The following is a 72,089-nucleotide window of genomic DNA, read 5'->3' as shown; positions in this document are numbered from 1 at the left end:
GGTGCTAGAGTCGCTGTTAAGGTGAGATGTTCATCAATTCCTTCAACTGTTGCAAGTCTTTATTACTTCCGAGCTCAAGGATGCTGTTTTGCAGATTTCCAGCATCGACCGTCGGTGTTTCGACTCGTACGCGACGTAGGAGTGTCATATTGCCGCAAGACTTAGTTCGTTGGATTCAGGACTTCGAGAGGAATCCACGAAGCCCAAGATTGCCTATTTTGGTGAAGGTTAGCTTGGTCGAAACCCTATTCCTCTCTGCTGTTGTTGTTTTGAGCAGAATCGGTGTTTATTGTGGGTTTCTATGTTTAGATCCTTGGGCGTTATTGTTGCTGGTTCGGTGAGTTGCAACCGAGCTTGGCAGGGACTCCGGTGACCCTCTTCGCTACCGGGGATTAGCCTTTGAGATGGGTTACATCGGTTTATTCCTAAGCACAGTATTAGTCGACATGTATGATTTCCAGTTTTTGTAAATCATGTTGTAGTTTAATTTCGTTGATTGTATCATGGATGAAATTAGCATTGAGGACATGATCAGTAAACCATAAAACTACATGTTGGATTTGGAATTTAACTTAGGAGAAAACTAGCGATTTGGACCTGTCACCTGTTTACACTACCTAATTTAGCTCTAGGAGCCGTTGTAATTTTGTATCATCGTAGTATCGAGGCGACGGATACCCCAGGTAGTTTAGCTTTCAGTTACGCTCGTGCTGGGATGCCGAGTGTATTTTTACAGTAGCGTTCAGACTATTCTGAACTGTTGGGTGCCGTCGGTGTTGACGGTGGACCCATATCGCCTTTTTGGCGTCGGATTGTGCCGAGGGCACGTGACCTGTTGGTTGTTAGACCAGTAAAGTCGGTTATTTGGACTTTGGCTTGAGAGAGCCTGATTGAGCTCGACAGAGATACGCTGCATACTCGGTTGGGTAGCTCCCACGAGTGCCACTCCGGAGACGGGCATTGTGCTTTCGCGTTGGTGTCGTTCATGCTGGTTAGACTTACTCTCCACGGACTGGATAGTGTGGAGGTAGCTCGATAGTCTCAACTCGGCGGGACAGGTGTTCACAGTCCCTGGGACGGGTATGTTTACAGTCCTTAAAGAGATTGGGTCAGGATTGACATTATTACAGTGGGTCAGCTTAGAGCATGATAGTGTAAAAAATGGTAGCTGTAGATTTTATTCCAGCATTTATTACTACCTTTGCTCCCTTCTGTAGACTTAGTGGGTGGACCGATGATGTTGAGGGTAGTACTCACTGAGGACTACTTGTTTTTACAGTAGTTCTCACGCCCTGTTGTTACCCCGTTTTTGCAGATCTATCGTCTTCGGCTGCTGCTGTTGCTGATCAGGATCGAGGCAAGGGCGTCACGAGTTAGACCCTACCCGACGAGTCGAGCTAGAGGTGCCCCTACAGCAGGTAGTTATTTTTTTATTGGAGTTCATGTACATACATATATTTAACTCACCAGTGCGAGTAGTTTTGTATCTTGGATTTGGCGTATGTATATGGAACTCGGTTTGTTTTTGTTACTGGTTCTTCTAGCAGCTCTATACTACTGTTTGTAGTATTGTATGTTTTACAGGTAAAGCTATCGCTTCGTATACAGGAAAAATTTCTTTGTATACGGCGGATTTGTCGGCGTGCCCGGGGAACGAGTAATTTGGGGCGTGACAAAACGATAACGTATAAGTTTTGCTTCCCTGTTCCGTTCGTTTATTAATGCGAAACGCCCGCCCGATGGGTGGCAATCCAGCTCATCGCTCTGCAAGGCAGCTCGTGTTCGGGTCGAAATGAGCTTAAGATCGAATTGCTCGTTTAATAAATGAGCTGAGCACGAGCTAAAATTTTCAGCTTATTTAATAAATAAGCCGAACACGAGCTGGGATCAGCTAGCTCATGTTCGGCTTGATAACAGCTCGAATATATATATTTTATATTTACATATATAAATTAATAATTATATATGTATATAATATACATTTTTATTATTTAATTTTTAGCCAACCTAAATATAAAGCCCAACTCGATTATAAAATGATTCATTTATATGTAAAATTTCAATCATTAGATCAAAATATAACAAGTAAGATCTTATAAATTTATTTCTTCTATATATTCTTTCTAATCCTTTTAAATTCTTATTCATAAGCCAGCTCGTATTCGGCTTAATACTTTAACAAGTCAGCTCATGTTCGGCTCGTTTATGAAATGAGCTGAATACGAGCCAATCCCAACTTGCTCGTGTTCGACTTGTTGACACCCCTAGCCCGCCCTTCGCAGAGGAGGCCTACTGTATCACACTTAGGGCGCGTTTGGTTCGAATTATGTAATATTTCAGAGTATTTGGATATATTCAAATATTTTGATTTTCTAGATGAAATTGCGACCGTGCTGTATTAGCACGTTTGGTTTAATACAGTAATTTAATGCTGAATTGCAGTGTTTATATCATTACTATGTTTGGCTTAGTCTATAAAATTCAGTAATCATGATAATAAAATATAATCTATTCCAAAATTGCCCTTAGCCATATTTGGCAAAGTTTTTTTACTATTTACAAATAATATTTTTTTAACTAAATTTTATTTAAATAATTTAAAATTTTTAAAATTTTAAATTTTAAATTTTAAATTTGAACAAAAATATAAATTTAATATTTTAATTTAAAATATAAATATAAAATTTATAAATTTAAAATTTAAAATTTAAATATAAATTTAAATTTAAAATTAAAATTTAAAATTTAAAATTTAAAATCTAGAATTTAAAATACAAATTAAATTTTAAATTTTAAATTTTAAATTTGAAAATTAGAAATTAAAATTCTAAATTTAAAATTCAAAATTTTAAATTTAAATTTTTAAAATGATGTATTGAAAAGGTTTCGGGAGTTGGAGGGATAAACTTGTAATTTTAAATAACATATAATATTAGTTGCCTTCAGTAATCCAAAATACACACCCCCTGATAATATTTTCAGTGTAATTTTACACCTAATGCTGCAATACCGAATATATTACATACCTGATGAAACAAACACAGTAATTCTGGTAAGATTGCCTGTAATCTTGTCAGGATAATCCGAACCAAACGCACTCTTAGCACCAAATTAACAAGCCAAACACATTTCTCCTAAAAAAAATAGTACATTAACAATGTAACATACCGAAACTTCGGTAAGCTACATTGGACTTTAGCCAAAATGACTAAAGCATGCAAAATAAATAGTTGGACAAGTCCTATTTAACGTTCCAACAATGTTGGAAGGGTTAAAAATAAGTTTAAAAGGGGTTAGAAAGGTTTTAGTATCGATCGACGCGAAGTAGAGTCGAAAAGGAGCTAAAACAATAATCTGGGCAAAGTGTACCGGTACAGCATTGATGCTGTACCGGTACAGCCATCGCAGACTGAGAGCAGATTGCTCTCGGGTTTGCCTCTGCGCGAGTGTGTTACCGGTAACACCCCTGGTGTGTACCGGTACACTTTGGTAGATCCCGAGTAGTTGCTCTCGGGTTTGGTTCTATGAGATCGTGTTACCGGTGACACCATAGCCTGTACTGGTATACTTTGGGCTGACAGCACAGATTTAGTCTGCTATAAATACAATTATTTGGGGGACCTAGTTGCAATTGTAGCATACTATATATAACCCCAAACACCCTCCCCTTCTCCCTTATTTCTTCTCCCTCACTCTCTCTAGAAACTCTCCACAAGGTGAAGAAGGGATGGATTTGGAGGAGATCAAGTGGAGATTGGAGCTTTTGAAGGGTTTGGAGGCTCTCTTACAAGGTGGACTTGGAGGAGCTTGGGCTAAGATGAGTTCTCATGCAAGAATACATCTACGGTTTAGATTTTTACCCTAAGATTTGGTGTTTTGGACTTTCTTGCAAGGTTAGAAGCTCTCTTGTGGCATGAGCATCATGAAACCCATGGTTTCTCAAAGCTCTCCCATGGTGAACTTCTAGGGTTAGCTTTAGATGCCCTAGGAATGGTTCAAATGGATTGGAAATGAGATTAGAGAGTTTCCTAAATGATTCTAAACTAGTATTTGCTTAGTTACAAGATCAATCTAGGAAAAATTAGATTATGACATTATTAGGGCACCAAAATTAGGGCTTTTGTCATAGATGGGTTTAGATGTAAATTAATCCTATACAAACCTAATTGAAGGTATTTCCGACGCGTTGGCGAAGTCGGTTCGGTGATTCATCGAGCCTATGCAAAGCTATTGAAGAAACGGACGTTTTGGCTTCGTTTCCGCCTGGAGGGCCGAGGCGACGTCCAAAAATCACGAGACGGAACCGGAGCATCGTGGCGTCAAGTTATAGACCTTTAATTTCCGGATCGTGGATTGGAGGCCATTTGGTGGTCGAGTGCGAGTTCGGGCCGAACCGGACAACGAGTGCCGCGGGAGGCCGATTGCAAGTGACTACAAGCAATCCGAACGCATTAAGAGGTGGGTTGTGTTTACCGAAACGACTAGGTCGCCTCTATATCAAAGTGGAGCTTGAATTCATATTGATGCATATTATGGTAGTTGTAGCATTGCGGATGCGTAGATACTAAAAATATATAAACTGCCATTAGATAAAGACATGGACTAGAAATGCTAAGTGGATTGCATGTGCAGGTTAATATTATGATAACCATGCTAGTTGATGATTGCATAATGATGCATTGAGAATATATGCTAGTGGATAGATTCATGTTGGTATATATAGGCATAGTGGAATAAATGCTAGGTACATTAGCATTGTGAGATCATGTTAGGAAGCATGCATATGAACATATTGTTGATTATGTTAGATAAGATGCATGTTAGCTTTGTAAACTCGATGTGGACAATTAGGATGTCAACTAAATCGAGTGGCATTGAACCTAGTGTTAATAAACATAGGTTTGACATGAATGACATTGAACCTAGTGTTAGTAAACATAGGTTGGAATCACGAGTGGTATTAAACCTAGTGTTAAAGAATATAGATTGAGAATTGAACCTAGAGTCAAGTAAACCTAGGATGTGTGATAGAGGCATTAAACCTAGAGTCAATAGGACCTAGGATGGAAGGGACATTGGACCTAGATAGGTCGATACTATAGGGTGAGACCAACCCTAGAGTCGTGAAAGTGGATTCTGGAATCCCTAGGAATGAGTGCTGCTAGTGCAGCGGATGAGCTTTGCGACCGAGCGTAAGTGTATGGCAACTGCAGGTACGTGTGGTTCTCCTCGCCTGGCAGTGACTCATCGGGTACGTGTGGTTCTCCACGCCCGATTTGAGTATGAGATTGGGGACGCGGGTACATGTGGTTCTCCTCGCCCGTAGGTCCATTGAGCGACTTGTAGTCCGGGGTTCGATGGATATCCTCACCCTTTGAGTAGACCTATAGTCGAGAGGATTTAAGGCTGAGGTGCATGTGAGACGTCCTTCGCCTCGAGTCTGACAGAGCGCGGATTATCCGCAGTTGATTGACTCAAGACCGAGTCAAGTGGTATAGTTGGCTAAGGTAAAGTAACCTTAGGGAAGAATGGCCAATGAGTATGTTGTGACTAAGAATAAAGAATAAAGAATAAAGAACGGCTAATGTTAAAGAATAGCAAATGCTAATGGATAGCTAATAATGAAAAGAATGATTAGCGATAAAGAATGACTAAGAGTAAAGAATGATAAAGAATAAAGAGTAGAATTCATTAATCTACTTGGATAGTTGCATGATTTGCATGTTGCATATTGTAATGCCTAAACATGATAGTGTTAGTTGCATAAATTATCTATCTGTGAATATTTGTTGGACTAACATGTTTGTAGTGCCTCCTTTGGATCTTGTGGATCGAGCTTTTTCTTTGGGTGGCCGTACCTACTGGAAACTATGGACAATAGTTCTCACCCTCGCATTATTTTTGGGGGTACATGTACACACGTGACTGGCGCGGCGGCGCGAGGAAAGGACGTAGCTCCGTAGATAGCGCCCTACCACCGAGACCAGAGATAGCGGTACCCTGAGTCGGCTTAACTTAGGGTTGTGAAAGGAAAAGAACCAAGTTGGATCTAATTTGTAATATCTTGTTTAAGCTAGATTGTATTTGGAAGCTATAAAGAGAATGGAAAATGTAATATGTGATGTAAAATGTGAATTGAGTTGAATGCTTGTAATAGCATAATAGTACTTATGTTTTCATTCCTTCCTTATGCAATCTTTGTTGAATGCTGTTCTTGGTTGGAACCTTGTGTATTATTTGGGTTGCGACGCTTTGGACGTATAGGGGAGACTTTGTCCGCGGTATAAGGAAAATCCTGTCCGTTCGACGGTCTGTTGGCGTGCCCGAATTCGGCCAAAGAGGCGGGCTTGGGGCGTGACAAACAATATTTTTTATAATGATGATGTGATGAGTAACCCCAAAAAGAGCTATTTGATTAGTAGGGGACGCCATATCATCAATATAACTGGTGCATTCTAGAATTTTTTTCCTTCACGGATGTTAGTTAGTATTTTAGCCAATTAAATTATATATATTTATTAAAATTTTAAGATCGAAAAATTTATAGGTAAATAAATTTAAAAAATTCTATAAAATAGTCTTATATATTATAAATATAATTTTATATTAATATTTTTAAATTTTTAATATTTATAGAGTTAAATTATTCTAAAAATTTTATTAAAAAAATTCAATTAAACATAATAGTTTTTATAGCTATTCTATAAATAAATTTTTAACTAAAAATGTTAAAATTAGAATATTTATTTCAAATTAAGGAATAGGAGAAGGTGTTTTTATGTGGAAAAAATTAATTGGAGAAAGAAAAAACTATTAATTTTTTTATACATCGTAACTTATATTGGATGATTAATATTTTAATTTTAAAAGTTAAATATATCTAATCTACTCAATCTAGTAATTTAAATTATGTTAATGATTTAATTTTAAAATCTCTATTAAGGGATTTTAAGCATATAATGTATGTATACATATACACCATGCAGAGAATATTTAATAAGAGGCACTCATAATTCCACCAACTCCCACTAAAAGCTAGGCATCCAATGGTCAAATTGTTGATAGTAAACACTATTTCTCATACTATCAATAGTATTTTAACTCCTCACTCTTTTTCTCTCTTTATATATATATATAGAATCCGGCTACTATACTCTTATGAGTACGATCGCCTTTGTACTCATAAGTTGTTTTCGATGATAGAGCTTCCGAATTGTAATCCATACCATTAAACATTGTTTAACTCATTTGAAACTTTTAGAAATTAAATTTTATAATTTTTCGATATCATTTAGTTTACGATCAAAAGATCTCAAAATTGACAAACACCTGTATGGGATATTCGCTATTTAGATAAAGTTCAATAACACCGATCTTAGATTGAAATATCCAATCCTTTATTTTTAGGAAGTCATTCAATTTTGACCGTTCATTTTATGCCTACTTAATGAACTTTATTATAATTTCTAAAATTATGAAATTTATTTTTTAGAAGTTTCAAACTCTCTAAATCATATATAATAGTATGGATCATCAATTTATAAACTCCATCAGCAAAAATAACTTATGAGCACGAATGGCTCAATACTCATAAAAGAATAGTAGTCATACTCTCTATATATAGAGATAGAGCTAGGCCCCCTATCTATACTACTGAGACTCTGGTACTATAGTTTCATTTTTAACCTTAGAATATTCAAATCAACGATCAATACCGTTAAGATTGATCTAGGGTATTTGAAGTTTTTTGAAATAAAATTTTATATTTTTTCAACATAGTTCACTTAATGATCAAATTATTTTAAAATTGTCAATTTTCAATGGCTAGTATGGCGAGTTTGTAGTTTAACGATGTAGAAGAAAATAAATTTACTCAAATTTTGATAGAAAATATTTTAAACTATCTAGATCAAATTCAATATCCTTGTTCTTGAATTTAAAAGCTCTATTCTCAAATTTTAAAGATTGATCAATTTCAATCGTTTATTTTGATATGATTTAGTTATTAAGTAACGACGTAAAAAAAAAAAAAACTAATTTCTAAGCACTCATATACCCTAGATCATATTTAGGGGTGTGGATCATTGATTTGAATATCTTATGATCGGAAGATCGAAAACGAGATTATAGTACCAGAGCTTCGGTACTATAGATAGTATAGTAGACTAATTTTGATGCCCTGATCGTGCTGAACGCGCTGGCGTAGTCCATTCGCAAATCTGACGGACGGATCTTCTGATATCGCGCGAAGATCGAGAAGGGGTCGAAAATGGCAAAACGAAAAATTCGCAAAACTCCCTATATTTTATGTATCATTTTGCATGATTTCGAACGTCAAGGTGCGTATGCGCAAAATACACGCGCTGCAAGGGACTCCGCTGAAAATATCAAACTTTGGAGGGCTTTTATGCAAAATTACATTTTTGTATATATGAGCTAACTAGGGTTTTCATAGAAGAAAACCCTAGCTGTAATATATCGAAACCCCGGTAGAGAATATTGGACTTTAGCCAAATTGACTAAAGCATCCAAGAGAAAAAGTTGGACAAGTTCCAATTGGTATTCCAACAACGTTGGAAGATTTAAAAGCGAGTTTTAAAGGAGTTAGAAGGGTTTTAGCATTGCTCGGCGAGAAGAGAAGTCGAACAAGAGCTAAAATTGCATTCTGGGCAATGTGTACCGGTACAACATTGATGTTGTACCGGTACAACAGTGTTGCCCGAGAGGAAATTGCTCTCGGGTTTGGGGAAAATTGAAAGTGTACCGGTACAAGTTGGTTTGTACCGGTACAAATGTCGCGTGCCCGAGAGAGGCTGCTCTCGGGTTTGCCTCTGCACGATCGTGTTACCGGTGACAGGATGAAGTGTACCGGTACACTTTGGTCTGACAGCAACAATAAGGTTTGTTGCAAATAAGAGTTTTTGGGGGGCTTAGTTGCTATTGTTGCAACCTATAAAACACCCCAACACTCTCCTCTCTTCACAGCAGCTGTGAACCCTCTCTCCCTCTCATTTCTCCCTTTCTCTCTCTAGAGATCTTGCCCTAGAGCAAGGAGGAGAAGGCTTGGAAGGTTTTGGAGGAGGATTTTTGTGGATTTGAAGGCTTTAGAAGCTCTCCATCAAGGTGGACTTAGAAGAGCTAGGGCTAAGGTGAGTTCTTTTGCAAGAACACTTCTAGGGTTTGGATTTTTACCCTAAGTGTTAGTGTTTTGGACTTCTTGTAAGCTTAGAAACCCTTTTGAGGCATGAGCTCCATAAAAATCCATGGAAGCTTCATGTGCTCTCATGGTGGTCATCTAGGGTTCATAGTAGATGCCCTGGGAATGGTTCAAATGGCTTAGGAATGGTATTAGAGAGCTTCCTAGATTATTCTAAGCTAGTATTTGCTTAGTTCCAAGATCAATCTAGGAAAATTCCATATATGGCATTGTTAGGCACCAAATTTGAGGCTTTTGCCTTCGATTGTTTCCGAGGTAAATTGACCTTGTGGAAACCTAATTAGGGGTATTTCCGACGCGTTAGTGCGCTCGGTTCGGCCAAACGAAAAGACTATATAATGGTGCTTAGTAAAAAGCCTAATTTGGCTCAAATTTGGTACAGATCGTCGTAGCACGCGGGATAGGCTTCTAAAAATCCCGAGAATCGAACCACAACTCCTCTACTACTATTCGAGGTGGGGGGTGCACTCCAGAATCGTTGGATTTTCTTTTATGTCTATATCACCTTTTCATTGAGCATTGTGTCAATAGTCACTCATACATGATAGGGTAGATTACATGTGAATATTGGTTGGACTTCAATTATATGCTTCTAACATAGATGAACATAGAGATTGATATGAACCATAGAGGACATGTATGTTGGAACCCTATACTTGTGTGAATATGAGACCGGGACTATGATAATAGTAAACAAAGGTGACATTGACAATAGAGACAAGATTGGCATTGAGATACAAATTGCTAAACCTAGTTTAAACAGCAGTGACATTATGGCAAGAGTAGCCGAGAGAGTGGCAAATATGATAAGATAGAGACCTATCATTGATAAAGTGGTATTGTGGCTAGTGGCTATATGTTCTCAAGTTGAGGATTTGATCGATACTCACGATAAGTCTTGGCTTGAGGGAGGTAGCTCCCCCTCGAGCGGTGCGCTCCGGAGTTGGTCACCACTGGGCGAGGTAAAGTCCCCCCAGAGGACAGTCCCTAGGGAGGTTCGAGTCCCCCGTTATTAAGGGAACTTGGGTTGTGAGTTATTGGGGTTAACAAAGTTAACCGGTAAGATTGGGTCAAAGCCAAGGTAAAGTTGTGGAAAGAGCATGCATGCATAATCATTCTCATTTGATTATATATCTACTGACGGCTTTCTTGCAGGCATAGTATTAGCATTAGCATTGATTACTGTTTCCTTTCTTTGAAATACTTATGCCTAAATAGACCTAGTAGGTAAGTCAGCAAGGTCGGTTGCCGAACTCACTGGGAACTTCGTTGTAGTTCTCACACCACTAACCCTACAGATCCGAGCGCGAGCGGGGCGGCGGAGGATCGAGGCAAGGGTATTGCGCCATAGCTAGTGGCCACCGGAGTATTTGCATTTTAGTCATTCCCTTTTTGGTTAATGTATTAACTTTTATTTTGTTGCTCTAGAGATGTAAAAGTTGTAAACATTCATGTATTTTGGGGTTGAATGATTACGATGTAAAAGAAATTATGAATGAAAGTGAAACGAATGTAATAGTTTTAGTTTACTTGTATTTGGTTAAAATGTAATCAAATATTATGTATGTGGTTGCATGATGTAGTTTAGAGCTTTCATTCATGTTGTTACTTGCCCTCGTGCAAGTCTTGTATAATTGTAATTCTCATTGATTGATTTCTTAATTATACTTGTTACTAGAGCCTTGGGCGGGCGGGGGAGGTCCTATCTGTTCGGCATCTGTTGACGTGGCCCGAATCCGACCAAATAGGCAGGGAACGGGGCGTGACAGATATAATGGTATCAGAGCGTGGTGAAAGCAAAAGTTTAGAATGGACTTAGGGACCTTAGGATTGAAGACCTTAAGGACCTTGGAAATGTTTAACGTGGACTTGGTAATTGCAAAAGCTAATTGATTGGGTTGACATTGGTACTTCTCTAAAAGGAATTAGAGATGGATTCAAGTGTTTATTTGTTTTCTACTTAAAGGATTGTGTGGGGCGGCCGACCACATAATGCCGAGAGTTGGAAACAATTACGGTTGATTGCTTTCGCTTAATTGGGTAGTTAATTGGAACGTGTAAGTGTCAAGTGTGTCGAGTACTAATATGTGTGCTACATTTTAGGATATGATGGCACCAAGAGGACGCCCTAGTATGCGATTTGCACCGGCACCGCCTCCTGAGGTGCCCGAGCAGACGGGGTCGGATGAAGTACGCGAGCTGCGGGCCTAAGTAGCGGCTTTGGTCGGGGCTATGTGGCAACAGAGGGAGCAGATTGGACGGCTCCACGAGTTGGTAGCGCGTCAAGCGGCGGCGGCTGCACCTGTACCTCAGGATCCGCCTGCACCTGCGGCACCACCTCCAGCGACAGCGGCAGCACCGATGACGGTTATTCCTTCGACGGCATTGGGTTCATCGACTCTTATTCCTGATGTACTTGAGGCCGAGCAGGAGCGGTCTTTGGCGGTGTTGACAACCTTCAAGAGATTCAACCCTCCGACCTTCAACGGCGATGTGAAGTATCCGTGGGTAATGGAGAGTTGGCTAGCCACGATGGAAGCGTTGTTCGAGGACATCTACACCCTCGAGAAGGATAAGGTCCACTTGGCGGCCCATTGCTTTTAGGGGTTGGCGCGGCTATGGTGGATACAAGTGAAGAAAAGTCGCTCATTGGATCTCTTTTCCGTTACTTGGGAGGCGTTTGGGGAGATGCTATTGATGGAGTACTTTCCCGAGAGTGACAAGCGGAAAATCAAGAAGGATTTTCGCAAGTTAAGACAAGGGAGCCGGACGGTGACTTACGATTTAATTTCTAATATGTTTCCTCATAATAACTACTTAGATATTCTATGGTTCAGTTGCTTTTATTTTAGTTGGATATATATAAGGTTTTGTGAAATTAAATAAAGTACTTGTGGTTTTCATGTAAGATTATGAAAATGGTTTCTACCCCTCGCGGTAGCTTGTTTTTATAGGAAAAGGTTTTGGCGTGGAAAACGGTTTTAGAAAGATTTTTTTGGTTTTCATGATTTTTAGTATTTCAAAATGAGTTTCCGGGTGGGAAACGTTTTAAACTGATAGATGTGGATTTATAAATAAATATTGTATTCTTGCGAATGACCGAATGTGAATCGATTTATGTGATGTGGTGAATGTATATGATTATTTATGTACTGTGGTTGTATCTTGTACATATGTGACGCCATGCAAATATAGGGGAGACTCTGTCCGTGTGAACAGTCGGTTTCTTGTATTTGTGGCGGATCTGACATCCCCTGGGGTCAAGGCTTTCAACAAAAAAAAAGAAAAAAAGGCACTTCCACATCGATTTTAAAACTTCAAAGGGACCCCGGGGCGTGACAATATATATATATATATATATATATATAGATAATTGAGCTCCTATACTTTTAAAATTATCAAGTTATTGGTGCTTGTAGAATTTTGACCATTGGATTAAGAGATGTGCTGTTAGGATGATGTGGGCCCCCTAGGGTTGAGTGGGTGGTTGGTTGAATAGTATAATCTAGGGATAATTGCCTATATACCCCTCATGCGTCTGAAAATATCCGATCTACCCCTACTTTTTTTTTCTTTCTAAAATGCCCCTCATATGTTCCACCGTTATTACAAAATACCCCCGTAGTTATCTCCTGTTAAGTTAACCTGAGTTAAACGTGAGTTAAATATTTATCACAGTTAAAAAAAATTAAAATGCCAATTTTGCCCTTATCTTAAGGGCAAATAAGAAAGGTTGGTTACGGTAGAGGGGTATATTGAAAAAGATAAAAAGTTGAAATACTTTTTGTGCCCCTGACTTTAAGGGCAAATAAGAAAGACAATGATGGTGGAAGGGTATATTTGAAAAGGGTAAAAGAGTAATTTTACAGAGATAACAGTGTTATTTAACAGATTATAACTCTAAGGGTATATTAGAAATAGGTTGGAACGTAGGAGGGGTATTTTCAATATTAGCCTTCTAAGAGGGGTAAATCGAAAAATCGGAAACTTTNAATTGATTTGGATATCTTTACGCCGTTAAACGAGAAAACGTCTCATATCGACCATTAAAATTACAAATTTTGAAACCCTTTGATCATTAGGCAAATGATGTCGAAAAGATTTGAAATTTGATTTCTAAACACTTCAAGTGGTATAGATCATGTTCAACGGTACCGATTGTCGATTTGGAGGCTCCATCATCGAAAACAAATAGGTGGCAAAATAGCCCGTTTGCTATCGATAGTATTCTATATATATATATATATATATATATATATATATATATAGCAGGGCTGCTGTGCTCTCAGGAGCACGGAGCCCTCCGTGCTCCTGAGCCGTTTTCGATAATAGGACTCCCAAATCGACGATCGGCTCCGTTAGACTTGATCTAGCGTATTTGAAGTTTCTAAAAAATAATTTTTGTGATTTTTCGATATCATTTATCTAGCAAACGAAAGGATTCAAAATCAATAATTTTTAACGGCTCGAAATAAAAATCCTATAAAAAGTGGTGATACAGCACTAAAATTTTCGATCATAAATATTGATCTTGTTGTAAATAGTATAAAGAATTTTGTATCAAAATTTCATCTGATTTGAATACACCGTTAAACTTCAAAATGGCACATATCAACCATTAAAAATTATTGATTTTGAATCCTTTCGATTACTAGGTAAATGATATCAAAAAATCACAAAAATTATTTTCTAGAAACTTCAAATACCCTAGATCAAGTCTAACGGAGCCGATCGTCGATTCGAAAATTCCATCATCGAAAACGGCTCAGGAGCACGGAGGCCTCCGTGCTCCTAAGAGCGCAGCAGCCCTGCTATATATATATATATATATATATATATAGAGTTGAGCTAGAATACTATCGATAGCAAACGGGCTATTTTGCCACCTATTTGTTTTCGATGATGGAGCCTCCAAATCGACAATCGGTACCGTTGAACATGATCTATACCACTTGAAGTGTTTAGAAATCAAATTTCAAATCTTTTCGACATCATTTGCCTAATGATCAAAGGGTTTCAAAATTTGTAATTTTAATGGTCGATATGAGACGTTTTCTCGTTTAACGGCGTAAAGATATCCAAATCAATTGAATTTTTGTTAGAAAATTCTTTAAACTATTTAAAACAAGATCTATACTCTTGATCTTGATTACAAGACTCCTATCATTATTTTTTAAAGAATATTCATTTTCAGCCGTTCATTTTTGTGTCCACTCGATGGATAAGAAAACAATATAAAAAATGTATGAAATTTGATTTCTAAACACTTCAAGTGGTATAGATCATGTTCAACGGTGCCGATCGTCCATTTGGTGGCTCCATCATCGAAAACAAATGGGTGGCAACGGAGTCCGTTTGCTATCGATAGCATTCTAGCTCAACTCTATATATATATATATATATATATATATATAGATATAGAGTTCGGCTACTATACTCTTATGAGTACAGATCTTTTTATACTCATAAGTTTTTGGCCGTTAGATCTACCCCTTTGACCATTTCTATCCGTTAGATTATAATATTCAACCAAATACCCACTCAACCGTAGGGAACCACTATCATCATAATCGGAGATCACTATCATCCTAATCGTACATCCCTTCATCCAACGGCGAAAAATTTATGAGTGCAAATGGATTAATACTCATAAGAGTATAGTAGCCTTAGTCTCTCTCTCTCTCTCTCTCTCTCTCTCTCTCTCTCTCTCTCTCTCTCTATATATATATATATATATATGGGCGCGTTTGGTTTGAGATCGGAATCGAAATCAGAATTGGAATTGAAATAAACTGGAATCCGGAATGACTCATTACCTAATTCTGTTTGGTTCGTTATCTGAATCAGAATCAGAATAAATCATTCCCATTGTCAGTGTTTGGTTTAGGTAGATATAAAAAACGTAATCAAATTAATATACTAACTTTATCTTTATAATAAATTAATTTAAATTCAAATTGAAAATTAAATATTAAAAATTTACATCAAACTTTTGAAATAATGTCAAAATTTTAAATCTATTTTTTTTAAAAAAAAAACTTTGAAGTTGAGTGGATAATTCAAAATATAAAACTAAATTTCGATTTATTCAAATTCAAACTTAAAATTACAATTTAAATTTTAATTTAAATCCATAAATTTAATTTAAGTTTTAAATAAAATTTGAATAAAACTTTATATAAATTAAAATTTAATTTAAATTCGAATTTATAAGTTAGATTTAAAATACTTGATTAACTTTTAATTTTTAATTCAAATTCAAATTAAAATTTAAAATTATAAATTTAATAACTAAATTTAAACTTATATTTTAATTTAAAAAGTTGAAAAAATAAATTTAATTTGAAAAATACCCATTCCGTCTGGATTCAACTTCCAATCCGGTCTCCTAGGTCGGATTGGGAAAAGAGGTGATTGGGGGATTCCCATTCCACTCGGGAATCGGAATCATAATGAGACTTCCGCATACCAAACACCCACAAACGAATTTACCCATTTCGATTCTGATTCCATGGTGAAAAAGAATGTAAGAACTGAGATTTTGGCAGTGTAGCTAAACTCTTTGTTGACGATGTTTTTGTATGTATTTTAATTATAAAAGCACTTGTCAAGTTTCGGAGGAAAACGAGTTAGAATGGTGATTTTACGCGAACTTTACTTTTCACTTAAAGTGAATAGTAACTAGGTTTTTCGGAGAGGCCACGGTGTAGAGATGGCTTTTGGCGCGTATCGGACTCTATTCATAGTGATCCAATAGCTTATTTTCAATAGTTCGACTATCCTGGAACTATTGCCGCTGATGGATTTTAGGTTTGACGCACGGATTTCGAGAAAACTGGAAACACATATATTTTATGTATTTGTGTGTAGTTTTGCCATTTGGAGAGAGGATGAGTTTTGTCGTGAATCCGCAACCAAACCAAGCGAAATAAAATCGTGGGTTTGATGTGTCTATCGTGCTAATCGCACTGGTGTGATCTGTTCGCAAATCTGATAGACGGATCTCCTGATATCGCACGTTGATCGAGGATGGGTCTTAGATGGTAAAACGGTAATTTTGCGAAAAGCCCTACATTTTATGTACCGTTTCGCGTGAATTTGAATGTGGGCGTGTATTCGCGCGTTTTACTAGCGCTGTGAGGGACTCAGTGTTAAATATCGAGTTTTGAAGGACTTTTACGCAATTTGGAGTTTTGTATATATAATCTTCTAGGGATTTGCACCATGCAAACCCTAACCCTAGCCCCTAGCTGACTCCCAGCCACCTCTTCCTCCTCACCTCGTGCGCCGCGCGCCTCCCGGNAGTTTTGTATATATAATCTTCTAGGGATTTGCACCATGCAAACCCTAACCCTAGCCCCTAGCTGACTCCCAGCCACCTCTTCCTCCTCACCTCGTTGACCGAGCCCCGGCCGGCAGCCACAGCCTCAGCCACTTTCTTCTTCATTTTCTTCTTCTCCACCACTTCCCTTCCTATTCTCTTTGGCCGAAGGTGGTGTTGGGCACACCCCTCCATCTAGCTCCTCTCTGGCACCACCCTTGAGCTCCGGCGATCTCCCTTGGTCGGTCGCTGCCGCCCTCGGACACCACCGCCGCGCTGCAGCCACCCTGCGGCTGAGTTGTGGCAGCTCGGGTCGAGGGAGCTTCAGCTCCCTTCTCTCGACCCGCCGCCGCCTGAGGCCGCTCCTGCCTCCTACCCCAGAGCCCCAATGACCTCCCCCGCCGGCCCGCAGCCGCCCCGAGCGTCGCCGCGCCGTTGCTGCCAACCCGCGGCCAGCCCAGGCTGGTGCGGCTGAGCTCAGTAGCGCCGCACCCCTAGCCGCCGGCCACCATCCACATCCTTTCCCCTCAGTCCCAGAGGGGGCCCGCACCCCTCCCCTGGCCTATCCGACCATCGTCGTGGCTGGAGATTGAAGAGGAGCCGGATCTGAGCTAGTGCGGACTCGGGTTGCACCGCCACCACCGCCGCCGCCTCCCGCCGCCGGCTAGTGGCCGTGCCCTTGTCGCGACCCCGCCCCGAAACCCTTACCAATTTGGCGTGGTTCGGGTGCGGCGAACGGACGCCGAACGGACAGCACCTCTCCTGTCCGCCCAAGGCTAAACAATCTGATCAAGTACAATTAAGCGCCCAGGAATTGTTTAAATAACATACATGATCCATTACGATGCACACAGGTGCAATATAACTAAGAGCAAGAACCACAAGGAAAGGTACAAGTGTATAAAGAGAGAAACATCTAGCTATTAGAATCATTCAACTTTTACATCATTTGATTACATTACATTTTCATCTTCTAAAATGTAAACATATGTTTTCCTCAAAATATAAGTAGCTCTTCGATATCTGTCCAAAATACATATCTTCTACTAGTACACGAGGGTACTCTAATGCATAAAGGAAAAGCTACTAACTAAGCTCAGGGCGCTATGCCCTTATAGCGGCCCTCGCTCGGTCTGCTCCTGTGTGCACCTGTACCCCAAAACCACACGGGGTGAGAACTATATAAATATAGTTCCCAGTGGGTTCGGCCGCCGACTCCGCCAGTTTTCCCACTAGGTCTAAGCTGGCACAGATAGAGAGATAGATAGATAAATAGAGAAATAAACTGCAACTACTCTATCATGCCACCAATGATGACGATACATGCAACAACTACTATCATGCTAGTATCATGTCATGAGTATAGAAAAGTACATAGTAATGCAATCTACAACATACACTATGTCTACTCAAGGTAATAATGCAACTCTACTATGCATTTCATGTTTATCACCCAATCTACTTGGCTAACCCGTAGGTTAAGCCCTCGACTCACTCTCAATCTTATAGGTGAGGAGAAGCTGCACTCGCACACCGAGACCGTCTGCGGGACAACTCTGTGAGATATCCGGAGACTCGTGCTTCGGTGGAGCGACCACCGACAAGCGAAAACAGACTAGTGAGTATGATCCAATTCTCTCAAGAGGATACCCTGTCTACAAGGGTCAATGTGCCTCTGCTGCATAATATACAATGCATCCTAGATGCCGGGACCTCTACTGTCCCAAGAACCATGTCATGTTTACTACACTAGACTCGATGCCACTCGTTCAGTTGTTGTAGTATTATCTTCTAACTAGTTGACATGCCACTCGTTCAAGTTTAGTGTTTCTACTACACTAGTCAATGCCACTCACTAGGCTATGTCCAAGTTTAGTGTCTCTACTATACTAATTAAATGCCCCTCTACTAGTGTCACGCCCCGGGATCGATACCAATTTGGGCCGGCCCGAGCACGTCAAACAGATGCCGAACGGGCAGAGTTTCCCCTGTCCGCCCAAGGCTCATCACATGTACATTTTCAAATAATGAAGTGCACTAGCGGAAACATACAAATACGGCTTACACGAGGGTAAGCAATAGCCACGAGTGAAAGATAGGAAAACTAGCATTCATTGTACTATGATTCAATTTAGATCATATACATTACATCCAACTTGTACATTATCGATTTCTTACATTCATTACATCATTTCATCATGTCTTTCTTACATCACATTTACCTCAAAATACATATTACATTCTTTTCTTTACATCATTTATCATCATGTATAAAAGATGATCATAGGGTACTTTACTACAAATGTAAACCCAACTCTGGTGGCCTCTGACTAAGGCACGATACCTTTACCTCAGTTGTTCGCCGGCTCGCCCGGTCCCGGCTCTGTAGAAATAGTGGGGTGAGAACTACAACAAAGTTCCCAGTGGGTTCGGCCTCAATATCACCGACTTTCCCACTAGGACTAACTCAGGCATAATAGAAAGGATAAGCTGGATATAGTAACCAATCTATAACATAATGCTAATATGCCTGAACAAATAAGCAAGAAGTATGCTCAACATTAACATATGCAGATTATGCAAGTTCTTTCGTTCTTTACACTTTACACTTTATCTTTGTTCTTTGTTCTTTGCTCTTTGTTCTTTGTTCTTTAATCTCAAGGCTAACCCGGGGGTTTTGCCACAATAACTTGCTTCACATTAAGTCCATCATCGCGGGCCCTCAGCTTCCTCCTGCTAAGACCGTCCTTCGGGTTTACTCCAACCCGTGATGCAAAAACTCCGGAGCGCATCGCCCGAGGGGGAGCGACCGCCCTCGAGCACGGAACTCATAGCAAGTATGATCGAATCCTTAACTCAAAGGATTGTATGCTCAATCTTGACTTTACACTAACTCTAGTGTCCTTTACATCACTTTATATTACTACTCTAGTAATCATTATTCTTTGCCTTTCTTTACTTTTGCTAACTCTAGCAATCATTATTCTTTGCCTTTCTTTACTTTTGGCTATCTTTAGCATTCTTTGTTCTTTACGCCCCACTTTGTTTTCACTTTAGTCATTAGCATTATTCTTTACATCACATTGATTCTTTGCCTCACACTATCTCTAGTGTCACTTTACTTTACATTATCAATGCCACTCAATCTATATCATATAGTGTCACTTTGTTCTTTCGCCTCACTTTGGTGCTCACATTTTCTCTCATGCATACATATATAGGGTTTTTGACATTCATAAGGTTCTTAACCATCACATTATGCAAGTTGTACTCACAATCATGCAACATCACATTTTATCATTACTTTACCCTAAAATGCATGCAACAATGTATAGACATATGCTCAATTGAATGACACATTAGGCATAGAGGGAAGTTCAACGAGTTTGAAAAGCACGACCCACCTTGTAGGCTTTCAAAGGTGCTCCGATGACTTTCTTGGAATTTTCAGACCCTTCGCTCTTTACCTGCGGCAAAACGAAGCCCTATTAGGCCATTTTGCCCATAACTTTTTATAGACCTTTCGTAATGCTTATCCGAGCGCACCAACGCGTCGGAAATACCCCCAATTAGGTTTCTAGAGAGTCAATTTCACTTAGGAATCCCCATGAGCAAAAGCCCCAATTTGGGTGCCCTAGCTTCATTACATGCATCAAACCTAGGGTTTGATCTCATTGGGAAGCATAAGTAGCTTCATTCTACTCTAAAGAGTCCATTTAAACCATCTTTAATTCAATCCAAACCCTAGTTTGGATTCTACAATGAGAGGGGATGAAGCTCTCCTTCAAGCTTCACCTCCAACACTAAACCCATGGTCTTGATCTCAAATGAAGCAAAAGAAAAGCTTCAAAGACTCAAAAGACTTCATTAAAACCATTTCTAGGTCACATAGTTCCCATTTTAGGGTTTTAGCATGATTAGGGTTGAAGCTTACCTCAAAGCTTCCCCCCTCTTCAAGCTAGAGATGAAGGAGAGGGAGTTTCTTCACTCCTTCTTCTTCTTCTCCACTTTCTTTTTCTTCTTTTCCTTTCTTTTTCCTTCTCTTCTTCTTCTCCTTCTTTGTCTTCTAGAGAGAGAAAGAGAGATGAGAGTGGGAGAGGGAGTGAAATGAGAGAAATATCTCATTTTCCCCCCTTACTATACTCAATGGGTTGCCAAAATGCAAATAAACCCCTCAACTTTCATCTTATTCAACTGCCTGGACTGGGCAGATTTCGGGTTTGGGGACCGGTCTCCCCGACTAGGGACCGGTCCCCGAGAGCTCTCCCAGTGCAGCTAGAGCTGCTGCGCGCAATGTGACCGGTCTCTCTCTAGGGGACCGGTCTCTGGGGGACCGGTCTCTCGGGGAGGGATCGGTTCCCGAGAGCTGTTTCTCAGGGACTTAGCCGATTTTTCGGCCGTCTCATTTCTCACGCGTTCGGGGACCGGTCTCTCCCACCAGGGACCGGTCCCCGAGAGCTCAAAATCTGCAGTTTGCAGAATTTTGATTCTTAGCTCTCGAAAACCTTCCGCAACACTCTTTTACTCATTTTAACACCTTCGGACTTTCCGAAGCGTACCATCCTCGCACTTTGGTCAATTTGACTAAAGTTTGATATTTATTTTCCGAATTTTCGGTATATTACAACTAGGCTATATCCAAGTTCATCACTTTTGCCACTATAGGATTCTTTGTCTCAAGACCCAATCCTCATGCCTCCCTAGTCCAAGTGTTGAGCCCATACTGCTACACTACTAAGTAAGCATGCAAGGAATGGAAATATGCTTCTACTAATCCTATAATGCACAATCAACATATGATGAATAAAATTAACTTAGACATAAAGAGAAATCCGGATGCTTCGGGATGACACCCCCCACCTCTTGAGGGTATGGAGGCTCTAGAAACGCCCTCCAACGGACTTTACGACGAGGCTTTAGCCCTCTTGGTCCAAATGAAGCTTGGTCGGTCTTGTTTTGCCAATAGCTTTTCACCCGCTTGACGAATGCAAAATCCGACTTCGCCCCCGTGTTTAGGCACCTAGCAATTAGGTTTACAAGGCCTCAAATGAGATCAATCTCATACTTTACCAAAAAACTTATATTGGAGCTCTAGGGTTCACATTTTGCCATTTGCATTTTGGAACCCTAACTCTAGCTTTAATTCATCAACAATGGTCCTAGGGGTCCATTGGACCCCAATTTCAAGGCTCAAAACCCAAAAACTCTAAGTTCCATAAGTTAGGATTCAAGAGCTTACCTCTTGAGCTACTCCAATGGTGAGGAGAGGAAGAGGAAGATGCTCCAAGCCTCCTTGAGCTTCATCTCCTCCTTCTTCTTCTTCTTCTCCTCCTTCTTCTTCTTCTCTTTTCTTCTTCTTCTCCTTCCTTCTCTTTTCTTTCTAGAGAGAGAAAGGGAGAAAGAGAGTGAAAGAGAGGGAGTGAAATGAGGGTTGGAGAGAGAGAAGGGGCCTACATACCCCTCTAATATAACAATATCCAACCAAACCCCTCAACTTTCATCTCTGTGCACAGCCTTCACTAGGCATTCTGCGCCCAGAGGGACCGGTCTCCCCGACTTGGGACCGGTCCCCGAGAGCCTCAGCTCGGGTCACGCGTTCGGGAACCGATCCTTCCCTAAGAGATCGGTCCCCAAGAGACCGGTCCTTGCCTGAGAGACCGGTCCCTGAGAGTGGGACTTTCAGGACTTAACCAAATTTTAGCTTTTCTCGCTGGGTTCGCGTTCGGGGATCGGTCCCTCCCTACCAGGGACTAGTTGCCTTAAGAATCCCCGAGCCGATGGGACCGGTTCCTCCTTACCAGGGATCGGTCCCCGAGAGCAATCTTGCTCCAGTGCAGGTTTTGCACTAAATGCTCTCGTGGACTCGTTTCTAATGCATTTTTGGTGATTTTGACATCTTTGGCTTTTCCAAAGCACACCAACACGACCCTTGGTCGATTTCGTATGAAGTCTAATTCTCGTATTTCGAGAATTCACTTCCTTACAGCTCGCCTGCAGCTGGCGCACTCGTCGCCGAGCTGTCATCAGCTGTGCCCTAGCTCCCACACCGGCCCTCTCTGCTCGCACTATCGGGGCCAGTGTGGTCCCCTACAAATGATGCACCGTGGAATCCTATATTGCTGACGGGATCCCTCAGATCGCGGTTGCCCCGAAGTCCCACGACCCTGATAGCGTGATCGTGGAGGCCTCGGCGGATGCCTGCTGCTCGACTGTCCTCCATCATCTGGAACCGGGCGCTTCCTGTCCTAACTCTGCCCTGGCACCTGGGCCTGCTCACGAATCGACACATCTCCTCTCTCCACCTACAATGCCTGCTCAATAGACGCATCCAAGGTCCTCAACCTCTGCGCCTGTACCAACCGAAAGATCTCTGGCCTCAAGCCCCCCTCATACAGATATACCTTGTGGGTCTCATCCTTGGCTACAAATGGCACACAGTTCAAAAGTCGCATAAACTCACGGGTATACTCCTGAACTGATCGCTCCCCCTACTATAGTTTCTTCAGGTCCTCTTCGAGTTTTTGCTTGACGCTGTTTGGGAAGTATGCCTCGTACAGCATTCCGTAGAACTCATCCCACTTCATCTGCAACGCCACCAACCGTCGAGTATCCCTCATCCTCCTCCACCAAGAATGCGCATCGCCAACCAAACAATGCACTCCCAGATGTACCTGCTCTCGCTCCGGTATAAATAAGTCCTCGAATAACTTCTCCATCGCACTCACCCAGCCCTCTACAATCCAGGGCTCTGTACAACTGCCGTCGAAGCACGGCAGATCGAACCGATGAAAACGAGCAAGCCTCTTAGTCATCCGCTCCTGCTCAACCTCAGACATCTGCGACGCCTTTCAAGAAAATGAAACAGGCGCCGTAGGAACTGTCACGGGTGGGGGTACAGCTGCAGCTGGTGCGGCTACGGGAATAGTCGGTGGTGGTGCTGACTGCTTTGGTGCTCTAGGCGCTGTGCTCTCCGGCGAAGTAAATGTCTCACACATCCTCTATAACAATGTCCCCTGCTGCCTCGTCGCCTCAGTCAGGGCAGCCAACTGCTCTCTCAGATCAGGGGGTGCACTCAGCCCTGCCTGCTCAGGCATCTCAGCTGGTGCGGAGCGGTCCTGCGTCAACGGTCGACCTCGGCGTCGATACATGGCTACCTGAAATCAAAACAAGGGTCAGATACAAAATTTGTAATTTTAATGGTCGATATGAGACGTTTTCTTGTTTAACGGCGTAAAGATATCCAAATCAATTGAATTTTTGTTAGAAAATTCTTTAAACTATTTAAAACAAGATCTATACTTTTGATCTTGATTACAAGACTCCTATCATTATTTTTTAAAGAATATTCATTTTCAGCCGTTTATTTTGTGTCCACTCGATGGATAAGAGAACAATATTGAAAATGTACGAAATTTGATTTCTAAATACTTCAAGTGGTATAGATCATGTTTAACGGTGCCGATCGTCGATTTGGAGGCTCCATCATCGAAAACAAATGGGTGGCATCGGAACCCGTTTGCTATCGATAGTATTCTAGCTCAAATCTCTCTCTCTCTCTCTCTCTCTCTCTCTCTCTCTCTCTCTCTCAATATATATATATATATAGAGCAGGACTGCTGTGCTCTCAGGAGCACGGAGGCCTGGAGCCGTTTTCGATGATGGAATTTTCGAATCGGCGATCGGCTCCGTTAGACTTGATCTAGCGTATTTGAAGTTTCTAGAAAATAATTTTTGCGATTTTTCGATATCATTTATCTACCAATCAAAAGGATTCAAAATCAATAATTTTTAACGGCTGAAAATAAAAATCCTATAAAACGTCGTGATATAGCACTAAAATTTTTGATCAGAAATATTGATCTTGTTGTAGATAGTATAAAGAATTTTGTATCAAAATTTTATCTGATTTGAATACTTCTACACCGTTAAACTTGAAAACGGCATATATCAACCATTAAAAATTATTAATTTTGAACTCTTTCGATCACTAGGTAAATGATATCAAAAAATCGCAAAAATTTTCTAGAAACTTCAAATATGCTAGATCAAGTCTAATGGAGTCGATCGTCGATTCGAAAATTCTATCATCGAAAATGGCTTGGGAGCACGGAGGCCTCCGTGCTCCTGAGAGGACAGCAGTCCTGCTCTATATATAATATTTTAATTATATATAGCAATATATATTATTTATTTTAATTATATGTATATAAAGTTTAGTTTATTTGGCCCACGAAACCAAACTAGCAAAATTTTACTCTAATTGCTCTCTCTTTTTCACTTGCTCGTAGAGTTGCTTTTCCTAATTTCTTTTTAATCGCTTCCCCTAATTATTTTTTAATAATATAACATCGTATTTCATTCATTCATTTTGTATGTTGAACTATTAGACATTTTTTATATCAAATTTTAGATAATGTTCTATAAAAATTAAACTATAGATTGTACGGTGTTAAGAATTTCAAGCGGCTCATTTAGGGCTCGAGCTCACTCAACTCGAAATTAGGTTCGTTCGAGCTCGGCTCGAATTAATTTCAAACCGAGCTTAAGCCTAAATTTAGGCTTGAAATTAATTTCAAGCCAAGCTGGAGCTGAGGTATGCTCGCTCAAGCTCGGCTGGTTTCCACCCTTAAGTACCTCTATGGGTAGCAACAGTGGGAGGATGTGCAACAGCATAGGGCTCAGTTTGGTCCCTCTAGTTATGCGGCAAGATTCAAGATTCAAGAAACAAGAAATAGGGGAGCTTTATGGGGGGTCACAATTGTGTACTACAACAAAAAGATGGTAATTCATAAATCATTTCATGCACTAGATAGATAAGATTTGTGATGCCAACTTCACACAAAGACACATAAAGAAGCCAAGAAGGTCATTGATGAAGTCGTAGAGAAGTACATTGTACAAATTGTGACCGATGATAAGCACGATCTAATTTACTAGCACTAATAACTAATTGCATCCAAATCACCAGCCCAAAATGCTCTAGCCTAATTATTGTTAGTCCTTGGTACTTGTATTCTCATTCACAACTTCTTGCCCATCCAATGTGGGATGCTTAGGGCATCACATATTGTTTTCTTGTCATGGAGTAATGTAGCCTGGGTGCTTGTAAAATACTGGTTGCAAGGACTAAAGTATAAGCATCATGTCTTCTTCCTATATCATATTATCTCGAGCTTAGGAAGGTTAACCCTTTTATATGTAATACACAAACATATATGAAATGTAACTGACTAAACATACGAAATTTTGCGACTTAACATAAGGATTCAACGACATGAAGCTAGAAGAATTAAACTTGTTGTGACAAAAAGACTAAATGAAATTAATTACAATGTGCCGCAAAAAGAGATAGAGCTCTTCTTTATTTGGACTTTAATATGTAAAAAATATAAAATATAAAATGAACCATATGAAATCTAACGACTTACAACTAATTGGAGTCAGATGACCCAACACCACAAGAGCGATATATAAAGTCTCTGGATTTCTTGACTCCTACATACTGTCATACCCCTCTAATTCAAATAGCAGATACTGTAACAATATCTTGCTCCATGAATTTACACTCTCACATTGCAGCGGTGGTGCCTTGTGAATGACAATTTAACTTATACATTTTTTTATCCATACATATAGGCAGCAAACAACATATTGTTGGCACGGCAGTAGTCAATCTGGTAAAAAAAAAATCTTGCTGTCATATATAGATATACTGCAGTGGCCCTCCTCTCTCAGCAAGTCTTATAGAGCCTGTCATCATAATGGCATAGACAGGTACTATTTCTCAATGTGGGAGGAGGGCGAGTCGATACGAAATGGTGAAGGGGACGGTACTAGAAATGTGCTTTCAGTCGAAAATCTATTCTTGCGATCAAGAAATGCCGGCTTCATAGGAGCAGGAGGTGGTTCTGTTTTGCATGCTAACATCACGACTATTTCAGACATCGGAGGCCGTAAGCTCGGGTATGGCTGGAGGCACAGCAATGCCACGTCACATACTAGTAACACATCTCTCTCCACTGTCCCATCAACTTTCAGTTTTGGATCGACCAACTCGATGATCTTCGATCTCTCATAAAGCTTCCATGCCTACAAGAGGAAAAGAAAAGGGTTTTTTTTTTTTTTTTTGTATACATATCCCTCCAAATATGCGAAATGAGCAAATACCCCTACAAGTTGGTGTCCGCTTGTGCCTCAAAAAACCTCAGTTGTGTATGCCCCTTTGGGAATTTCTAGGCAAAACAATTTTTACATACATACTTACGAGCTATGACGAGGGCATGAAAGAACATAAAAGCTCCTTTCAGGGGCACCCATGTAAATTCCAAGCTTTTCAAGAGTATTTGAGCAATTTCGGACATGTTCAGGGTGATACGTGCAAAAGCACTAATGAATAGAGATATAGGAACTAAGATCAGGCTTTTATTTATCATATTTATCGGCCATCTTTTTTGTGATTGACTACTCTGCAGTTGAGGCAGGATTAGATAAAGTGAACAACATACATATTCTGGAAGATACTGCATCTCAGTAGGTAGTGTAAGGTCTGTGTTCTTCCTGCTGCTAATGATCTCAAGCACAAGAACACCAAAGCTGTAAATGTCGGCCTTCTCAGAAAGCTCTCCTCTTATAGCATATTCAGGTGCAGTATAGCCTCTGCCATGTGATTAGAATTCATATCAGCAAACTACCAGAAACTAATCATAAATAATCCACTTGACATACGTATTAACTGTTATTACGGTAAAGGCCAACCTTTTGTGAAGAACATAGGACCTAGTTCGATAATGATTATGTTATGCTTCTAAACTATTATTGATAAAAGGTATTTATTTTCTGAGGTACTTGCATTCGGTGATACCAAAAGTATCTAGTTATAATATCTAATTAGTCAACATGTGTCCAAAACAGATTCAATCTAGGTAAAAGTTGAAATTGATGCATAATTCATTACAGTATTTAAAATTAGTTATACTTATAGTTAGTATACAACTATACATATAGATATGTTAGTCACGCTATATTATTAATAAAAGCGATAGATCTGATGTCATATAATTGCCCGCTCTCAGGGATTGTCAAATCTGTTAAACTATGAGTTAGTCCATTAACAAATAATCAATCAACAACTTACAGAGTTCCTGCAAATTTGGTGCTGAGATATGCTTGGTCTTCAGGGAAAAACCTAGCCAAACCAAAATCGCTTATCTTGGGTTGAAATTTATCATCAAGAAGGATGTTGCTGGCCTTGATATCTCTATGAACAATCCTTAAATTTGAGTCCTCATGCAGATATCGTAAACCCCTTGCTACACCAAGAATGATCTGGAACCTTGTCTTCCAATTCAAAAACGATTCACCGTTTTCTGTTTAGCCATGTTCATAAAACATAAATTTTTGGAGTCAATATTTTCCTATGCATATGGGTTTGAAAAAAAAAAAGAAAAGAAAAGAAAAGAAGAAAGAATCTGGACATTGAACAAAGAATGTTTGACTATGCATCAGCCCTGAAATTTGACATTGATTTCAATGCTCATGCCCATAGTTCCAAGTGTAACAATTTTGTCCTCGAAATTTATTTTGCATATCATTAAGTCCTTCCTGTAGTCTGCTATCCGAAAAGGTTCCATGTCACTATCTCCAGGCTTTCCTTTATTAAAATCAAAATTGAAACTTCGAGGATGAATTGAAATAAATGTAAAACTGTCACAATTGAAAATCTTACAATGAAATTGAAATTCAAGTCAAATTGCAAGGGATACATTTGAACTATAACCCGACAAGAAAAAATAGAATTGAAGTAAACTGATAAACAATTAAACAATTAAACATGCAAAATAGAGTTGAAATTAACTTTTAAATAATTAATTCTTGAGAAACAAACCAAATAGATTATTATCCAAGCTTCCATTTTGCATGTACTCGTAGATAAGGAGTCGTTGCGCCCCCTCCGAACAGCAGCCCACAAGCCTAACAAGATTTTTGTGCTGGATGCTTGTTATCATCTTAACCTCAGCAAGAAATTCATTCTCTCCTTGCTTAGAAGTTCCAACTGACAATTGTTTCACCGCAATCGTCCTCCCATCATCTAGTACTCCCTGTTAAAAATTATATTAAGAACCGACGAGATTGCAACAATCTAAAAATGATTTATTGCAAACATATTACAGTAAATATATAAAATTGTGCCAGTGCCCCTGCAAAGCTGGTGTTTGCGCATACTGATTCACTTGCACGTGTGTGCCATCAAGGGTATACAACATGCATAAACTAGGAGTATTAATGCAGTGGTTATTCAGTCAGATGCCTTGGCAGGGTGGGCAAGCATATAAGTTAGGTCACAGGGCTGCGCAAGCAAAATCCAACTTTGGTGAGCTATTTGAACAATTTCACATATTTGCAAGGATATATGCAATTAGTCAGTGAAGAAAAATGAAAAAAAAAATGTAGTTAGTTATTCTCTAGTCTGTTTATTCTTAGCATCAAATACCCGATAGACTGTGCCAAAACCTCCTATTCCGAGCTGGTATTTTGGATGGAAATCTCTGGTGGCTTTCTTTAAGGTTTTGTAGCTGAAGTGGCTTATTGTTCGAAGATTACCGCTGAAGTAATCAGGGACTGATAGCACAAAACACATTGCAGTATAAGTAATATCACATATATCGTATATTTAATAGGTAAATGTCATCTGAAGGTAATGAGGTTTACCTGAAAGGGTTCCTGTAGTTTTTACTGTTTTAAAGAATGTCTCGACTTTGATACACTTCCAAAAGACAGCCATTACAAGTAGGATGATAACAAGAATTATAAGGATGATAAGGAGTAAAAATGAGTTTGAGGTTTCCATATTTTGTTGTTTAGATGAAATCACTACCAAGAATCGTTCTGAGGGCGATGGAGATGGAGATGCACCTGGTAACAAAAACAAAAGAATCTAGTTATAAAACCATAATATGAGCTATGAAACATAACAAATGAAGAAAACACAGAACCCAAATATATCTAGACACTTCTATATACTGAGCTTAATTAGGTAACATTACATCAATAGTTATGCAAGTAAAAAACAAATAGCAAGAAAACCTAGAAGAGAAAAAAACCATGTAAAGACTCCGTCTTATGCTGCTATGCTAGAGGTAGCAGCATAGAGAAGAAGACAATTGCAAAGATCCCATCAAAGATTAAAAGTTAATTTATTTTGAATGGTTTTAGCCTTTTAGGGAATTCCTAAACTATGTCACTAGGAAAAGAGAGAGCACAGGTAGCATCACATGCACTGCAAAAGCTAGGCTACAATGACCAACTACAGTAGTAGATTTAGAGATGTCAACGGGTCGGATTCGGGGCGGATTTTCAAAAACCCGAACCCGAACCCTACCCCAAACCCGAGACCCGAACTCAAACCCGAACCCGACGGATTTTAAAAATCCATATCCAAACCCGAACCCGACCAAAAATCCGAAACCCGAACCCAAACCCGAACCCGAAAATTTGAACCCGAAACAATTATTTCTTTTTTCAATATTTCAAAATATATTTTATTAAATCTAAATTTTTAAATACAAATTCAAATATACATTCAAATATATATATATATATATATATATATATATATATATAATACAAATAAATTCGGGTTCGGGTCGGGTTCGGGTTCGCGTCGGGTACAGTCAAAATCCATATACGAATCTATATCCATCGGGTTTCTATTTTTGATATCCATATCCGAATCCATATCCATTTAGCATCAGATATATCCGTTTCATTCGGGTTCGGGTTCGGATAAAATTTTGGATATCCATACCTATTGACATCCCTAAGTAGATTAAACATTGGACCTGCTAGCTACAATAAAAAGAGAAGAAAGAAAAGAAGGGGAAGAAGGAGAAAAGGAATAACAAAACAAAGCTACTAAATCAAGACAACCCATGTCACCCCCCGAGACCGCAATGGAAGCACTCATTGGGCACGCGCATAGACCCACCGAATAAACAGAGTTACTCCTATCCGCCCAAGACGTGACAACCTTTATATACAACACATTCCAAACAGGAACTGTATACATGGATTGTACAAGGAGAATATCATATAAACATAAAACAACTACTTTCTATTACATGGTTCCGCTAATTCATTCAATTACATACATTGTCTTTCCGGAATACAATCCAAAATACTTCATTACAAAATTTTCTTTTCCTTTCTCTTTCATTACATTTTCCAAAAGAGGGTACAAACCTCAAATATGGAAGGGCCGCTATCTATGGTGCTACGCCATTTCCTCGCTCCGCCATGTCGTCTGCAAATGAACTTGAAAAATATGGTGGTAAGAACTATAAACATAGTTTTCAGTAGGTACGGCCATCCAGGAAAGAGCTCGACCCACTAGGTTCAAAGGAGGCATGAGATAATGGAATTCAACGAGTAAGTTATTCTCACTTTTACTTACTATTTTATTATCCTATCCACATGTCACCCGACCCAGGGCGTGGGTCAATTCATAGCGGAAGCGCCGCTTTCATCTTGGCATTAGGTGGCAAAACTATCGCCCACCTCTGGCTATGAGTCCATAGCTAGTGAAGTCGCCCCCTTACCTTGGCATTAGGTGGCATCCCACGCAACTCGGACCATAGGATTGTAGATAGCAACTTCATCTCTCGTACCTTCACTCCGGCATTAGGTGGCATTCCACACACCGCCGCCCATGGGTTTGCAGGTAGCATGTCACACCTTGGTATTAAGTGGCATTCCACGCACGCCCATCCGTAGGTTTCGAAATTTTGGAATTTTCCCTTTCATGGTCTTGAGGGTCCATTGTTTTCACCCTACATTGTCAATTCCAAGTCATCTTGTTCGAGTGGTATCCTACTCACTATGTTTTCCAACCTATGTTCAATTATACTAGGTTCTTTGTATTCACATGTTGAGTTCTCTAATGTCCCTAAAGAAATATCAATCTACGTCTAGTCCATAACATAGGTGTGCAAGATGACAACATATGCATTTACTTTTACATTGGTGGTAAATTATACTAAGTAACATATGTCTCATGCATGCATATTTACTAATTAAACTACCATTTATCATGCATAACTTTATTTAATTATTTACTCTCTAGAGCTGAAAGTAACTAAATCACTTTAGTGAAGCACAACCCACCTCAATACACTCCCAATTACTCGTAGACACTTTGCAATTAGGTTTCTGTAGGCTATTTGCTCTGCTCCGAACTTTTTCGCCCAAAAACACCCAAAATTAGCTCGTTACTTCAAATCGACCTCCGGGATCCTTTCATTCCTCGAAATGAATTTGTTCCACGCGTTCCTCTAACCTTCAATTAGAGTTCTAAAGGGTCCAAATATTTTTAACCTTCAAAATCCAAAAATCCCAATTTAATCTAGGATTTTTCAAAAGCTATGGAAAAATCTAAATCTCATGGCAAATCTCTACCATTTATAGCCTAAATTTGTCCAAGGTTTGATAAAATTCCAAATCTAAGGGATAAATCCAAAATCCTAAGTCAAAACCCTACAAACTCACCTTTACCTCAAGCTCCCCAAGCTTCTTCTTGCTCCAAGAAACTTGTCCTCCACTCCAAGAAGCTCCGCCGAGATCAAGTTCCCCAAATCTTCAAGTATTGGAGAGATTTCTAGAGAGAGAGGGAGAAGAGTGAGAAAGAGTGAGGAATATGTGTGTTCATGCGGGAGAGAAGGGGCTGGGGTCCCCTTTTAAAAGGGTGTTGTAACATTTGCACAAAACCCCCTCGAACTGCACCTTCAAAGTGCGAAGGATCCGGATCCTCTCTCCGGAGTCCGAATTCTCCAGTTAGGGTGTAATATCCGAAACTTTTGAATTGAGATTCAAATTTTAAATTTTAATTTCTTTTTAAATTTGNTAGTATCTCTCTCTCTCTCTCTCTCTCTCTCTCTCTCTCAACCCGATCTTACGATAACTATCGTTTTTCGGAAAAAACGATAGTTCAAAAATTGGAAACCTAGTTAACAAAAGTAGTAAAGAGTGGTAACCTAATTTATAATATTGGGTCACCCCTAGTGAGTTGGGATCCCCCTGGTGAGTTGGGATTCCTAATTATAGTAGGATTAGGATGTTAAATAGTAGATTCCTAATTTTTGAACTATCGTTTTTCCTAGAAAACGATAGTTATCATAAGGTCAGATCGAGATATATATATATATATATATATATATATATATATATATATATATATATATATATTATATATATATATATATGGAGACGGAGAGGGGATGGATTCATCGTGAATTGGCAATTGATTTAGGCGAAACAAAATCGCAGATCTGATAGTTCGGCAATGTCGAAGGTTGCGATGCAATCCGTTCGCAAATCCGACGAATTGATCGTCCGAAATTGCAAGTTGTTCGAGGAGGTCGATGTTGGGAAATTGGTATTTTTAGAAAATACCTATTATTTTATGTATCGATTTGTGTGAATCGCACATGGAGGTGCCTTAGCGCGTTTTACACGCGCTGCGAGGGATTCGGTTTGAAATTCTGACATTTGGAGGACTTATTAGCAATTTGTCCCTCCACTACATATATGCAACCTAGGGTTTCTACTTCTCTAACCCTAATCCTAACTCCCTCTCTTCTTCACCCGAGCCCTAGCCGCGTCCCCTCTCTTCTCTCACGCAGCAACCCACCCTGGCCATCGGCGACAACCGTCTGGCTATCCTGTTCCGGCCCAATTTCCTCTCCATTTTCCTCAACTCATTTCTCTCCATCCCTCAACCTGTTTTGGTGGAGCTCCTGCTGTGGTGGCCCCAAGCGCTCCAGCCCGCGAGCGCTGCCACCCTAGGGCCCAAGCGACACCACCCCAACCTTCCCCGGCGCCGTTGTGCGTCGCCGTGGCCAACGGAAGCTTCTTGAGCCGATTCTTGAAGTGTTGGCCGGAGTTGCAAGAACGCGGCCAATGTTGCGTCCTCGTCGTCGTCATAGCCGCCGCCTATCGTGGAGGGCTCTTGTGGACCTCCGGCACTGACCTCGACCCTCCCTAGCCGCCGCCACAGCCAGAATAGGAAACCCTAGAACTTTGGGATTTTGTTTCCGGCCGGTGTTGCAGAACCGCCGCCGCCGCTTTCTGTCGCCGCCGTCGGTTGCCTTGAGCATCGTGGTCCCTTGGCCGCCGCGCCCAAACCCTGTCGGCGGCGCGGGTCCCTGTGCCACCGGAGCGCCTCGTCGGAAGTGGTTGCTCCAGCTCGGTCTCGGGGCTTTAGAATTCTTGGCCGAGCTCTACTATTCCAGCTCTCCTGGTGGCCGGAGACCTTGAGGTGAGCACGGATTTCTAGAGGTGTCGTGGACCTCCATGCTCACCTCGCGGGGCCTCAATTGCTAGTTTTGACAGTGTCACTCCCGGTGGACTTCTTAGTCAGTTCACGTAGCCCCGGCGCACTCCTCGGCTATTGTTCGTGCTCCGGACAGCGAGCACGGGCTTCGTTGCGTCAAGACCTACCAATTGGTACCCTCAGCTGGTCTCGCAGTTGCACAATTTTCGGTATCGGCCCTAGATTGCTATTTTCCTCACAAGCCGGATTAGAAGTTGAATCTAGGTGGAAAGAATGCACTTTACAAAAATATCTAAATTATATTTCATATTTGTTATTTAAAATTAAATTAAATTTTTTACTTTAATTTTTAATTAAATTATAAATTTAAAATTTAAAATTAATTTTTAATTCTAGATTTTCAATTAGAAATTAAATTAAAATATAAATTCAATCAAGCATTTTGAATTTGATATATAAATTTAATTTTAAATTTAATTGTAAGTTTGAATCTGAATCAAATCAAAAATTAGTTTTATATTTTAAATTGCCCACACAATTTTAAATTTTAATCTTTTAAAATATTACATTTAAAATTTTGGCATATCATTTCAATATTTTGATGTAAATTTTTAATATTTAACTTTTAGTTTGAATTTAAATTATAAATTTAATTTTATGTTTTGAGGTGCAAACTGAATTTTCAATTATTTTTATATTTTGTATTTTAATTTTAATTTAATTTTAATTTTTTTTATAATGAAATATTTTTAAAATATTAAGGATTTTTTGCTATAGTGACTAAACCTTTTTTTGTTAAAGGTACAGAAAATCAATGTCCTGTCCATTTTTTTTATAGGGCAAAATAAAAGCTTTGGGTTCAAATCCCGTAGAAAGCAAAAACACCCTTTTCTTTTTTTTCAATAGTCTTTTTAATACAGAAAATTAAACCTCCTTTTCTTTAAATTGTAAAAAATCAAAACTCTAATGTTCTTTTTTTTTAAAATAGCAATACACCATAATTTCTTTAAGCTACAGTAAAATCCTTTTTTCAGGAAAAGTCAATATTTTTTCAACAGTAATGTTTTTTAAAAAAAACCAAGGCTACAGAAAAATTAATTTTTTTAAGCCTTTTTTTTTACTATAACAAAAATAATGTCCGTACAAACTCCTTTTTATTAAAAAACAGCAGTATACCATAAAAAATTATATATAAATAAAGGTTTGCAATTTAAACTATAAAGATATGAAATTACTAATTTAAAGTGCTGATTCCGAAATATTTTAATTTATATGACAAGCTATGTTGCACAGATACGGATACGGGGATACGGATACGACACGATACGGATACGGTGATACGGCAATTTCTAAAACTTCTAGGATACGATACGCGGGATATACTTAAATAAAATATTATTTTAAATATATTTAAATGTATGTTGATTATATGTAATGATATATTGAGAACAATTAGAATATCTAGACTATATTAAGGAATATATTCTAATATGCATTAACTTGTATAATTATTTTACATATGTTCATGAAAAAAGATAATCAATCATATTAAATAATAATTCAAAAAGTATCAAACCAACTATCATTCAACTTGATCAAATGATAACAATAAATATATAGTCGCACAAACTAGATAATTAGCCATTCAATATATATGTCTGATTTGTTAGTTCTATTATTAAAATAGTAATAAAAAAATATGCTAACAATTTAATAGAGAAGGACAAAAAAATCATATTTTCTATAGCCTTTGTTGCTTAATACTAGGTTGACAAATTAGATGGAAGAGAGTAAATACTGTGTGAAGATAGAACAAGAGGCCTTCTACCATTCAAGAACAAAAAGATAGATGAAATGACAAATTGAACAGATATTGGTGTTTTTCTCACTCTTTTCCTTCTTTCCAATAGGTTTGGACGTGAGCTTTTAAAAAAATTTTAAGTTTCAATCATTTTAGACCAAAAAAGAACCGTGCCGTGTCCCCCCCGTATCCCCCCGTATCCCTCACGTATCCGAGCCATATCCGATATTTTTTTATTTTTTAAAAATGCCAGATACTTCATTCCCGTATCGGACACGTATCGGGCGCGTATCGGTATCCGATACGTATCCGATACGGATACGGCATGAAATTTGAAGTATCCGTGCATCATAGATGACAAGTATATAGTAAAGTTGTCAAATAGGAATTATAGGCAATATTTTTTTTTAAAAAAAACAGATTAGCACCCATTAGATTTTTAACCACAATCAGGTTGGGAAAGTACGCCTTAGATTGTTGGAGAAAATATAGTACTACTAAATCCGATTGTAATTAAAATATAACTAATGTAGTAATAAAGATAAAATTAAACTTATAGATGAGAGCAAAAATCTAAATAGAAGATTTGATCTATCAGGAAGCGTGCGTAGTACTGCCCCAAGGCATATTTCTGTCCTTTGTGCGGGATTAACCGAGAATAACACTCCAAAGTACGACCAGAATTTCTCCTCCTGCGAGCACGATCGTGTTGGAAGTTGAAGGGAATTCTTTCAACATCCAGTAAATAAGATGATGCAGCAAATAAACCTCATTTTATTTTTGAATGCAATTTTCTTTTATTTTGTAGGTTCGTGTTTGATTCGGACTTAAATCATTTAATTTTAGTTGATTTGGCTAACTCAAACCCTTTTCTCCAATAAACAAAGAAACAATCCCAAAAAGACCTTTGGAATTTCCCAAAATTGCTTCGTTTTCTATGCATGACTCTTGGGTGACCGTGTTGTGTTGAAAACGAAAAGACAATAATTTATTATCAAAGGGCTCTCAACACTATAAATACATGGTTCTTGAAGCCTTAGAAGATATATTTGGATGAATAGAAAATTCTACTCTCACTCTTTATCCTTGGTGTTCTACTTCCCGGTGAGATCATCGACGCTTCTTCCTCGCGCTGAGATCGTCTTTTTCCTCAACTTGATCGTTGTCGTTTCTTTCTCGTGACAAGATCGGCTTTTACTTCTACTCTTCCTCTTCTTCCGAGTCACTACCTCATCTTCTTCTTCCCCGTTACCGAAGTTTTACCCATGGTGTACCGCCCTCCTCGTCAATCATGGATCCCCCGCAATCGTGTGAACGGTGCACTTTTTGTATCTCTCATCTCCTGATATCCTATTATCCCCTTTTAATCTAGCCTTCCACCATTACCAACTATATTTACCAAGCAACCAAACCTAAAGCTTTAAGTCCGATAAAGCCGAATTTACCTTTTGAAACTATTATATGTATTTTCAATTGGTTGTTATTATCTTATATATTGAAGGTTATCATCATCTTAGTATTACTTCAATTCGATTTTAATTTTTGTCTTGCTGAAATTTTTGCTTTCTTGCTTAAAGTTCATCGGAATTGATAAATTAAACCTAGTTTTATCTTTAAACAAAAGCAAACTTGAAAATTCAATTTTGGCAACCTCTCGGTTTGCATCATAAGAGAAATGTAAAAAGTTGTGAAAAATGAAAAGATGATGACTATTTTTTTTATCTCAATGTCTTTTCTCTATCTCTGTAAGAACAGAGGATGAATGTATATAAAGGGAACAGGGAGTAAAAAAGAGTCGGACCATGTTCTTTCTTGTTAGGCAAAAGTAACAGAACACATGTTCTCTCCCTTTTGGCGCAAGAAAAGGAACAGCAGAAAATCCCATTAGGTTTTCTTACGCACCAAGAAAGGTGAATAAATAAATAATAAATAAATAAAATATTAAATAAAATAAATTCAAAAACAAAATAAATTCAAAAATCAAAATTTTGAGTTTTTAATCAACAATTATCATTTGCTCAAGTTGGATGATGGTTGGTTGATATTTTTGGATTATTATTTAATACGATTAATTACCTTTTGTGAGTAGAGATGTCAACGGGTCGGATTCGGGGCGGATTTTCAAAAACACTAACCCGAACCCAAACCGATTCCAAACCCGAGACTTGAACCTGAATCCGAACCCAGTGGATTTTAAAAATCCACATCAAAACCCTAATCCGACCAAAAATTCGAAACCCGAACCCGAAAATTCGAACCCGAAACAATTATTATTTTTTCAATATTTAAAAATATATTACATTAAATCTAAATTTTTAAAATACAAATTCAAATATAACATCAAATTTTTATATATATATTATATATAATGCAAAATAAATTCGGGTTTGGGTCGGGTTCAAGTTCAGGTTCAGGTTCAGGTTCAGGACGGGTACAGTCAAAATCCATATCCAAATCCATATCCGTCGGGTTTTTATTTTTGATATCCATATCCGAATCCATATCCGTTTAGCATTGGATATATCCGCTCCCTTCGGGTTCGGGTTCGGATAAAATTTCGGGTATTCGTACCCATTGACATCCCTATTTGTGAGGAACAAATTTAAAAGAATTGTACAAGCTAATGTATATTAGTATATTTTTCTTAGTATAATCCAAATATCCTGATTGTTCTTAATATATCATTATATACAATCAACATATATTTAAATATATATATAAAATTAATATTTTATTCGATTACACCCCACATATTGTATTCTAAAGTTTTTAAGAACTGTTGTGTTATATCCATTTCTGTGCAACATAGTTTGCTATATTGTCTCTTGGAGAGGGGTAGAATCTGCTCTCATGTAATCCCTCTATTAAGCAAATTAAATTTGATAAAGTGACTTGACCAAAATAAAAATTAAAGTTCAGTTTATTAACTGACCATGTGAAACTTCGTAGTAAGTTGCTACTAAAAGAGCAGGTTCTTTGAAAGGTTATCAAAGGCCTAAACAACAGAGCTCAGACATAAGCCTTAGGGCCTTTTTGGCCCCACTTCTATATTTCCTGCCGTAGAATATCATTCTATTTCACTAGAGTGCAGCAAAAAGAGAGAGTCTTGGCACTTCAAATAGAAACAGCTGGAAGTAGAAATGAGATTCCTGTTCTCAAAAGCAGCAGGCGAATTCAGTGCTTGTAATTCTAATAGCAAAAGAAGATTTCAAGGGTATTCAGTATAATGTTCTCGTAATAGCACAATGCAAACAGCACCATACCCTTCGGCAAGGCCAAAGTACCTGATAGAGAGTCGTCCCATGCTGCAATTAAGGGGCTTAAAATTTTAGCCTACTTGATCTGCTTAATTAATACCTTCGAGAAGCTATACAACATAAGCATAACTCGCATGTCCAAAACACAGTTACTAGCCTTTTATTCATCTCTTATCTCAAACTACTAAAAAGAAAGGGACGCTTCAGGATAAAAATAAGCGAAGAGAAAAGAAGCTAGCATACCATCTAATAACACATGGCGATCGAGTCCTATGTATGCTTCCTCCACAGCTCAACAATGTTGTCGGGTCAGAGAAATGTCACCTACCTCTTAACTCTTTGGCCGTTCTAACTTTCTCTTCTTTCTTGTTCTTCACCTGCTTGGTTATAAGACTGGGGGAATTGAGAATAATATGATGTTGTAAAGAAGAAGACGGGCGGCTTCTCCGATGAGACGCGGGGGTTCGACACTTCCTATGCCGAGGCCCAACTTTTTCTATTACCCAACTGGGACCCACCAACACCACCATTCCACTTCCCTTGTGGGATCAGCCACAAATTGTCAACGATCAAATGGGAGATTTTAGTATATTAGGCTTTTATTTTATTTTATTTTAAAATTAGATTCGTCAAAATTTTATTTGTAAATATAGTCTTCTGAAAAAATAAAAAAAATAAAAACGGTAAATGATTCACCGCATTCATCAAATTTTTTACGGAGAAAGAAAGCGGTGAATGGTTTACCGCTTTTAAAAAATATATGATGAAAGAATGAATGAAAAGAGAAGTTATGAAAGCAGTGAATAATTCGCCGCATTTAAATACGGTGATTCATTCACCGCTTGTGTTATTTATTTTTTCAAAAATTTAATGTAGCATATTAGAGGTTTATTTTTATAATTATTTTTTAAAAAGTCTATTTTTGAAATTGTAAAATTTGGTAGGATCATTTATGAAAAAAAAAATCAATCAAATTACGCAAAACTTATATAAAGGAATTTCTTTATAAATAATCTTACTAAATTTTATAATTTTAAAAACAGTCCTGATAAAAATTTTATTGTAAAAATAGGGCTCAAATAGGTTGGGCCAGTAAATTGATCAAATACAGTAAATGGTTCACCGCATATAAGAATATGGTAAACCATTCACCGCGTTTGTAGGCCTGTGAGAATATAGTGAAAAATCAAGAATGTTGTAAATGGTTCATCGCAATAGAATGTGGTAGACTATTTACCGCTTATGAAGACGGTGAATAGTTTACCGTTTATAAATGCGGTTAACCATTCACCGCATTCATTTGCGGTAAACCAATTACCACCTTCAATTCCAATACCCTATGCCACACCCGGGCTCCAGCGGAAGCCCGCCCGACGCGTGCACAGACTTGCCATGTACACCAAGTACCCTCGGTGCACACAAGGCATCTACAACAATATGGAAAGAAGTAGAAATAAATTCCTAACAGGGCTATCAAAGAAAATACATAAGTCTACTATATAAAGTTACCTTTTCAAGAATTACAAAGAAGAACAAAGGTACAGTTATACATCATTCAAACTAAACCAAAAGAAAGGTGTCTACGGGTTCAACTATAATAACACCGAGGAGGCGCTAGCTAGTCGATGACCCTTTGCCACGATCCCTAGCCTCTCCTACTGTGAAAGGCTCTGAAACAAAAACAAACAACCAATGAAAGTGAGAACTATTAAACAATAGTTCCCAGTGGGTAAGCCGCCGAGAGTGGCGAAATACACCAATAGGTCAACTGAGGCATGATGATATGCAATAAGCGTTAAGTGTTATAAATTTTAAATTGGTATATTTCGTGAAGTCGGAGTCTTGAAAGTTTAAAGAAGGACGAAGATTGAAGACTCAAAGACGCAAAACATGAATCCACAATGCCCAATAAGTTTAAATTATGTTGATGATAATTTATGAGCATTTACAAGTGTTTCGAAGATATTAGAATATGTATAAATTGATAAAAAATTCAAAACTGAGTTTTCCAAGTTTCAGGATCCGGACCCTAGGTGCAAGGTCTGGAACCCGTACGCCCTCCTGGCTGATACGCAGAGAGGGTCCGGACCTTGGGTCCAGGGTCCGGAACCCGTACGTCGGTTTTGCTGTTACGCAGGGAGGGTCCGGACGTTGGAATCAAGATTTGGACTTTCAAGATCCGAACCCTATTGGAAGTCCGGACCCTAAACCCAACGTGAGTTTTCCAAATATGGTTTTGAGTTTCCAAATATGGTTTTTTTTAATCCTAATCTATTTCTAATGTCTTCTAAACCTATAAATAAGATGTGAGGGTATCTCTAAAATATGGTTAAGCCTAGATTATCGTTTAGAAACCCTAGAAGCTTGTAGGTAGCCGTTTTTCTCATCTTCTACAACAAGCTTCTCTTAAATTGATTCTTGGTGCCCTAATTCTTAATGTTCTTCTTTAATCAATTTGAGAATTGCTTAGAAATTATTCTCACAGATTTTTAATGAGATTCTAAACAGTAAATCATCACCAATCGTATTGTTCTTGCTCCGGACGGAGTGCACTCGTGGATTCGAGTGGGCATCGTTGATTCAGCGTGATCAAGGCTTCGTGGATTCGAAGGTAGGCATCTCGTGGATTCGGGACGTGGTGTTCGTGGATTCGAACGTCAAGCGTGGCGTTCGTAGATTCGGACGTGGGGCGTGGATAACCCGATGACGTGTGCGAGATCCGTATAAGGTTAAAGAAAGGTCGAGCCCATGGAGTCGGTAATTACCTTAAAATCTTTTTCTCTTAGTGGATTGTTTTTTCGCGTGTTGGTCCCGTAGGTTTTTCTCCAAATTAGAGTTTTTCCATGTAAATCTTGGTGTGCTATTTAATTTTTCATATTTATTTTTATCGCATTGAGATTTGTGTTTTTGGGTTATACACCTATTCACCCCCCTCTAGGTGTTTGATAGTATCTAGATAAATCCTAGGGTTTCCATAACCTACATTAAGCATACAGTTAACAATAAATTGAACATTCAATTATAGTCATGCCTCTACATGATAATGTCATTTAACATGTATGTAGTTTTCTACTGTCACATGCACAAGTACTTGTATATGCAAGTCTATATGCAAATTCACATGCAAGTTTACATGCACAGGTAATTCACTTTCATTTTCATCATATAGCTATACTTCTATACTAATCAACATGTGTATATAGATTTACTACTACTAAGGTTGTCAATGCAACAATGATTAACATCAATGCCCAACTACTACGAATGTATCAAGTAGCGTCACAAAGTAATAATCCAGTAGTATGCCCATCTACTATATATGCATCAACTAATTATGATGTACTATGTCAAGTTTACTTAATCTTTACCCAATTAACGAGGGACTTACACATGATAACTTTCCGGCTTGTGCCGTGCCTAATAGCCCCGTGGTAGTCAATATTTTCCCTCTAGGAATGAGCCTCCCCCACAGCAATCCATTTCGGTGCCCAATCCCGCATGGGCGATCTGTCGTCGCAAAGGCTAACTCTGGAGTACCAGCTTGTAGGGAGCGACCCTCACAAGCTTATGTGAATGAGCACAGAAGGAAGCAAGCGTGATCATAAGCATCAAGTCTAAAGACCACATATCTCAATCATCATGTCTAAAACATGGAATCACAATCATCGACTCAAAGGTCGGGTACTATATCATATATGTCAAGTTTCATTCTCAATCAACTTGGTGGTATGTCTCTACCGATACATAACATGCCTAAAGCATGTACTGGTTTACATCTCATTTATCCTATCAAGGATGGTTCTCTATTTTATTCAAGAACCAACAGGGTTTCATAAGTATACTGTTTACACTATAACAGTTTCATAAGTATACTGTTTCCACTATAGTGTAAAGTGAACAACTTACCAATATCATATTCAATGAGCTACGAGGATGTCAACTAGATCATGATTCAGGTCATGCACATGCCTTGCTACACAAACCTCCACTTCATGGAGTATGATGGTCATCATGCAAGTAACTTTCATTCAACTAAGCAATTATATGCAATTGCCCTTTTTATTCGCCCAAAAGCATAGAAATCTCTTTCGTCATGTCTAAAACATGAAATGCAACTAGCGACCTAGAGGTCGAATACAATGTCATAATGCCCAATTAGTTGTTCAACTAAGTTAAGTGCACATGCTTAACTTCACTATTTATCTCTACTATGCAATAGGTCATTTTTGCCCTTGTCTAAAACAAGTATATTACTTATCATGCAAGTTGAACTCGATAATTCCACTAACCATGTAAGGTCCCATAGGACATTCAATTACTCATCTCTATCACGCATTCTAATGTTGCATAAGAGGAAATACAATTACATTCTATTTAGTGTACGTACCAATCCACATTATAAGCCTCTACTATATAGAGTATGAAAACTTCTATATGTAACATGTAACATACCGAATTCCCGAATCACAATGCAAACTTTGATCGAATTGATCAAAGTGAGGTATGTGAATGATAAACGAGGTACCCGAATAACCTTGAAGGTGTTTGGATGGTTAGAAGGTGTTTCGGAGATGTTTGAGTGTTTTTGGCACAAATTGGGTGCGAAAACGGAGTCCGAAACCCGGTAGTTGCCGGAAATGCACATGGGACATTGAGTACCGGTACTAGGCCAATGCGGTATCGGTACCCAGTTGAAGAGATGTTGGACAGCTCTTGGGATTCGTACAAGGGTAAGCTGTGTACCGGTACCTGAGGCTGGTACCGGTACCGAAATGGTCAGGTACTGGTACTGGAGTTGAATACTGGTACTGTGCCGCAAACCAGTGGTTACGCAGCTCGGGATGTAGGAGCTGGTACCGGTACTAGATAGTGGGTACCGGTACCTAGTTTGTTAAGGACTGAAATGTACGAAATGAGAAGAGTATTGTGGAGGGGTTTAAAGGTAATTGTTGCGGGCCTATATAATTCCAACCCCAACATCGGTACACTCCTCATGCAAGAGAAGCATTGTTCTCTTCTCCTTCTCATTTCCTTCTCTTTCTCTCTCTAGGATCTCTCCAACAAAAGGGTTTTGAGGATATTGAGGCTGGATTGAAGGGAAGTTGGTGGTTTTAGTGTTGATGAAGCTCAAGAACAAGATGAGCTTGGGTAGCGATGGAGTCAAGGTGAGTTCTCTTGCTCCTCTTGGTTAGGGTTTGATGTAAATTCCCTAAATTGCTTAGTTTTGAGATTCTTAGGTTATGGAAGTTTGGATTACTCCATAATTTCCTAAGAATTTTGAGTATGAGAAGGTTATGTTGAACCTAAGCATGAAAATGGGAGTTTGTAGGATTGGAGATCTAGCTTAGAATTAATCTCATGTAATCCTAATTGAAGGTAAAACTGATGCGTTGGAAGGCTCGGATCGAAGTTCCGATGTGTAATATATCGAAACCTCGGTAGAGATTATCGAACTTTAGCCAAATTGATTAAAGTATGCGAAAGAGATAGTTGGACAAGTTCCAATTGGCATTCCAACAAGGTTGGAAGGATTAAAAATGAGTTTAAAAGATTTAGAAAGGTTTTTGCATTGATTGGAGCAAAGTAGAAACGAAAAGATGCAAAAAAACTACAGTCTGGGCAAAGTGTACCGGTACAACATCAATCAATGTTGTACCGGTACTAAACTGCTGGCCGAGAGAAGCTGCTCTCAGGTTTGCCTCTGTGCGATCGTGTTACCGGAGACAGAAAGGCCTGTACCGGTACACTTTGGTCTGGCAGCAAAGAATTGGTCTGATGCAAAATAGAGTGTTTGGGGGGCTTGGTTGCTATTGTTGCAATCTATAAAATACCCCAATATACCCACTGGTTCACAGCAGCTGTGAACACCATCTCCAACCTATTTCCTCCCTCTCTCTCTCTGGGAATCTCTCTTCAAAGGCTAATGAGCTAAAAGGAGGATTTGAAGGTGGATTTTGGAGGATTTGAAGGGTTTGAGCTCTCCTACAAGGTGGACCTTGGAGTGCTTGTAACATACTGAACTTCTATAATTATGAAGTTATGGTGTATGTTAGCTTGGAAAGCCATTAGAATGGTTACGGTGAAGTTCGGAAGCATTCCGTTGCTTCAATGTGCGTAGGGCGCAAAAACGGAACCCGAAAGTCTATGTTGGACCATGGACTAAATTTAGCAAGGGCATGGATGAAAAGATGATGAAAACATGTTCAAAAACATGTTTGGAGAGTCTCAGTTCGATTTGAAACGAATCGGAGGTCAAACGAGCGAAAACGAGCGAAAAAACAGACCCGAAGGCTGAAAATGCTGAAAATTTGGCTAAGTCTGGAATGCTGATTTTCTGGCCTTTCGGGGACCGGTCTCTCATTGCCTGGGACCGGTCCCAGCACCCGAAAATGCCCAGTTTGGGCTGGATCATTGTGTTAAACATTGAGGGGTGTGGGGGGTTATGTGCAATTGTGTTGTGAGTGTATAGGGTGAGTGTAATGAGGTTTAGCCCTCATTTCTCTCCTCTCCAACACAAATGAAACCCTCTTTCCCTCTCTAGATCTCTCTCCCTCTCTCTTGGAGGTGCTCCAATGGTGGAGTTTTGATGGAAAAAAGATGGCTTGGTGGAGAAGCAACCCTCTCATGGCAACCTAGTTTGGAAAAAAAGCTTGGATTTGAGATAAGTACCCTAGGTTTTGAGGGTTTTATGGTTTTGATGTTAGGGTTTGGTGTTTCCTTCTAGATCTAGCTTCTAGGAGATGTCATGGTGACGTCATTCATGGATTTCTATGGTCTAGGGACCAATTTGGGAAAGATGATAAACCATAGGGGTTAGAAAATGGGATTTTGTAAAGTTGAGATCTAACTTGAGTTTGATCTTTTGTTAACCTAATTGGCAGGTCAACGAACGCGAGGGAAGCGACGGTTCGTCGATTCGTCGAGCCGATACAAAGATATTGAAGAAACAAGCTAAATTGGTACAGATGGCCGCAGCTCGCGGCGTAGGTGTCTAAAAATCGTGAAAATGGAATCGGGGCTTCTCAGCATTCCTACAAGGTGGGGGGTGCTGTCCGAAAACACCGGATCTCTTTCTATGTCTATGTCACTTCTTTGAGCATGTTGATAATGTTGTACTCATGCATGTAGGATAATGAGATAAATATTGATTGTATCAATTATCTGCTTATGAACATCGCAAACATGTTGTACAGCCATGAGAACGAGAAAATGAACAACCCTATATGTATGTAAAAGTAAGAAAAGACTTGATCGATAGTAAATAAAGGTGACATTGACTCTAGTGACATGATTGGCACCGAGAACAGATTGTGCTAGATAAGGTAAAACCTTAAAGCATTGTGAAATATTGACTATCCCATTAGTGGACATTGTGGCTTAGTAAAGTGACATACATGATTAGGTAAAGACCTATCATCAGTATTGTGGCATCATGGTTAAAGTTGTAAAGACCATTCTATGCATTGTGACCATTGTGGCTTAGTAAAGTGACATACATGATTAGGTAAAGACCTATCATCGGTAGTGTGGCATCATGGTTAAAGAAAATGACTAAACAAGATTTAGCTTATTGTGGCATCAGGGCCATTGTGATATTGGGAAATGGTAGTATATGCATGAATAGGTAAAGACCTTTCATCGGCATTGTGGCATTGAGACAGGTTTGGCTATACCTCCTCAAATTGAGGAGGGGATCATACTCATATGTATTGGTTCCGGCTTGTGGGAGGTCGCTCCTCCACAGGCGGTGTGCTTCGGAGTGATGAAAACACCACGGGTGGACGTGCCCGGCGAAAATCCTTCGGGTGGTAGTGCCTTGTGCCTCCCCCGTTAGATGGATATGTGGACTGTGAGTTGGGGTAAATCAGGAGCACCCCGGGTTGATTGGGTAAAGGCCAAAGGAAAGTGTGTGGACTGTGTGTTGGGGTAAACCAGGAGCACCCCGAGTTGACCATAGGAAAGTGAAAAGGACATGCATGCATAATCATCATGTATTTGAATATGAATATCTATCTGTGATTTGCTTTTTTGCAGACATTGTATTAGAAGTGCATTAGTTGATTTGTTATCCTTCTTTATTGAATTACATATACCTGAAATAGACCTAGTGGGCGAATCGGCGCAGTCGGTGGCCGAACCCACTGGGAACTTCTTCTAGTTCTCATCCCACTAACCATGCAGGTTCTAGCGCGAGCGGGGCGATCGGGGCTCGTGGCGTGGTTATCGTGCTCTAGGTAGTGTGCTACCTTTATGTATAGAGGCACCCTTGTATATGTTTCATCTATTATGTCGATGATGTAAAATGTAAAATGGAAATGTAATAAAATTATGTGAAAGGTGAAAATGTATTAAGATCCTTTGAGAGATGAAATTGTAAATTGAGATGAATGAATGTAAAGAAATTGTATAAGCTTTGTATTTGATTGAAAGTGATCAATATACAATGTATAAATGTAATAGTTAGATTGCTCTCACTTATGTTTGGTTGTTGCTTGCCCTCGTGTAAGCCGTGTATACTTGCATTCATTATGTTTGAATTGCTATTGTTATACATGTATTGTTGGAGCCTTGGGCGGACAGGGGAGGTGCTGTCCGTTCGGCATCTGTTGACGTGCCCGAACCGACCAAATTGGCGGTCGCGGGGCGTGATAGTGCTCTTAGGCTAAGGTGAGTTTTTATGCAAGAATGGTTCTAGGGTTTGGATTTTTATCCTAAGTCTTAGAGTTTTGGTCTTCTTGCAAAGCTAGAAACTCTCTTGAGGCCTTGAACCCATGAAAATTCATGGTTTCTTCAAGTGCTCTCATGGTGAACTTCTAGGGTTCATGTTAAATGTCCTAGGGATGGTCCAAATGAGTTAGAAATGGTATTAGAGAACTTCTTGGGCAGTTCTAAGCTTGTTTTTGCTTAGCTCAAAGATCAATCCAAAAAACTTAGCTATATGACATTGTTAGGGCACCAAATTTGGGGCTTTTGCCCTAAGTTGTTTTCGAGGTAAATTGACCTTGTGGAAATCTAATTAGAGGTATTTCCGACGCGTTGGTGGACTTGGTTCGGGGAAACGAAGAGTCTATGTAAAGATATTTAGTAAAAAGCCTAATTTGGCTCTATTTTGATACAGATCGCCGCAGCACGCGGAATAGGAGTCTAAAAATCACGAGAATCGAATCCTAACTCCTTTGCTACTATTCGAGGTGGGGGGTGCACTCTGGAATCGTTGGATTCCCTTCTATGTCTATACACCTTTTATTGAGCATATATGTCAATAGTCATTCATGCATAATAGGGTAATTTACATGTGAATGTTGGTTGAGCTTTAATTATATGCTTCTAACATAGATGAACATAGTGATTCATATGAACCATAGAGGACATGTTTGTTGGAACCCTATACTTCTGTGAATGTGAGACTTGGACTATGATAATAGTAAACAAATGTGACATTGACAATAGAGACAAGATTAGCATTGAGAAATGAATCATTAAACAAGGTTTAACTAACAGTGGCATTATGGCAAGAGTAACCTAGAAAGTGGTATTAATAACAAGGGAGAAACCTGTTATGATAGTGGCATTGTGGCTAGTGGCTTTACATTCCCAAATTGGGAATTGAATCGATGCTCATGATAAGTCTTAGCTTGAGGGTGGTAGCTCCTCCTCAAGCGGTGCGCTCCGGAGTTGGTCACCACAGGGATAGTGGCCCCGAAGACGGTCCCTCGAGTGGAAGTGCTTGGAGCCTCCTCGAACAAAAGGAATTTCAGGTTGTGAGTTTTTGGGGTTAACAAGGTTAACCGGTGCAATTGGGTAAAAGCCAAGGTAATTGTGGATAAAGCATGCATGCATATTTATCATCATATGATTATATATCTACTTCTTGACAGTTTTCTTGCAGGCATAGTATTAGTATTAGTATGGTTACTATTTTTTTTTCTTTGAAATACTTATGCCTAAATAGACCTAGTGGGTAAATCGGCGAGGTCGGTGGCCGAACCCACTGGAAACTTCGTTGAAGTTCTCACACCACTAACCCTACATATCCGAGCGCGAGCAGGACGGCGGAGGATCAAGGCAAGAGTCTTGCGCCATAACTAGTGGCCATTGGAGCATTTACATTATAGCCATTCCCTTTTTGGTTCATGTATCAACTTTTATTTTGTTGATCAAGAAATGTAAAAGTTGTAAATAATCATGTATTTTGAGTTGGATGATTATAATGTAAAGAAATTATGGATGAAAGGAAAATGAATGTAATAGTTTTAGTTTACTTATATTTGGTTAAAATGTAATCAAATATTATGTATGTGGTTATATGCAGTAGCTTAGAGCTTTCATTCTTGTTGTTGCTTGCCCTCGTGCAAGCCTTGTATAATTGCAAATCTCGTTGTTTGATTGCTTAATTATACTTGTTGTTGGAGCCTTGGGCGGACAAGGGAGATGCTGTCCGTTCGGCATCTGTTGACGTGGCCCGAATCCAACCAAATAGGCGGAGCTCGGGGCGTGACACGACGAGTCAACATCGAGTTATTGAGGAAAAACCTCATTTCGGCTTCGTTTGTCGTGGGTTGAGAGAGATAGGCTTCCAAAAATCGCGGGACTTGGGTTCTCGCATCTCGGCATCCCTACGAGGTGGGTGGTGATATCCGAAGTCTTCAAATGACCCGTTATGTCTAGTTGCTTTTTGAGCATATTGTATGTGTATAGTGGATTCATGCATTATAGGGTAAATGGGACATATGTGGTACTTGTGCATTCTTGTATGCTTTGGAAGCAAAGAACATGTGAATTATAGATGATGAACATAGAAACCCTATAGATGTATGAAACATTGAACTATGACACTAGCGAACAAGTGACATTGTGACTTGATGGCTTGAGTAACACTAAGTAGTGTGAATGGTAGACAAGGAAAAGGAACTTGTGACATTGTGGCATTATAATGAGATGGATTGGTTAGCATTTAGAATTGGAAATGCTAAACTTAGAATAAAGAGCTTGTCAAGGTTGTGGCTTGGTATCCTCCAAGTGAGGATTGGATTGTACTCACAGATAGTCTGAATGCTCGAGGTAGGTCGCTCCACCTTGGGCGGTGAGCTCCAGAGTTGTCATGCCCCGAGCTCCGCCAATTTGGTCGGATTCGAGCACATGACAGACGCCGAACGGACAGTACCTCCCCTGTCCGCCCAAGGCTCTAATAACAAGTATATTACAAGCAAATCACTAAGAGAATTGCAAGATATACAAGGTTTGCACGAGGGCAAACAACAACCACAAGTGAAAGCATCGAAACTATCTAAGCATTCAATATACAAGTCATTTGATTTCATTTGAATCAAACACAAGTCGTCTAATACATTTATCTCACATTTGCCTTTAACCAAAATACATTGCTTACATCATTCTTACGTTAGCCAAAATATAATTTACATTTCTTGCTTTTCATCATATACAGTTCAACACCTACAGTTGAGTACGCCAAAGCATAGGGTATGCCTATAAACTCTGAGGCCGCTATCTACGGCGCAACACCCTTGCCTCGATCCTCCGCTGCCCCGCTCGCGCACGGATCTGCAGGGTTAGTGGTAATGAGAACTAGAACGAAGTTCCCAGTGGGTTCGGCCGCCGACCACGCCGATTCGCCCACTTGGTCTAATTCAGGCATATGTATTTCAATAAAGAAGAATAACGAACCAACTAATGCACTTCTAATACAATGCCTGCAAGAAAGCAAATCATAGATAGATATTCATATTCAATACATGATGATTATGCATGCATGTCCTTTTCACTTTCCTTTGGCCTTTACCCAATCAACCCGGGGTGCTTCTGGTTTACCACGACTCACAGTCCACATATCCCATCTAACGGGGGAGGCACAAGGCACAACCACCCGAAGGATCTTCGCCGGGCACCTTCACCCGTGGTGCTTTTTCACTCCGGAGTACACTGCTTGTGAGGAGCGACCTCCCACAAGCCGGAACCAATACATGTGAGTATGATCCTATCCTCAATTTGAGGAGGTATGGCCAACCAGTCTCAATGCCAGAAAAGCTAAACCTTGTTTAATCATTTCCTTTAACCATGATGCCACAATACCGATGATAGGTCTTTACCTAATCATGTATGTCACTTTACTAAGCCACAATGGTCCTGATGCCATAATACACATAATGCCACTTGGGTTAAACTTTGTTTAATTATACTCATTTCAATGCCAATTGAGTCACTATAGTCAATGTCACCGTTATTTACTATGGTCATAGTCTTTTCTCACATTCACATGCATATAGGGTTATTCGTTTTCTTGTTCACGTGTGCTTATATCGTTCACAATAATCTTAAGCAGATAATTGATGCAATCAACATATACCAGTCCTTACCCTACATGCAAGAATGCAATAATACAAACATGCTCAAAAATAGTGACATAGACATAGAAAGAGACTCGGTGTTTTCGGATAGCACCCCCTACCTTTATGTGATACTAGGATGCCGTGGTTCTGTTTTCACAATTTTTAGATACTTTCGCCGCAAGCTGCGGCAATCTATACTGACTCGGCTTCTTTTTCCAATATCTTCGCACACGCTCGTCGTATCGCCGAACCGAGCGCACCGATGTGTTTGTTGACCTACCAATTAGGTTAAAAAGAGATCAATCCCAAGATTGAACCTCAAAATCCAAAAATCCTAAAGTTAGGTCCTTATGCAACATTATCTTCCTCAACTAGGTCTCTAACATGGATAATCATGGGGGAAAATACCATAGAAGCCCCTAGATGCAGCAACTAAAAGCAAAAACCCAAAACCTAATTTAAAATCACAAGAACTCACCTTTGGAGTCTAAAGCTTTCTTTCAAAGCCTTGCTCTAGCTTGCTCTACACCTTGGAGAGCTTCTTCTCCAAGCTTGCTCCTCCCAAAAGCCCTCTTGGTCCAAGCCCTATAGAGAAAGGGAGAGGGAAAGGAGAGGTTTTTAGATAGAGAGAGGGAAAGGTTTTGGGGTTAGGGTGTGAGAGAAATGGGAGCCAACCCCATCTCTCACCTCTATACATCCAACCCATGTCACTTTTGCACATAAGCCCCTCACCTTTTCATTTTTGCAAACAGCCCTTACTGGGCAATTTCGGGCTCGGGGACCGGTCTCTCAAAGGAGAGACCGGTCCCCGAGAGCTATCCTGCAATCTGCGCAGAAAGGGACCGGTCTCCTCCCAATGCAACCGGTCTCTCGGGACCGGTCTCTCCCCCGCGGACCGGTTCCCGAGAACTCAATTTCCAGGACTTAGCCGATTTTTCACCTCGTTCGGCTGATCAACATTCGGGAACCGGTCTCTCACCCAAGGGACCAGTCCCCGAGAGTAAAATTTCTGGGACTTCTCCAGAATTGCAGTTTCACTCTCTCGGGTCCCTTTATACTTTACATATAGGCTCCAATGCACTTCTAGCCTATAGTAACTCATTCCTTTTCGCGTTCCGCACATTTCGACGGAACTCTGTACGGCTTACGGGGAATCGCTATGTTACAGGAGTGACATCAACTGGGTTGGTAGTGGAATTCTCCCCAGCAGACGGTCCAGTCGGGTTGTGGTATTCTCCCCGATAAAAGAGATTTAGTTTGGTGAGTTGAGGTTTAACTAAAGGGTTAAACAAGTGGATTGGGTAAAGGTAAAAGAGCATGCATGCATCATGAGTATATTATCCCCTTCCAGTTTGTACAGGCATTGTAGTAGCATTAGTTTGGTTACTTATCTATTTCCTTTTCCTATGAAGTAGACCTAGTGGGTGAGTCGGCGAGGTCGGCAGCCGAACCCACTAGAAACTTTCAGCAGTTCTCACCCCACTAACCATGCAGATCCTAACATGAGTGGGGCGGTCAAGGATTGCAGCATGGATATTGCGCATTAGATAGCGGACCTCCATTGAGTATAGATATACCTTGTATATTTCATCTATTGTAGTTGATGAAGGAAAGTGTAAAAATTCATTTGAGAGATGATTATTGTATGTATTGGAAGAATGTATGTAAATAAAATTGCAAACTTTGTATTTGATTCAAAATAATCAAGATACAATGTGTGGATGTAATAGATAGTTTTACTTTCACTTGCTTTAGATGCTTGCCCTCGTGCAAGCCATGTATAATGGAATTTTTCTAGGCATTTCCTTACACAAGTTTGGTTGTTGTGGAGCCTTGGGTGAACAGAAGAAGTTCTGTTCGAACAAAGTAATCCTGTTCGAACAGAGGAAGTTCTGTTCGTTCGACGTCTGTGTACGTGCCCGAACCGACCAAATTGGCAGTCTCGGGGCGTGACATAACATGAGTGTACGTATCATGTTTTCAAAAATTCTACCATGTCATATCTTGCATGAATATGCATCAATTTATGTCTTATAGCAATATAGAAGACAGAGAGAATTCACCCACTTCGATAAGGTCAAACCCACTGGATAGCATCCGAAACCTTGTTCGTTTCTCCAACGAAGTTGTCTCCAAGACTTTTAGCACCCTAAGAAAAATTCTCAAAGGGTTACGAGCTTCTAAAAAGCTCACCACGAAATTCACCAAAATTCAAAAAAAAATAGGTGAAAATTATCTTTGACCAAGTAAAACTTGTCTAAGGCTCAAATCAACCCAATGGGGCTTCAAATTCAACCTACAAGAGTGTTCAACACTCATCAATTCCATCTAAAAAGCTTTCAAAAGAAAAACCCTAAAACAAGAAGGATACTAACCTCATAAATCTCTTGCAAATCTCATGCAAATCTCATAAATAGGGAAAATAAGAAGGATACTAACCTCAAATTAAACTCCAACTCATGTCATGAAGTGCTAGTGTTGAAGTTTGCTCCTCCAACAAGCTCATCTCCTCAATCCCGAGCTCCTCTCTGTAAGTGGAGGTGCTAGGATATGTAAGAGGTAATTACGTCGAGCACAAGAAATTCAAGCGATGCGAGCACAAAATTGAAGCAGGGGTAGAGGCAAAATAGGAAGCAAGGATGAAAGAAATAACTAACAAACAACGAGATTGGAAATAATAATGACTAATATTTTGAAACATTTGGATGGTACTATATCTTCTCACCGAGCTGACAATGAAACACAGTCTAGCACAATATAGTAAGTTTTCATCTCTCTTTTTTATTTAAGCTTAAATTATTTGTATATTCTTTTTCAAAATTTGTTAATCATTTCGAAACTTGTTGATCATGACATGGAAATAGTTATCGGAGCAAGGAACTACTATAAAATTTTGAAAGTCTGATGCTAGGATACATTTGAGGTCAACCCCTCTCGAGACACCTGCCTTATTGGAAGAGAAAAGGCGGATATTAGAAACTAATCATCCTAAAATTTTTATGATTTTGTTCTAATAATTAGAGGTACAACTTTTGTTCAATGAAGATTAGGACAATAATTTAGGATATTATGGAATGTAATGATTTGTATTTGCATTGACTATTGTGATGGTTTGAGAATTTCAAATCTTTGGTAAGCCTTTTTGTTACTCGTATAATTTAATCCCATAGCAACTAGTTAGGTTTTGAGCAACTTGTATACCTATTTTCATGTTATTACAGTCCTTCAAATATAGAACCATGCTATTGTATGATAGACGCATGCTCTCAGAATTAGAAACTCCCTTATTTATGTTGGATATTATTTTGCTATGGAACCAGCCTGTTTGTACTTGCTGACTTCTATGCTTGTCACTCTTGTTTGTAGAAGTCGACTCTCATGTAGATGGTAAATTAGATGAAATATAAAATACTAGTTGTAGAAAATAGCTCTCTTCATACTGCTCACAATTCATATCAAGTTTTAGCATGTAATCACAGCATGCAGCTTATGTAATTCAGTTATCTGATATTTTAAACTGCATTCTTATTGCCCATTTGGTTGATGTCTCCGAGTATCATGCCAACAAAATCCTGAGCTTTTATGCTTCAGGTGATCTCCTTCTCTAGGAATATGGATCTTGTGATTATAACTATTTTTTGATAAAGATTACAAGAGAATTAGGAGTATAACCATAACATTTTTGGTTTTCATGCTTATTTAATTGATCTTTTTAATCAATTTTATTCATGTTCTTGGAAGTTTGTTTTCATTATGTTGAGTTTGTTTTTCCATTTATTTGAACTAGGAAATGTGCAGGGTAATACAATGGTTGCTCCTATTGGTATTATTATTATTATTATTATTATACTGGTCAATTGATAGGTATGATGGAATTACTTCGCCTACAGTTCAATCGATAGTCACATATAAGATAAACTCTTTTTTTAACTCTATAAAATGTCTTTTTGTCAGAATTGCTAGATCCTTTAGTTTTAGTTTCTAACTTTATTTTGTTAAATTAAGTTAGAAATTATTAGAGGATGAGGAAAGGGCATACGTTGAGAAAAAGAACGGATCTCCACTTGGATCATACTTATGCTTAACATCAATTTTTTAATTTTACTTTCTTTCATATTTCAATTTTGTCTAAGTATATTTATTTTTAATTTATTGCAGGTGAGGATGAGTGGTGCAATTTCTACATGGTGTTAGCATTCGACAATCCTTTATTTTGAATGTGGACAATAAAATCAAATGTAGTTATTTCAGAATGAATCATTTGTAATTTGAATTTGAAAACTATTTGTCATGTACTTAAAAAATTTGAGATATTGGGAGCATTTTGTATGACGAATTTGAGAATATTAATGCCTTTTTGTTATTAAGACTTAAAAATCTCGTCAATTTGATTTTATCATAAATACAAGTTGATTGTTTTGAACTGTATAAAATATTGTTGTAGTTTATATTATTATTAAAATAGAATTTTGTAGCACATTATGATATTTTTGTCATTAGAGCAATATTTTATGACCGACAATGCAGTGACAAATAATGGTGACAATTCTCATAATCCTTGAGTATACATCATAAAAGCAATATTTTGTGACAAATTTTATTGTCACTAAATATTAGTGGCAATATATCGGCGATGAATATTATCGTCATAAATGTAATATTCTGTGACAAACTTTGTTATCACTAAATATTAGTAATCACATATAAATGCAGTGTGTAAAGACCCGACTTGCTAGCAATAATAACTCGTTGGGCCAAAACCACCGGCCCAAAATGCTTATGCCCAGTTATTATTACTAGGGTAGAGTCCTCTTATATATCCAATGACAATCCCATTTCCATCTGATGTGGGACTACTGAGGTGTCACAGACTCCGCCTGTTTAGGCTTTGACATCCTCGTCAACCCTAAACACACACAGAGCCTAAGATCACCAGGCGATGTGAGACTCATTTCGCTAGCCTTGTCATTCTAACCCTGACTTAGCCTGTTATTCACTGACCCTATGTAGAATACCGAATTTGCCAATTGGACAAGATTGTAGTTTGGGTTGGCACGCAGCATATATTTGCGGAGCTTGAGGTGAATCCATTTTGGCACGAAATTGATGCAAAAACGGATGCATGAGGCTACTAGTTCATGAGGACTAAAGTGCAATTAGAAAACTTAATTGGATTAAGATGCAAATAGAGCATCTTAATGGAATTCCACTAAGAAGAAGAAGAAGAAGATTTTTCTCTTCTTTCTTCTTATCCTTTTCCTTCTCTCTCTCTAAGCTTGTGCAAGAGAAAAGAAAAGAGAAAGTAAAAGAGAAAGAGAAGAAGAAGAAAAAAAAACTTGGAGGGAAAGGAAAAAATTTCTTCTCCTTTTCCTTTCCTTTCCTTTTCTTTTCCTTCCTTTCTCTTTCCCTCATTTTCTCCTTTCTTTCCTTCCCTTTCTTCCCCCTCTCTCCCTGTCTTGTGCCACTGCTACTGCAAGAATTTTTGTAGCAGCAGCAGTAGGTTGTTGCTGCAGCTCCTGCAGCAGCTGGCTGCTGCTGGCGCAGCACCAGCAGTAGCACACGTTGCTAGCACAGCAGCAGCCTGCTTCTGCCAGGCAGCAGCAGCAGGTGCTGCAGGGTAGCAAGACTATTAAAAAAAAAGAGAAAAGAAGAAGAGAGAGGAAAAGAGGAAGAAAAGAGAGAAAGAAAAGGAAAAGAGAAGGAAAAAAAGAGAAAAGAAGAGAGAAAAGGAGAAAAGATGGAAGGAAAGGAATTACGGGAATGATTGAAGCAATTAGCAAAATTCACAATTCTAATGTCAAATTGACGGTTGCAGGATGTCCTAGAGCGCGAATTTAAGTACCATACATGTCCCGTTAGTCACAATTTAAGGCAATTGACGTTCAATTTGCATGAATTGAGCTTGGTTAGAAAATTAGCCTTTTGATTGTAATTCCAAATGATTTGACTTGTTTAGTGTTTCCGAGCGACCGTGAGCTGAGGAAAATCCTGTGAGTGGCGGATTTCTTGCTTTAGCTGCTGTATCACACTAAGGTAGGTTCCGGTCGCTGAAAACGGCGAATTTTCTTCTATGTCTATTTGGTATTGTATATTGTAGTTGACCATCCGTACATGGATTCTACAATATCGAGCATAATATTGAGACATTCGACACATGGTTATGAGACATAATACTGGAGTATAAACATGAGTATGCATAGGAGTCATGAATTTAAACATGAAGTGTAAGTATGTCCATTTTGACAATGTATATCTGTCACGCCCCGGGACCGGCGGAGGCCCTCCCGGTAGCGTGCCCAGACCCGCCATATGTCTACACATATAAGGCGTCTAGAATAAAAGCGGAAGTAAAAGCAAGTAGTAGACAACTAGAAGAAGTGAAATAACAAGCAACTAATGATATCAGAGCGAATATAGTTCTAACATCTACACCAAGGTAAAGAAGTAAAGCTAGTCAATAAAAAGAGTCATAAGAAGTACAATGTCTGTCTCATATGTACAAAAATGGTGGTCTCTAGTACACTGGCAAAAACGCTCCACCTCTCGCAAAATAAAACAAAAATCGAGAGGTAGACCACCTATCAACTCGTCCTCGAAGGAAGCTAGCTCGAAGCAACTCCCTTCCCGCGATCCCTGGCCTCACCCTGAGTGGAAGGCTCTGAAAAACATCGAGAAAAAGAGGGCGTGAGAACTATAATTTATAGTTCCCAGTGGGCAATTACTGACCTCAGCTCAATGCACCACTAGGCCCCAAAAGAAAAGGGTAAGTAACAACATAAAGTAATATGTAATAAATAGTGAACACGAAAACTGCTGAAAGAAAGCATGAATGAAATGCTATACTACTAAGTCTCCAATAAGCATGATGTCATGGTGATGTACATCTACGCTATCATAAGGTAATATATCCGATGCATACTAATATGTCTCAACATAATAACAAGTAAACCTCACGTTGCAATATGTCCATGCATAAGGGTAAAACTATCCAAACAACCGAGTATACTACGATGCAATAATGAAACCGACAAGTATACTAAATGTACCAATGCTATATCATAAGCGTGTCCAAGTAATCCAACTACTAATCCTATCTAGTAGTGATTGTTCATATTCAACACCGTGTCGATTTCCATTTCCAACTTGAGGACCTACCCAAGGTAGTCCAGCTTGTGCCGCCTAAGTGCCTGTGGTAGCCCAACATCCCTACTCTTGGAATGTGTCTGTCCCACTCGACCCCGTAGGCTTCTCAATACCGCACGGACGAACAAAAGTCGCGTAGGCTAACTCCGGAGTGCCGGCTTGTAGGGAGCGACCCTCACAAGCATGTGCGAATGAGCACAAATGGCAAACAAGCATAGTCCAAGTCTCAAGTATCCAATTCTCATGTCTCTAACATGGTATAGTCACTAGCATCCCGAAGATCTAGTTTAAGTCACAATGTGAAATTTCAACATTTGCTACGCCTAGTGCCCCTTAATGACACTTAGGCAATTTGATGTTCCACAAGTTTTCCAAATCCCTTAATGGCCCTATCCACTAGGTTCACACTTGTCCTGAGCTCAATGCCGCTTGATGACATTAGCTCTCTAATTCACATGCATCTAAGTTTGATGTCAATAAATGGCAACTTGTCATTCATCATGTCTCAAATAAACCTAAGTTTAAATGCACGAATTAAAGCCCATTTACACTATAGAAGCATGAAACCAAGTCTCATATAGAATGCCAAATGCATCACTAGATCTGTCCAGCAACTCGCTACTACATAGAGGTCCGGAAATTTCATTACATATAACATGGGCATTTTGAGCATTCTAAAAATCATAATAAATGTATTTAGCATGATCATGCATGAATTAATAGTATACGAAACACTTATCACCAAATATGAGGATTTCTCATATTATAGGCTAGGTCAAACCCACCAACGACAACGAAGCTTTTCGTTTGCTCCAACGGAGGTTTCCACAAGCTTTCTAGCACCCTAGGAACATCAAAAAGGGTGTCATCCAATCGATACGAAGAGCAATAAGCTCAATCTTTAACCTAGGAGCAAAAAGGGTCAAACTCACCTCAAGAATAGAAATCTTCTCCTAAGCTCCAAAAGAGAGCTAGGGTTCATCCAATCTAAGCCCAAGGAAGGTTCTAAACCCACCAATCTAGTCTCTAAAGCCCTAGAATCAAAATCCCCAAAATAAACCCTAAGTATCCAATCTAGGGTTCCAACTCAAAATTTAGCAAAAACATGGATCAAAGGCTCAAATCATGTTGCTAACCTCTCTAGAAGCTTCAAATCAAGCTCCAAATGCTCTAGGTTCCAAGATCTCTCTTCCACTTAGCTCCAAATCCAAGCTCTTGGCTTCAACCATAGTGGAATAGCACCAAAAGGAAAAAGGAGAAGAAGGATCCATCAAAAACCATGCAAAAAGAGGATCAAATCCAAGTGGAAGGGTGGAGAGGGTTCCCTTACCTTGTCTCCTGCTGTTTCAAGCTCAAAGAAACAGCTAAGGGGCGTGGGGGAATAAATAAAAGAGATACAAACTCAAAAACACCCCTGCAGTCCAAACTGTGCGAAATCTGCCGCCTTGTACCGGTACACGGTCCCTTGTACCGGTACAAGGTCCACGAAATCCAAACCCGTGGCTCGGGTTGCGCTGTTCTGCAGCACTGTACCGGTACAGGCCCGGTGGCTGTACCGGTACAACCATCAACATTGTACCGGTACAAGACCATCCTTGTACCGGTACAAGACCTGCGAAAATGCAAACCCGAGGCTCGGGTTTGCAAGCTCGCGGCTCTGTACCGGTACAAGCACAGCCTTGTACCGGTACAAGCCCGCCAGACAGCCAATCCGAGAGCTGACCAAAATCCAAATTTTTGGGTTTTGGTGCAAGGCTTCGTACCACACTCCTCGGGACACGTGTCATAGGTCGGAACACAGTCAACGACCTACCAGCAAGTCTGGAAAAGCTCAGAACACGACCAATCACTCGAACCTCGCCATTTGCAAGGGCCCAGTGTGTTACAATATCGTACTTGAAGCATGAATACGAGTTATTTCCTTTTTCCTTGCATTGAGCATGCCGTGAATTACATGATAGAGGTCTAGGCTTCACGAGACCTTTGACGACCGCTCTTTTGGTTACTTTGTGGCCGAGGATTCGTGAGACACGTGTGGATAGATTTTTGGACCTATATGATTGAGTTGAGATCATTGGGTCATTTCTAGTAATTCTTGACCATCCCATGATTTACTAGACGGGACATACTTATTATTAGCCATATCTCATATTAGATATTCTGACTTAGGTCGTGGGAGGCTAGTCGACATCTTGTGGATAGTGATGAGTTGTCTATTGTCCCTAAATGCTATACAAAACATAAGTTAGGTGAGGTATCTATGTGCGTTGTTCATTTGAACCATCTATGTGAGTCATCTCTTATTTATTTTTCTCGTACATGCCATGAACTTTGTGATAGAGGCCGCGGGTAGCACGGTGGTAGTGTGCAAATATGTGGACATAGAGAGTGTAGTTTATTCTGTGTGCACATTCTCTTGTGACAGTCGACTTCTTGTATTCTCCATGACTATGCTGAGGACAGTGTATTGGGTATCGTGATATTGTTAACCATGATATAGACCATAGACTGGAGAGCCATAGTGGTTTGACTGAGATACTTGCTATTAGACTCGGTAGGGGTCGCTCCCTTTCGAGTGCCGCTCTGGACGTTGGCTAGTTATAGCAAAGATATGTGTGCCTTTGGGAAGACGACCTACCTGTGGGAGTGGTGTTCGGGCTGGGGGCAGAGCCTAGCTGTCAGCGGTGCACCTGTGGGAGTGCGATTCCGGGCAATAGGCGGGTGTAGGTTTGACCGGACGTATGAGTCGGCCGTTGCGATTGGGTATTAGTACAACATTTGTTTAGTAGCAGTAGCTTTGGTGCATGCACTAACCAGCTCTTTTCTGACTTTTACGACATATACAAGGGCATGAGAGTTCAGTAGGTATATGGATCTGTTTCTATTATATTCAGTTATTCCTTTCAGTAAAGTGATTAGTAGATACATTCCCTGTTCTGATCAGAGTCAGATATCTATTTATAGCAGACTTTACTGTACTTGCAGTTATCTTTAGTTATACATTTATCGCATTCTTTACTGTTCTTTCACTATTCTCGCCTGCAGTAGACCTAGTGGGAAGGCCGTGGTTATCGTCGACCGTACCAACTGGGAACTACTATTCAGTAGTTCTCACACCCTTTTGTGGTTTACTTTTTAGGGTACGTATACAGTCGGCTGATCGAGGCGAGGGGTATCGCGCAGTAGATAGCATCTCCTACCAGCATGCCTAGACATTACTGGACCACTAGATAGTGTGCTACTCTATACTACATGCATGCACTGCGAGGGCCAGGGCTTTTTCCTTGTACTTTTTTGGGATTGAGAATTATTTGATGTAGTACATGATGTACAGCAGTTTAGCTTGTAGATAGTGCTCTGATACATGTCGTTTGTTTATTCTGTATTTCATCTTGATTCTTGTGTTGTGGAGACTTCTCAAATGTAACCCCTTGGAATTCGTTTAGACAAGGGAAACCCTGACCATTCGGTGGGTCTGTTGACGTCCTCGTGGGCTTCCGGTGTGGACTCGGGGCGTGACACCTTGGCTTAGTCTGTCATTCCGACCTTGGCTTAGTCAAAACTTACCTCACACTTTTGGCTGGTGAACTGCTCTGATACCAACTGTGACGCCCCAACTTCCCAAAGGTCACCCATATCTCAGCATTGTTAGTTGTATGCCTTAGAAGCCTATCAGACTGACGCATTTTATTTTCTATGGGACATATATTTGTGCTTAATCTTTATTATTTATATAATTGGGCCTTTTTATTCCATTCATGTTTAATGTGTCCATGAATCGTCCTTTGAGTTAATAAGATGATAATATGTATTCTCAAGAGTTGAGAATTTGAGATACATATTGTCGGTGATTAATTCTTAAATGCTCTCAATCATTGGATCATCATGGAGACGATGATTGATCCAATAACATTGATATGTGTGTCGCTTCTCTTTTGGGATGACAAATCTCGAGTCATCAGTGTGGGGACACTGGAGCGAACATGCAGGTGGTTGTTGGAGAACAAGGGTACTGAGCATGACCAACTACGAACAGTTATATGGATGCCTACTCATTCGTCAGTAACTAGTTCGATGTTGCAGTGGTACAAATGATCCTTAGACCTGCGACTCCACGGCCATTCAATGTGAGGCTACTGTAGTTTGACTATGGAACAAACTCTGATCCTAGCCATGGGTCTTAATAGTATATGTTGGCTGCAGTCGATTCATATCAGGAATGGGTGTGTGTTTATAGAGATCTATCGCTCTCGGTAGAGAGATAATTAGTTCTATACTATTTGTAAGGCAAAGCTCAAAAATCCTCGGCCGGGATAATATGGTGTATGAAAAGAGGTTTTCAAGAGTAATCATAAGTGTTTTTGTCCTATCAAATTTGTCATATGATGGGTGATGGGGTTTGACGAATATTCTATGATCTCCACTCAGTTGGAACTATACGATAGAAGGATTGTATTGTACGGTAACTGCACCTAGAGATTCAGTCCGATATTCACTTCTGACTAGATTGCCACTACATACTGCTAGACGTCACTAGTGGATTGTGGGAGCCAATAAAAATAATTATAAATAATTAATTATTCTATAAGGGTGAAATCAAAAGAGTTTGAGCCATCAAAAGAAGTTTCGATAATGATATAGATAGGGATTGCATCATATTTCATTACCAAACAGAATTAAACCTATTAGGTCACACATATAAGAAATCACACATGATCGATGTTAAGGAGACAATAAAAGAAGTTTATCAGATAGGTTAATTGCAATTATAATATAGTTAAATACTAAAGTTTACTAATTTATTAGTAAAAGGACTAATTTTCAATTGTTGTAAATTAGAGGTATTTGTGTGTAAAAGTTGCATGGTGTATTTACTAATTGTTAGTAAATAATATGAGAACTTATTTGTAAATGTTACACACGAATCGAATTAGAATTATGATTCGGATTTGGTTAATATTATAACTAACTTGTGGGTTAATGGATAATCCAATCGGATTAGGATTTCGATTAGGATTAGGATTAGGCTTAAGGTTTTCTCATTATAAATATATGTCATATGGCATATTAAAATTAATTAATAGAAGAGAAATAGAAAACCCTAGCCGTCAATCCTCTCTCTCTTTCTTAAGTTTTCCACAATTAATCCATCGTTTTCGATCTCCAAAAGGTTGGTAGCACATTTAGAAGATTGATTCATCTTCCTCAAATCGACGCAAGAGTTAATTCGTGATCGGATCACGGATCGAAGCGGTCGTCTAATTCGATCAATGGCGTGATTTCGTGTGGACGCGAGTAGAGGCCGGGCGCGTGCGCGGCTAAGCGAGGATGAACAAGTTTTACCAACGATTGTCGACTTCCGGTGATCTCGACCCGCGCAAGGTAAAAAAAAAAAAACTAGATCCTATTAATTAGATCAATTAGATCAATTATTAATGATTTAAAACGAAACACGAGGTGATCTTTGGTTTTAGAATATTTTAATTGTGTTATTTTCTTCCGTTGCGTACACATGATATTCTTACAGTGGTATCAGAGCCACCCTCGTCATTTGTTTTAGATCTAATCTCTTTTTCGATATTAGGGTTTTTCGGAACGATTGAATTCAAAACAATGAGGATTATTTTTGAACAATTTTTGATTGTTTCGAAACACTAATTAAAACCAATACACGATGCACCATTCACACGGCCGCGACATTCGGCATGCGGGCGAGACGGCTGCAAAGATTGCATGCAACCGTAAGTAGCCCATGCATTACTTAGTCATCTCAATGCCATGCATGCACATGTAAATTTAATGCCTTACACCTTATCTAATTAAATAGGGTGGCCATGCATGACAAATTAGAGTATGGCATCACTAATTAATTAGTTGGGCATGTGATTGCATGTGATGTGGGGCATAGTTCCATGGACGACATGCACATGTTGCAAGATCCGCGCGCCATGCGTGCACGTATTTCTTGCGGTGCTTGTGTGCGACGCGGCTAGGATGCGGCTATGTATGCAGTTGCATCGTGAGTCGCAATTTTTATTAATTTTTAATTTTAAAATTTAATAAATAATTTTAAAAATGAATTGCGATTCTTGAAACAAATAAAGATTTGTTTTTAAATTAATCCGAAACCCAATTAATTAGAATTCAAATTAGAGAATTTAATATTATATGCATGTGATGTATATGAGGTGATGATCATGGATAGCGACCTTGTGATGTGTATGTATCATGTGACGATGTGAATTGTTATAATTTAATAAGGACCTAGTATTAGATTATATTGTTTTTGGTGCCTGCACGTGCCAAATAAATTATGTAATTTTGTAATACACTGAACTTTCGCAAATTGCAGAGTTCGAGTGTGTGGATTGATGTGTGGAACTCTTCTACATGTTCTATTAGCCTTGGACAAGTTTTTGACCAAGTTAGAGAGTGATTGGAGGGTTAAAAGTGAGAAATTGCATTGATCTGCGAAAATCAGCAATTTTCTGCTTGTTGTACCGGTACAGCCATCACCTTGTACCGGTACAAGCTGGCAGATTCGTGGCAGCTTGGGTAGTTTGGTAATTTCACATCTTGCTCTCACCTATTTGATCCCAGCACGACTCTGGGAGCTCAGTAATGGTTGCTGGAACTCAGGAGGTTGTTCTTCCACCTTCCTCTCTCTTTCTCTCTAGGGTTTTTCTCTCTCTACAAAGAATTCGCCGATTTCGCTCGTTTTCGTCGCAACGTTGGTTCTTCGCTGTTCGCATGTGTCGCAGGGCCTACGTGGACGTGTGAGGGAGTATTTTGGAGAGTTTTTCGCAGCTCTGAACCAGTGAGGTGCTGGTTGGAAGCTTAAGAAGGTATGTGACTCGAGTTTTCCGTTATCGACGTTTTATTAGTCGATTTGAGTATTGCTTTTGAGTTTCTGCTTCTAGCTGTATTCTTCTGAGATTTCAGCAATTAAAGTTGGATTAATTAGCTGTGAATTAAGCTCCTTAGACTAGGGATAAGCTTCTTTGAAGGTTAATTGAGAGGATTAGCCATTTATGAAGATAAATCGGAACTAAATGCAATTATTGGAGCGACTTGATGTATTTGGGGATTACTTCTTCGCAGCAGGTCCTCGAGCTTTATTGAGCTGAACTTGTACTCTTTGAAGATGGTTTAGAAGGTACTCTAACCTAAGGTGAGTAAGAATTTCAGTTAGGAAGCTGAAATTGCAAGATTCCGACCATAATTGCTATAATATGATGAGTTTGATGCCGTTTCGATTTTGTTCGCAGCGTGAATGCGATCGAGCCTTGGATCATCGTTAGTTGACTTATGAGAGCTTTTGGAGACTTATTTTGAGGTATTACACTAGTCCCAAAACAGGGATTTAAGGGATTACTCAGTACTAAGTGTAATTTAGGCCGAAATCGGATATTCCGGTCGTTATTTTGACGCGGTGTTAATGTTTGTTTTCAGCAGGGTTGGAGCCGACTTTCTTCGACTTCTTGTGATTATTGGGAGCATAGTACTAGGTGGGTTTGACCTAACCAGAGCAAGTGAAGCTCCCCTATGTTCTATATGTATTATAGACGTGGTTTAATTATATGCCTATGTGATTGTTAAAGGGCTCGGAATTCGTCATCATGACGTTTATCATATGTGAAATGAGCATTCATGCATAAAAGTACTCATGCATTAAAGTATTCTTGTTTAGTTCAGTAGAACAATCAGGAGATCAGTTTATTATGTTTCTATGATATAGAGACACTATAACATGAAAGTATTTCTATTCACTATTCAATCAGTTGAATGGCCTTATGAACACAGTGTAGGATGCCACTTAAAAGTAGAGAACAATGACATTCTCTTGGCTCTAATGTAGAGAACTATGAGAATGCTTATGACTATGTTGATAGTGCCATACTAGTGGAAAGTTATAATTTGCATGTGATAGCTTTACCATTACATGAATACAAACTAGTGGATACTAGCTTTGTTCCTATTTGTGTATTGACATTCCGATCAGAGGATTCGAGGGTAAGAACATTTGCAATGAAATATGAAAATTGTGGACATGTGGTCAATGGACTTTGCTTGCTTGCCATCGTGCTCATTCGCACACGCTTGTGAGGGTCGCTCCCTGCAGCCGGCACTCCGGAGTTGGCTACGCGACAGTTTGCTCGCCGTGCGGATGGTGTGCCGAAATGGATTGCGTGGGGAGTGTATACTACCACGGGGCCATTAGGCGCGCGCAAGCTGACTACCTTGGGTAGTCCCTGTGAGATTGAAAGGAGGTACTAAAATGAAAAAGAGCGTAATGAATGTTATTACTTAAAGTGTACAGTAGTCATTTTATGTTCGTGCTTATAATCATGTCTATGCTCATGATTACAGAAGTTGCTGATATCTCTTTTATGCAATGGTTCATTACTGTAGAAAGCTATTACATGTTGATTACATGTTATTACTTACTAGCATCAGCTATAAATCATGCAATTATTAATTTTGCTTTCATTTTATGACATCTTGAGCCTAATGGTGGAATTCGCCGACGAGCTGGCGCTTACCCACTGGCGAACTATTGTTAATAGTTCTCACGCCCTTTTGGTGGTTGTTTTTACAGAGCTATCTACAGGAGAGGCTAGGGATCGTGGCAAGGGAGTCGCGCCTAGCTAGGCACTACTAGGAGCGTGCTAGTCGATCACCTTGTTACTCGGGCTACGGCCGAGGGTGATGTCCACTGTATAGAGTGACCACCGTTGTATAGATGTTTTTTGTATACCCGTGATGTATATTTACTGTTGATCCCGATGTTTCTGTTGTGATACTTCTCTTCTGTCGAGATTTTGGGATTGTACACTCTTTGTTCTTTTATATATATATATCGACTTGTACATTGCTCTGATATCAGGATAGGATTCTCTCTTATTTTACTTCCTATCGACTTGCTTTCTTTGTAGACGCCTTATATACTGCAGGTGTATGGCGGGTCTGTGCACGTGCCGGATATGCTTCCGCTGGTACCCGGGCGTGACAAATTTGGAGACCTGCGTGTCTCATTAATTTTATAGGTTGTAAAGTTATTGTTGTAAAATTAATAAGAAAAAGGGTAGCTTAGGTTCCAGAGGGATTCGTTTCATTCAAGAGTTGATGCGATGCGGATCAAGTTTGGACCAGATACTGATCAAGGGAGAAGACAAGAGTTGATCAACTCCAATCCGATCAAGATGCAGAATAAGAAAAGGCTTTCTTGTGTGTAATACCCTTATGACCCGATTCCGGCCTAGTGGCTCAGGCCCGAATCAAGGTAAAATCCATGATCATCACCGGTAGTTATTTTTATATGTAATGTATGTATGCATGTGATGCGATGGTTTGCATGAGATGTAAATTAATAATAAATTAAAACTGATGAGACAAACTAATCTCCTTAAATGAAATATTAAGTTAATAGTGTTATGAACCCATTAGTGGCCTTCCACCGTTGTAGGGTGTGGGCGTCTCTTTAGTGTTGATTGATGCACCCAGATACGAGGGTTAGTTGCATTAGAGGGCCGCAACCATTCTATTGGCATGAGATACTGTGCGGTAAGCAAGGGGTTGAATACAAGAATCTGTCAGGATGAGAATTCAATGACATTCTTATTTGCACGATGAACGGTGGGTCTAACTTAACTAGGAGATAAGGCCAAGAATCTGTCAGGAAGAGGCCTATATCTTATAGAGGTCAAAGATTAAATTGTAATTTGCTTGAGAAGCATTGAACAAGAGTTGTGTTAGTTATATGCCCAAAAGCCAATCTGGTGACACTAGCTTAAGGGTATTTATGCATTAATTATTTATAATTCACAATGTCACGCCCCGGGACCGATACCAATTTGGGCCGGCCCGAGCACGTCAAACAGACACCGAACGGACAGAGTTTTCCCTGTCCGCCCAAGGCTTATCACATGTACATTTTCAAAAAAAAGTGCACTAGCGAAAACATACACAAACGGCTTACATGAGGGTAAGCAATAGCCATGAATGAAAGAAAGGAAACTAAACATCTACACAAGTACTATGATTCTCTTTTGATCACATACATTGCATTTAACCTTCATATTCATGATTCTTTACCTTTCATTACATCACTTGCATCATTTCTTTTTACATCACATTGCCTCAAAATAAACTTTACAATCTTTTCTTTCTTTGCTTTATACATTAACATCTTAAATCATCAAATACAAAAGATGATAAAAGGGAATGCTACTACAAAATGTAAATAACCCAACTCGGGTGGCCTCTGACTAAGGTGCGATACCTTTACCGTGGTCGCTCGCCGTTTCGCTCGCTCCCGGCTCTGTGAAAATAGTGGGGTGAGAACTACAACGAAGTTTCCAGTGGGTTCGGCCCCAATCTCATCGACTTTCCCACTAGGACTAACTCAGGCATAATAGAAAGGATAAGCAGAATTGTAACCAAACTATAATCATGATGCTAATATGCCTGAACAATAAAGCAGGAAGTATGCTCAATGTAAATCATGCAAGTATGCAAGTTCTTTGTTCTTTACTCTTTATTCTTTAAACTTTGTTCTTTGTTCTTTAATCTCACGGCTAACCCGGGGGTTTCGCCACATTAACTTGCCCACATTAAGTCCATCATCGCGGGCCCTCAGCTTCCTCCCGCTAAGACCGTCCTCGGGTTTACTCCAACCCGTGATGCAAAACTCCGGAGCGCATCGCCCGAGGGGGAGCGACCGCCCTCGAGCACGGAACTCATAGCAAGTATGATCGAATCCTTAACTCTAAGGATTATAAGTTCAATCATGTCATTACACTGACTCTAGTGTTCTTTACATCTCTTTATTTTGCTAACTCTAGCAATCACTGTTCTTTGCTCTTTACATGTTCTTTATGCCCCACTTTGCATTATCTCTATTCTTTGTTCTCAAATGCCACACTTTACATTAACTTTAGCCTTTATCATTGTCCTTTACGTCACATGGATTCTTTGTCCCACACTAACTCTAGTGTCACATCACTTTACATTATCGAATGCCACTCGATCTATGTCTCATTGTGTCACTTTGTTCTTTTGCCTCACTTAGGTGCTCACATTTTACCTAATGCATACATATAGGGTTAAACATTCATAGGGGTTCTCAACCATCTCATTAGGCAAATTGTACTCACAACATGCAACATTACATTATTCTCATTACATATACCCTGCGATGCATGCAACAATGTATATAACATATGCTCAATTGAATGACACATTAGGTATAGAAGGAAGTTCAACGAGTTTGGATAGCACCACCCACCTCGTAGGTTCTCAAAGGTGCTCCGATGATTTTCTTGGAATTTTTAGACACCCGGCTCGCTACCTGTGAGTTAACGAAGCCAAATTAGGCTTATTTGGTCATAACTTTGCGTAGGCTTTTCGTTTGCTCCAACCGACCGCACCAACGCGTCGGAAATACCCCCAATTAGGTTTCTAGAGGGCCAATTGCACTTTAGAAACATCACGAGCAAAAGCCCCAATTTGGGGTGCCCTAGCTCATAACATATATCAAACCTAGGGTTTGATCTCATTAGGAAACAAAAGAAGCTTCAATCTACTCTAGAGACTTCATAAAAACCATCTTTAGTTCAATCCAAACCCTAATTTGGATTCTACCATGAGAGGGGTTGAAGCTCTCCTTCAAGCTTCACCACCTCGACCCATTCCATGGTTTGATCTCTAAAGGAAGCAAAAGAAAGCTTCGAATACTCTAAAGGTTCTATAAAAATCATTCTTAGCTTAATCAAACCCCTAATTTGGGTTCTACCATGAATAGGGTTCAAGCTTACCTTTAAGCTTGCTCCTATATTGCTCCAAAGGGGAAGAAGAGGAGGTAGCTTCACTCCTTGGCTTCTTCTTCACCTTCTTCTTCTTCTTCTTCTTTTTCTTCTTCTTCTTCTTCTTCTTCTTTTTCTTCTTCTTCTTATTCTTTTCCTTCTTTTCCTTCTCTTCTTTCTTTTCCTTCTTGTCTTCCAGAGAGAGAAAGAGAGAGAGTAGAGTGTGAGAGGGTGAGAATGAGAGGAAATATCTCATACACCCCTCATACATAGCTCATATAATGCATAATTGCATTTAAACCCCTCAGCTTTTATCTTATTAAATTGCTCAAACTGGGCAGATTTCGTGTGCGGGGACCGGTCTCCCCGACAAGGGACCGGTTCTCGTAGCTCCTCCCTGCGGCAGCCAGGGCTCCCGCGCAATGCGACCGGTCTCTCTTTGGGGGACCGGTCTCTCGGGGACCAGTCTCTCCCCGCAGGGACCGGTTCCCGAGAGCTAATTTTCTGGGACTTAGCCGATTTTCAGCTTTTCTCATTTCTCACGCGTTCGGGAACCGGTCTCTCCCACCAGGGACCGGTCCCCAAGAGCTCAAAAACTGCAGTTTGCAGGTTTTTGATTCTTTAGCTCTCGAAAACCTCCCATAACGCACTTTTGATCATTTTAACACCTTCGGACTTTTCGAAGTGTACCATCTTCGCTCTTTGGTCAATTTGACTAAAGTTCGATATTCATTTTCCGAACTTTCGGTATATTACACACAATATAAGGGTAGATATTCTATTCATATCTATTGTATAGCAGTGCAATATTGACTTGAATCGTCCATAGAGTCTTTGTTTGAAAATACATATTCCTAAGAGTTAGGAATTTGAGATATGTCTTTTTCTGTACGAGACTCTTTAAATGCTCCTAACCAGAGGAATATTATAGGGACGGTGATATTCTGGATAGGCTGGTGTATGCTATGTTTCTAATTGAGGTGACGAATCTCAAGTCACTAGTGTAGGGACACTAGAACAAGCATACAGGTGCTTGTTAGAGAACAAGTACACTGAGCGTGACTATTTAGTTGAACAGTCACATGGTTCTATACTCGCCAATGACAAGTTCATTGCTACAGTTGTGTGAAGTACTCCTCGGACCTGAGGCATCATAGTTGCTTCACGTATAGTGTAACACACTGAACTTTAGCAAATTGCAAGGTTCGAGTGTTTGATCTGTGTTCTGAGTTTTTTCAGGTATTCTGGAGGGTCGTAGACAGTGTTCCGACCTATGACTCGCATCCCGAGGAGCGAGGGTGAATGCTTAGCGCCAAAATCTCGAAAATGTAGAGATTGGGTTGCTCTCGGGTTGGGCTCTGCGCAGCAGGGTACTGGTACCGCATCGACCTGGTACCGGTACTGGCCTGGTACCGGTACTGCATCAGGCTGGTATCGGTACCCAGTGCGTCTGCTTCCCAACCCGAGGATTGGGTTGACGAGCTCGGCTGCCTGGTACCGGTACGCCAGCCCGTGGTACCGGTACGCAGTGCAGACCGCAGTCTGCTGATTTCTTAGGGGTGCTTTTGGAATTGTAGCAACACTACATATACCCCCACGCCCCCATTGTGTTCCCTGAGCTTGAAACCTATGGAGAGCAAGGTAGGGAGCCCTCCACTCCTTCTCTTTGATCTTCTTCTATTTTGTTGGGATTTTTTAGGATTAATCACCTCTTTTTGCTCTCTTTGCTTGTTGGTGGTCTTCTCCACCATTGGAGAAGCTTTGGAGCAAGGTTTGGGACTTGTTGGAGGAGAGATTTTCAACCCTAGCTCACTTCAAGTTTAGTTTGGAGCTTCTTAAGAGGTTAGTAACATGTTTTCCTATTTTGGATCATGTT

The 72,089-nt window shown here is 39.6% G+C and overlaps 1 protein-coding gene and 2 long non-coding RNA genes across 6 annotated transcripts; 1 reads left to right on the top strand and 2 right to left on the bottom strand.

Annotated features, from left to right (window-relative positions):
* LOC109725444 (putative serine/threonine-protein kinase) lies at window positions 25,873–39,446 on the bottom strand. Of its 3 annotated transcripts, XM_020254633.1 has the most exons (8): window positions 39,163–39,446; window positions 30,777–30,848; window positions 29,247–29,450; window positions 29,029–29,156; window positions 28,423–28,636; window positions 27,673–27,904; window positions 27,044–27,194; window positions 25,873–26,627 (listed from the first exon to the last, which is right to left on the bottom strand). In XM_020254633.1, exons 3-8 carry the CDS (start codon window positions 29,383–29,385, stop codon window positions 26,316–26,318), a joined length of 1,176 nt encoding a protein of 391 aa, XP_020110222.1. In that variant the 5' UTR covers window positions 29,386–29,450; window positions 30,777–30,848; window positions 39,163–39,446; the 3' UTR covers window positions 25,873–26,315. The 3 variants fall into 3 exon arrangements, with proteins under 3 accessions (XP_020110222.1, XP_020110221.1, XP_020110223.1); XM_020254632.1 differs by lacking the exon at window positions 30,777–30,848; XM_020254634.1 differs by lacking the exons at window positions 30,777–30,848; window positions 39,163–39,446 and adding an exon at window positions 38,947–39,009.
* On the bottom strand, window positions 59,421–59,780 carry LOC109725471. The gene is made up of 3 exons (XR_002220272.1): window positions 59,740–59,780; window positions 59,546–59,628; window positions 59,421–59,443 (listed from the first exon to the last, which is right to left on the bottom strand). It is a non-coding gene; the product is annotated as an uncharacterized LOC109725471 (long non-coding RNA).
* On the top strand, window positions 65,525–66,044 carry LOC109725386. Of its 2 annotated transcripts, none has more exons than XR_002220246.1 (3): window positions 65,525–65,580; window positions 65,678–65,745; window positions 65,865–66,044. It is a non-coding gene; the product is annotated as an uncharacterized LOC109725386 (long non-coding RNA). The 2 variants fall into 2 exon arrangements; XR_002220245.1 differs by having other exon boundaries at window positions 65,862–66,044.

The sequence above is a fragment of the Ananas comosus genome, linkage group 20 (genome assembly GCF_001540865.1).
Source record: "Ananas comosus cultivar F153 linkage group 20, ASM154086v1, whole genome shotgun sequence".
In the NCBI taxonomy this organism is placed as follows: Eukaryota; Viridiplantae; Streptophyta; class Magnoliopsida; order Poales; family Bromeliaceae; genus Ananas; species Ananas comosus.
The sequence above is the reverse complement of the archived record's forward strand: the minus strand, read 5'-3'. Positions and strand labels throughout refer to the sequence as shown.

Excerpts from the sequence above, each read along its gene's own strand:
- LOC109725444 (XM_020254633.1), bottom strand. The coding sequence starts at position 29,385 with ATGGAAACCTCAAACTCATTTTTACTCCTTATCATCCTTATAATTCTT. Across the intron at positions 29,157-29,246 it reads AACTACAGGAACCCTTTCAG|TCCCTGATTACTTCAGCGGT; the intron begins GTAAACCTCATT and ends TTGTGCTATCAG. Across the intron at positions 27,195-27,672 it reads ACCAAATTTGCAGGAACTCT|AGGCTATACTGCACCTGAAT; the intron begins GTAAGTTGTTGA and ends ATCACATGGCAG.